The 53,564-nt window shown below is 41.4% G+C and overlaps 4 protein-coding genes across 4 annotated transcripts; 1 reads left to right on the top strand and 3 right to left on the bottom strand.

Annotated features, from left to right (window-relative positions):
• Nucleotides 1–12,576: 12,576 nt before the first annotated feature.
• krt94 (keratin 94) lies at nt 12,577–15,769 on the top strand. The gene is made up of 8 exons (XM_049570921.1): nt 12,577–13,085; nt 13,509–13,591; nt 13,709–13,865; nt 13,964–14,125; nt 14,292–14,417; nt 15,086–15,306; nt 15,419–15,432; nt 15,536–15,769. The coding sequence occupies exons 1-8, from the start codon at nt 12,666–12,668 to the stop codon at nt 15,583–15,585; spliced, it is 1,233 nt and encodes a 410-aa protein (XP_049426878.1). The 5' UTR covers nt 12,577–12,665; the 3' UTR covers nt 15,586–15,769.
• An 8,175-nt stretch (nt 15,770–23,944) lies between these two features.
• Nucleotides 23,945–35,194, bottom strand: LOC125885417 (stromal membrane-associated protein 1-like). Its single transcript, XM_049570922.1, has 10 exons — nt 34,912–35,194; nt 34,304–34,437; nt 32,298–32,383; nt 32,103–32,178; nt 31,903–31,965; nt 31,708–31,783; nt 29,222–29,352; nt 27,533–27,743; nt 26,209–26,546; nt 23,945–24,618 (listed from the first exon to the last, which is right to left on the bottom strand). The coding sequence occupies exons 1-10, from the start codon at nt 35,027–35,029 to the stop codon at nt 24,484–24,486; spliced, it is 1,368 nt and encodes a 455-aa protein (XP_049426879.1). The 5' UTR covers nt 35,030–35,194; the 3' UTR covers nt 23,945–24,483.
• Nucleotides 35,195–35,444: 250 nt separating this feature from the next.
• On the bottom strand, nt 35,445–41,635 carry cenpk (centromere protein K). Its single transcript, XM_049570933.1, has 10 exons — nt 41,527–41,635; nt 41,159–41,260; nt 41,017–41,073; nt 39,748–39,811; nt 39,372–39,418; nt 39,156–39,238; nt 38,936–39,034; nt 38,599–38,734; nt 38,438–38,491; nt 35,445–36,186 (listed from the first exon to the last, which is right to left on the bottom strand). The coding sequence occupies exons 1-10, from the start codon at nt 41,527–41,529 to the stop codon at nt 36,031–36,033; spliced, it is 801 nt and encodes a 266-aa protein (XP_049426890.1). The 5' UTR covers nt 41,530–41,635; the 3' UTR covers nt 35,445–36,030.
• A 6,075-nt stretch (nt 41,636–47,710) lies between these two features.
• Nucleotides 47,711–50,305, bottom strand: lbx1b (ladybird homeobox 1b). Its single transcript, XM_049570932.1, has 2 exons — nt 49,671–50,305; nt 47,711–49,141 (listed from the first exon to the last, which is right to left on the bottom strand). The coding sequence occupies exons 1-2, from the start codon at nt 49,996–49,998 to the stop codon at nt 48,654–48,656; spliced, it is 816 nt and encodes a 271-aa protein (XP_049426889.1). The 5' UTR covers nt 49,999–50,305; the 3' UTR covers nt 47,711–48,653.
• Nucleotides 50,306–53,564: the final 3,259 nt, after the last annotated feature.

Here is a 53,564-nt window from a genome sequence, read left to right as displayed (position 1 = left end):
CCACTGGCCAGGAAGAATAAAAGCATGAGGAAGAAGAAACCCCGGCTCATCGATTGGCCAGGACCGAAAACTTAAATCCATCCCCTTCAGCCAGCTTGGTCACCACAAAAACACAAAAATGCAGTGCGTTCTATGTCACTTCCTCTCTTTGGTTTGCTGGATAGTCCGATTGCTTTTCGCACTGTAAGCGAACCACACCAGGGTTCACTTGCAAGTGAACCCGAGACCCCCAGTTTTCAAGCGCAAAATGTGACTGGATGCAGTAGGACGTCCTGGTATTGTTGGCATTCTGCATTTGAAATACTATGTATTTGGACATACTAAATCTTTTTCTGGTGTACTAAATGGGTATTAGAACACACAGTATGTACATAGACACTGAATGTGTAAGGTAATGTAATGTGTGATTGTAGCTGTTTGCTCAATGAGATTGAGGTCAACAATCTCTTTTACAAGGGAGACCTGGCCAAAACAGCAGCACACAAAAAGTTACACCCAAACAACCGCACAATATGAACGTAAAAGATACACAGTAACATGTAGAAATATTAGAACACCTACACACAATGACAAGATGCAGGTGAGCTAAAGGACAAATGCCCCGAGATACATAATAATAAAAAAGAAGTTACCCTCGGACCAATCCTGTAGCAACAACTCACCACCTCCCATCAGCTCTCCACGCCTACTTTATTTAACTTCCACCGCACCACAGCAGCGGGAAAAGAGAGCAAAGTGGACCCAAAAATATGTTACCAAGAACGAGAACATGAACATTAACGAGAACTTGAACAACTACATGGTTTTTCTGCTCACTCCATCCGTCTAGATTCCTCCAGTCACCCACTCAGGCGTATCCTGCAGCAGTTTACCATCATGTGTGTGCATGCATTCATGTGCAGCTGTGTGCACTGTCTAGCCACATACTTTGTGTGTGTCCGTGTGTTCAGCAGAGAAAAAATGTGGGCCAGCTTTTCTGTGGGAACATTAAGTTAAACGACTTTTAACCTGTTGACAGTTAAAACTATTATTGTTGCATCAGTCAGTCCTTATTGCTATGAGACAAATAGCTCCTCATTGAACTGTTTCACATAAATACACATAAAGACAAAAATACAAATAATATTTTACCACACTACAAATGCTACAAATCACATCTAGTTCCTCAGTCTGTTCAATCGAGCCTGTGGGACTCTTAATCTTCTGTGCGGCGTCAAAGCTGATATTCTTCATTCTGTAACGTGTCAGAGGGGTCGGGGATAATATTACCTGCCAGACACAACACTTCTTTAATATATGTTGCCTGAAAATTTAACTTAAGCTTTTGACCTACAATCTTTGAGCAGATATGTGGCGGTCTAGCTTTAAGCGTTAAGAGAGAGACACCTCCACCATGCATTAAAATAGTGTCATGGTTTGAGTGGTGGCGCCCCCACACATTTTTCACAGGGGTGGCTGGATGGGGCCACTGAAAATCTTGGGGTGAAACACCAAAACCAAAAGCCATGACTGAATTTCAGACTGCTATTATGCTGTTGTAATATACAGAGACAATATGAGAGTTAAGGAATTGCCTACTGATATATTTTGGTGTCTTAATGTCACTTATATCTGATGTGCAGGTACAGTTACCATTTTGAGTTCCACAATAATCCTGTTTTAATGTTATCTATCTATATATCTATATAATGATGAAAACTCTGTCTGTGGGTGTGTCTGTGTGTGTGCGTCTGTGTGTGTCTGTGTGTCTGTTCCACGTTTTTCTCCTCACTGACTTGGTCAATCCATGTGAAATTTGGCACAGTGGTAGAGGGTCATGGGAGGATGTGAATGAAGCAATATTACATCAATTGGCCAAAGGGGGGCGCTATAGCAACCGATTGAAATTGTAAACTTTGAATGGGCATATCTCATGCCCCGTATGTCGTAGAGACATTTGCACAGAGATGCCTCTCCTCATGAGGAACAAATTTGCCTCAAGAACCCATAACTTCCGGTTATATAGATTTTCCGCCATTTTGAATTTTTTGAAAAACACTTCAAATCGATCTCTTCCTAGGAAGTTTGACCGATCTGCATGAAACTCGGTGAACATAATCTAGGGACCAATATCTAAAGTTCCCTCTTGGCAAAAGTTGGAAAACTTACTAAAACTGAGCTTCTATAAGGCAATGAATATTGTGGAGGGCGTGGCTCATCACATAAAGGTGTATAACATCTCAAGGGTTTCACCCATCACCACGCAACTTTGTAGGCATATGAGCACACATAATCTGAGGGGACTCCTCCATTATTGACCCCATCAAACAAAATGGGGGTGCTAGAGAGCTAATTTCTTATCTAGGCCTAACTGCCATATCGATTTTTACTAAACTTGGTAGATATGTAGAACAGGACGCCTCAAGGTGACTGGAGAAATTTAACTCTAATTGGCAACTGGGTGGCGCTATAACAACAGAAAAATGCTTAAAAATGGCTAAAATGCGACCGATCGCTGTGGCTCCCCCTGTGGCCGAATGTTGTTTTTTTCCCTAAGTTTTGGTATGATTAACTCATGGTATGGTATGCTGTACATAATCACGGAAACTGTCAGTGTGTCATTCTGTCAGTCAGTCATTCTGTCTATCCCACGTTTTTCTACTCACTGATGTGGTCAATTTATGTGAAACTGGACATAGGCATTGAGGATTGGCATAGGTAGAAGGTGACAAAGCTACCAATGGGTATGGACTAGTGTTAGGTGATTCATGTACTTCAAATAGGCTGGTTGTCATTTTCCTTAAAAAGACAAAAATACAGCTTTAATTTGAAGGGGCACATTGATTGTAAGGAACAAAACATTTATTGGGAACAAGCCTTCTTAAGTTAAGGGGAGACTCATTGGTACCCATAGAACTAATTCAGATATTTTGAGGTGAGAGTCTTTGAAAATAACCATGCCAGTTGTTCCCAGATAAAAATCTAACCTAACTTTGAAACCTTATTTAGCCCTCCTTCCTGACAAGCTATGCTGGTTAGGTTGGTATCAATGGATGCCTTAGGTTGGCTGGTTTCACAAGATACCACTATGTTTGTGTCAGCTCAAGCCCACCACATCCTCTTAAAGACATTAATGTTGGCCTTGAATTATTTTCACCAGTGGGGGCCAGTCATTGTATAAGGGTTGCCCCCCCTGATCCCCCCTTAGGGGCACCACTGGCTTTGATTCTCTTACACACATGACCCCCTACTTAATTTTCTTTAAAAACAGATGGTATCAAATTCTCTGTCAGGGAGAGAAAGTTTTCTTCAGTCTTAACACTCACTTTTCACAGCTTCCACAACTCCTCAGGGTGTGGCATGGTGGTTCACTGGTGACTCCTGCACAGTGTACGTGCTTGGTCTCCACAGTGAGCTTTTATTGCAGTGACCATCACTAGATGGCGCACTTCAGCTGTGATTCTCGACTCCACAACTCAGACCTCTGTTGCACAGGAAGGGTGTGGCTGTGTGGTGATCTGTTGCAGTCGACTGAGAGATGTATCAACCCCTGAAGACCTTATTACATCGTTTTTTTTATTTCTTACACCATCACACCTTTCTTTAGCACTTACGCCCTTTATAACTGAGTACTTGATTTATCGTTTTAATTTCCAGCAAAAGCAACAGTTTGCACATGAGATAGAAAGAACAAGCTTCTCTCTAATATATGTTTATTAACTGCACTATTGGAATGAGCTAAGGCAGCTCTATTGACACAACAGGCCTTTGTTTGCTCAAGTCACAGTGGATGAATGACAGTCTATATACACAGCTGATTAATTCAATGTGCAATGTGCAGGTGAATGTTTAACTTTAACATTTGTCTGGCCCCACATAGATAGTACAAACACAACTCTTGAAATGTCACAACATACGAATGTCTCTCTCACACACACAGATATATATTTCCACCTCTCAGCACATTTTATTGTGAATGTTCAGTCAATGATTCAATCCAGGACCTTTGTCAGAAATGTTGCATGCTGGGATGTGATTGCACAGTGCATGGTGAATCAGTGAGCAGGATCTGATAATGCCTTAGGAGGGGTGTGGTGCATCGTGAGGAGGCTCCAAGGATTCCATTACAGGCTCACATCTGTGATTCATTGTTACTAACTCTGCACAGAGCTGCTCTCCGTGCTGTTTATGCACTGTTACGTCTGTCTGTCTGTCTGTCTGTCTGTACACAGGACATTTCAAAAGACCCAGAACAGATTATTTTGAAACTTTATGAAGTTTCTTATTGGGCAAGACCAACCTGATAAACTTTTCACACAGGGTGGAAGTGGCTTCTCACTAAAAGTCATATAACTTTGGAACTGATTCACAGAAGACACAGAGGAACAAACCCTCTATTACTGGCCCAGGCAAATACACAAGGTTACAGAGGTCAGTCCTGGTTAACTGCTGTGACAAGTACCCCAGGATGTGGTGCAACAGGCTGCTCAGTGGTTACTGCACAGATACAGTGCTGTTTATCATTTGTTTTCCAGAAAACAGATTCAAGGAAAATGTGTATAATATTAGAAAATAACTTATTAATTAATTTCCCAACTTGAATTTATTTTTTGACTGAAAGAATTAAGCGGCTGAAATGAGTGTCTCTCAGTGGGGTGGCTGGGCTCAGCCTTAAGGTGCTGACACACCAAACCCACATCAAAGAACTAGCGGTAATGAAAGCAAACTGTTGCATTGTCTATGTTGCTTCACGTCGCCCTTTGTCAGTTACATTTGAACACACTACATAGACTACATCCGATGGCCAAGTAGCACGTACATACTGCGCCTGCGTGAGAGGAAATAACGCAAAAAAGGAAACTGGAATTCCCAGGAATGAATGAGATTAACAAAGTAGTGGAGAGAAAGTGGTACATCCTGTCAGCCAAGGGGTTTCCTATTTGTGTAGCCGAGCACCGCAGCCCCTCCATGGACTATTACATCCAGACGGTCCTGGTGTTTCCTCCGCAGGCTCCACTTCACTCAGCTTCACTCAGCTGCCTGACAAACCCGCTGCTTCTTCCCACTTTAACCTGAATAACAAACCAGGGCTCGGTGCTCCAGTTGGATCCAAATTGAGAGTCGGGGCTAACGTTGGCTGGGAAGCTAGCGGAGGCTAACTGGCTGCTTCCCTCTGGTCATGCTGCAGCTAACGCTCCGCTAGCCTCACAGCTAGCCCCAGTTTGTTATTCAGGTTAAAGTGGGAAGAAGCAGCGGGTCTGTCAGGCAGCTGAGTGTCCCGGTTTCACTAAAGGCAGATTCACTCGCTACAGGGGCGAAGAAATAAAACCTGAACAGCCAATCAGAGTGATCTCTCTCACTGGCAAGCTCTGCCGCCGATTCAACATGCTCAATCGTCTGGAAAGCCGCAGAGCCGAAGCGCCGACGGTGCGGGACACACCGCAAAAACTAGGGCGAAAGACGCTCACTGACGGCCCAACTATGACTGACGGCTTGGTGTGTCAGGGCCTTTAGAGACAGGGTGAGGAGCTCGGACATCCGGAGGAGCTCGGAGTAGAGCCGCTGCTCCTTTGCGCCAAAAGGGGTCAGCTGAGGTGGTTTGGGCATCTGATCAGAATGCCTCTTGGGCGCCTCCCATTAGAGGTGTCCTTGGCATGTCCAGCTGGTAGGAGGCCCCGGGGCAGACACAGAACACACTGGAGGGATTACATATCTCATCTGGCCTGGGAACGCCTTGGGGTCCCCCAGGTGGAGCTGGAAAGTGTTGCTGGGGAGAACGACATCTTGAATACTTTGCTTAGCCTGCTGCCCCCACGACCCGGCTTTGGATAAGAAAATGGAAATGGATAAATGGATGGGTGGATTAGTTCTGGAGATATTTGGTCAGAGACGAATATATTGGACAAATTCAAATTTTGACCCTATGATAATGCTAGATGAAAATGTTAAAGTATCTAAATTATAAAGACATGGAGTCGCTCCTTTAATCTTTTTTTACTGCTGTCTGAGTGCTGTGTTTCTGCAGTTTTTTTCGGAGGTGGAGCACCCAACTCAGTTTCACTGCAGGAGAAACAAACCTGTTTTCCACTGTGAACGATGCTGTTTGTCCACTCTGTGCTAGTATCACCTAAGATGAACAAAACATTGTGCAGGCATTTTCATATTGTATCTACACTGATAAGAATGTGTCTTTTGATAAAATATAAACTAGCAATGAAGTAGATATTTAACTGTTACCTTTAGGTGACAGTTCAACATATTGTTGGTGAGAGTAGGAGCTCCACATGTGAAAGCAGCAGTGCCAAACCTCAGTGCACTAAAACAAAGATGCACTGATGTGCCATCTTTACATCACACAATATGTCAACTTTTCATGGAGGAAGTGACTGGTTTGTGAAAACCAGCCTACTCTCATTCCCACTGCATGACGAGAACTGACGGCTAGGACACTGTATCCATCTGCGCTCAGGTGCAGGAATCCAGACCATCCAGACCTCAAGATAATAGACAAGCTTCAAGCATGAGCGGTGACACACACACACACACACACTCTGCCAGTTGCTATGCTGCCTACAAACAAATAGTGCTTGGATGCTTAGATTAAAAAAACAGAACAGTGAACTTCCCCTCATATTTCCTTAGGTCCAGACTCTCTTTGTTTTTGCACTCAATAGATAACATCCCTCTATTCTCTGAGGTGAAACAAGGAAACTCAAACAACATCATGGGTTAAGTATTTAAGAGTACTTACCTGAGCTAATCTCCCTGTTACTGTTCATATGAGTCTACTCATGGGTGGATTATGAGACAGTTGGCCCCTGGGCACAGACATGCTGAAGGCTCCACCACATCTACCACACAGGGGCAAGGCACACAGACTTTGTAGTGGTTCAACCTCTTTCTGCTGTTGTTATGCATCTCTCTGTGGTGTTGAGTCTCTTTATTTTTTGTGTCTGTGGTTGTTTGCCCCTTTTTGTTCCTGTTGTGAGTCTGCAGCTATTTTCCATCTCTTTGTCATCACTTTGTGTTTCTTTGCAGTTGTTTAATGTTTCCTTTCAAGTATCTTTGTTGTTGTTTTGCATCTCTTTATAGTTGTTTCGTCTGCCCCTTTTAGGGACTGAAGTACCATCCTTTTCGTCCCTATTTGTGAGTCTTTGTGTCTCTTTGTAGCTGTTTTGCATGTCTTTATTGCCATTTTGTGTCTCTTTTAGTCGTTTTATGTTTCTTTGTGGTCATTTGAGTCTCTTTGTAGTTTCTGTGTGCCTGTGTAGTCATTTTGTATCTATTTGTGGGTGTTTTGCTCCAAGTTGTAGTTGTTGTGAGTTTCTGTGCAGCTGTTTGGCATCTCTTTGTTGTTGTTTTGTGTCTCTGTGGACTTTTTGTGTCTCTTTGTAGTTGTTTCTGATGTTTGTAGTCCTTTTGAGTCTCTCTGCAGCTGTTTGGCATCTCTTTGTTGTCATTTTGTATCTCGGTGGACTGTGGAGCCCCGTTTCAACCAAAAACTTTTGGTATGGTACCTTTGGAATCAAAAGTAACCCTTCAGACATGGTACCTAGACCCTAGGTCAGTTAAGTGTTTCTACAGCAATTGGTACTCTTTCATCTGGGTGGGGATGTTGTCACTCACTGCTCCGTCCAGCACTCACTGTATTTCCTCCTTTCATCAGTCTGCACCACATTTATCGTCCACAGAACAGGGTTGCACGCCAACATTTCCTGAACATAATAAAACAGGCTGCAGTGAGAGTCTCTCTCCATGGGATATTCAGAAATAGCAGGTTTGTGTATTTAGTTCTTCTAAAGCCTAGTTCACATTACACGATTTTCACCCTGACGTGGAGACTATCGTAATCTTTTGAGTGTTCATACTTGGCGACGTGTGTTTCTGTCAGTGGGAGTCTCGCCAACTGTGTTACGACCTGTGTGTGCACACCACAAGATTTTTCCACCGAGCCTTTGCTGACAGAGCCCCAGATAACGTGGTGACGTCACCAAACTTGGAGACGACACATCGTAAAGGCATGGATATTCTTTATTATCCTGGGTCCAAAAACAGCACGCTCCCCGTGATCCTGTGGATGCCGCCATTGTTGTTGTAGCTTGCCGGTCAGCTTGTCAGTGTTGCCAGATCTTGGGAGAGAAACAAGCAACCAGGGCTATGGAAACAAGCCCAAAAGAACTGACTGCAGTCCAGCATACTATCATGCGTTTAAATAACTCATTAGACGGATATATAAAGATGGCTTGTCCTCCTCACATTTCTTCCGTCCTCCTGCGTGCTGACGCCCGCCTCTCATTGGCTGATGCTCTTTGTCAGTCGTGTCAGCCTTCTCCAGTTTTCTAGCATGCCAGATATCCAGTCCCAGTCACAGACGAGGGGGCAACTTGCTTGTAGGCTTGTTCACACATGAGGACTCATTGTGGCAGACTATCTGCCGACTCACCTCCGACCCAAAGGTGGCTCTCAAGATCCTCTGCAACATCAAAATCGCGGTGAAAATCGTGCAATGTGAACTAGGCTTAAGGCAAGCTCAGCGGTTTAGTGTTGCCGGAGCCCACAGGAACGATGCTCCATGACACTTTTTTTTCCTCAGAGTGAGGACTGGTATATAGGCAGTTCACGTAATCTGGTCAAAATTAATATATATTTTTAAGCGCTTAAAGATCCACTTATTTCTGAATGTCTGTTTCATCCAAGAGAGGCAATAAAAACTAAAGTAATGGTCACAGTTATCACATTGAAATTTAATGTTTTCTGATGGACTCACGTCGTCAACTCGTACATTGAGTAACACAACAAGTAAAAAAAAGTGGCAGTAAAATGTTGCCAGCAGTTGATACAGTGAATTATTTTTCTTAGACTCCAGCTGCTGCAAGAGGCATCAAAACATCCTCTTTATTTTTATAGTTACAGTTTACTAATATATGTAAAACTCTCCACGGTATGAACAGAGGTTACATAAGACCACAACTCAGCCCTGAGCAGAGTGACAGACCGCTATTGACCAATCAACGGACCGCAGTGTTCACAGCTCCACCTTTTAGTACCAGATCTGTGTGCTAGGTACCCCAACAGAGGGGGGACCAAAAACGGGGACAGAGCGGTTCCATTGGTACCATCCACAATTTTTGCAAAAAATGCGTACCAAACTAAACTGTACCGTACCATACTGCTCGGGTCTTTTGTGTCTATTTGTGGTTGTTTATTTAAAGATATGTGAGTCTCTGTGTCAGCTGTTTGGCATCTCTTTATGGTGTTGTGTCTCTTTGTAGTTGTTTTATCTTCCTTTGTGAACATGTTGAATTTCTTTGTAGTTGCTTTGCATCTCCTTATAATCATTTTGTGTCTATTTGCAGTTGTTCACACCTTTTCAAAGCTGTTGTGTGTCTCAGTCTGTACAGTGCACTGTGACTAACTTGTAGCACTCCTTATACACATTTCACGTGATTTACAAGCTGCAACATGAAAGGAAAAATCACTGAAAGGTGTCGAGCAACAGATTTCTTCATCTGCTTTGCTAAAGGTTAGAATCTGTTTATCGAATAATCTTATCTTCAGTTTTATTGAACATGTTTCATTGGGATTTGAAGGGGGAGTAGGTGGAGCAGTATATCTTCTGAGTCATACAGCTTACTACTCATAAGGCATAAAAAGCTCCCACAAAGAACAAGTGGAGACACTTTAAGATTTCGATAAAGTTAAAAGTAAAGCTCTCAAAGATTTACAGGATTTAACTGTCTAAATCAGTGATTAGATATTACATTATGTGTGTTTTTTTAAGCTTCAGTGTTACTGGAAGTCTTGCATGCCCCATTTGTTTTGTGTAAATATTCAGTATCACAGACTTTGCTCTCAGTCCTGTTGAGCCAGATACCAAAAAGTAGCTTAATCTGGGTTTGAAGCTCTCATGAGAAGCTGGAAACACGCAGTCATTACATGCCTTACTCATTCGCCATAGTAATTACAACATCTCTGAAAATGGCAGCACTGATAGGACAGCTAAAATACATGAAAACGACAAAGTGGTAGAGTTTCTTGTGAGACTGTAGAGGGGACATCAGTCAACCGTGTGCATGAATCATGAGGTTGGTTTTAGTGAAAACACCCATCTATGGTCTCCAGCCCATGAAGACATAACCTCCTCCGCTCTCCTCTGACACATTGTTAATGTCAAACAGTCATTTGTCTTCATCCTACTGTGCACAAAGCTACGTTTTAGAAGTCAACCCAACCAGCAAGGTATTTGCCTGTCCCTGCCTGTTTCTCAGCATCTGTGCCAAGATTGAACTGCAACAAAGTCTCAGCACAAAAGGCTCCTTAAAACTGTGAAACATTAATGCACATGGCATGTTGTGGACAACAAACACTAAACTCACCTAGATGTTACTTTTAGAGAGACATTGCACAAGTCTTCAGAGTCTTTGCCCGTTCTCTGCACCCATGAGACAGCTGGCAGCACCTCCCATGGTTTTGTGTATTTTTCCCCTCTGATCTCCTAGTGGGACATTTTTCTTGTTCTCAGGGAGGGTCTGAGTTTGGAAGAGTCATTTTTCAATCACTGTTTTCATAATGTGGGTGCTGACAGGCCCGCTGAGATTATACATAACAGCGATTAAGGGCTACAGAAATACACATAACTTGACTTGTGTATAACTCCAATCAAGGCAAGAGCAACAGAAGTCTAAAAGAGTCTAGAATAATACAGAAAGGAATGAGTCTGGCATAAGATGCTGCAGTGTTCTCATAGTGTGGGTCATGTAAAGGAATAATACAACATTTTGAGAAATACACCTATGCTTGTGTATGTAGTGTTAAATAAGCAGGTTGATACCACTCCCATTACGCTACATATGAAGCAAGAGCCAGCAACCTGTTATCTTACCTTAGTGTAAAGACTGGAAATAGCCTTGGCTGGGCACAGTAATTATGAAGTTCTCCACTGGCTACCTGGCAACCTCACAATAACGACCAAACTCCAGGATGTGTCTGACTATTTCTACACAAGTCTCTACATGAAACCACACCTTGTTGTTTTTACACTTTAATTTTTTTTTACATATTAATCAAACAAGATTTTACATGCTAAATTGTGAGTTAGATGTGTTGGTAGGTGGACGTATATTCACTGATCTAAACTGAATATTCTTATTTCCAAACTTTCCTTTAAAATATAAGCTTTAACATTACTTGTGACCTGAATAACTGCAGCAGTGATTAACTGGACTCAGAACTGAACTCAGGGAGGTTTCTGGTTACCACACAGAACTACAGTAAAGGTCGAGAACATGTGTTTCTGGTTTGCATACAAACGTTTAAAGGCTGAGATGGGTCCTTGGTTTACACTTTATGTCCTACTCCAAAAAGAATCCTCTAATTTGTCCACAAGTATCTGTGATCAAGATCTCCATTTGTTTAGGGAGATTATGTAATGCAGTTGAGTAAGCATGCAGTTCATAAGAAGTATGATTCACTTCTCCCTCTGAGAGGTGACCCCCATATGCCTTCCTCACCTCCCCCCAGCTGACACCAGATGTTACGCTACAAGAGCACAGAAATTGGCCACAGCCCATCTCTGCGCACACCCAGCCAGCCTCAAATATGCCCACACACACACACTAACACAGCAACCACACACAATCCCTTGAGGCGCTTTGTCTCATCCCTCACACAGCCCATGACGGAGGCCAAAACCAACAAAATGAACTGTGCACGCACACACAGGATACAGAACTGAGGGGGGATGTAGAGTGTGATATGGTGAACAATGGGGTCTGACGGACTCCCTTAAATGGGTTTGACTGAAATGTGGAAAACAACGCTGGTTTGTGGTTCAAGGCAACAGAGTCTTTGTGCAGCTGTCAGTCAGTAACAACTTTATCAATTATAGGCTCATTTTATCAGGTCGACCACAGATAAAATTAGCACTTGATGAAATATCAGAGTCTTCTATCTCTTGATATTATTTTTCCTCTAAAAGAGTAACTGTATAAAATCTCTTATTGCTCACACAGTATGTTACTATAAATTAATGATGCTACAAATAATCGTCTGCAAAGAAATGATTCATGAAACCAGTTTGGTAGCATTTACTGGTTATTGGGATATGTTTCATTTGGGTTAACTCGTCTGAAAGGCAACCTTATCATCATGGGTCCCACTGATGAAAGATTTTATTTGCAAAGAGCTTAATATCAATGTTGACTTATGGCGGGACACTAAAACAATAACACACCTTTTCTATTTGCATTATAAATGACTGCTGAGATCAAGACTAGACCTGCAGGTATTTATGAAAGCATACAGAGGTCATACTTGCAGATGGAGGCATACGTACATGTGCACACACTCACAGAGGTCCCCATGGACCAACAGAACCCTCACACGCAATCACACAGTAACACACACACACATTCCACAGCAGTTTCCTCACAGGAGTGGAAAGAAACGGAACCCTGGTCCTTAAAAGAAAACAAATGGAGGTTCTGCCAAGCCCATGGCTGAACTGTAAAGGAAAACTCCCTCCTACCCTCTCCACTTCCCTCCTCCCAGCCAGGCCCGCCCCAGGTCCAGCACTATATCAAGAGCCTGCCTCCTTCTATCAAGCTCCACAGTCCTGCTACAGTCTACAGCTGTATAACAGTCCTCTCTCCTCGTGTTCTCTCTCGACCAGCAGACAGTCAGTCATCATGTACGGCCACAGCATCAGGCAGAGCCACAGCTACAGAACAAGTGCTGCACCCCAGAAGGCTCACAGTGTGTCAGGACTCAGCTTTAGAGGAGGCCCACGCATCTCATCTACCAGCGTCCGCACTGTCTCCTCTGGGTATGGAGGTGGCTTGGGAAGCAGCATGGGAGGCAGCATGGGTATGGGCGGTGGGTTCGACCTGTCCAGCGCCCTGGACCAGAGCGCTGTGCACCTGAACGAGAAGGCCACCATGCAGAACCTGAACGACCGTCTGGCCTCCTACCTGGACAAGGTCCGCTCCCTGGAGGCGGCCAACGCCAAGCTGGAGATGCAGATCAGAGAGTACTACGAGCAGAAGGGGCCTGCAGCTGAGAGGGACTACAGCAACTACTGGGCCATTATCAATGACCTGAAGGACAAGGTATAGTTTGCATCAGCCTCCACTGATTATACACCACCCAAGTCAAATGTTTGCTGTGCTGTTAATGATTATCAACGGAAGTGTTACAGACATCACAGGCACAACTAAAGTCTGCATGATCTCTTGTGCTCCTGAATCATTGGTCTTTTGATGGATAAGTAATGATGTGTGATTTGTAAAAGTTCAAAATAAAGAAGAAAAATTTGTTCAGTGTGTAGAACAATACTGTGCATGGCAGTATGACTCAGTGTTGCAGCTGTGAGACTTCATCTATGATGCTTCTGATGCAGCTGAGAGGCACTGCATGGGAAGTTGACTGATATATCAGTGTGTAATTCTGGCAGCAGAGCAAGCAAGTTTACACAACAGCACAATCGAGACTTTTGCCTTCTGACCCACCCCACATGTTCCTCTTCTTTCAAGATTGCCGCCGCCACCATCGGCAACGCCAACATCCTGCTCCAGATTGATAACTCCAAGCTGGCTGCTGATGACTTCAAAACCAAGTAAGCATGAGTCTTCATTTTTCTGTGGACCTATCTCCATCGTGTTAATGTAAAACAAGAAGGCTTAGGGGTGACACCTGCCTCACATCTGTGTTCTCTACTCTCTGAACTAATTAGATTTGACCATGAGCTGATGATGCGCCAGTCAGTTGAGGCTGACATTGCCAACCTGCGCCGTCTGCTGGACCAGACCACCCTGACAAAGGCCGACCTGGAGATGCAGATCGAGGGCCTGCAGGATGAGCTGGCCTACCTCAAGAAGAATCACGCAGAGGTGAGTGATGCACATCCTCTCGCTACAATGCTCACCTCCTGTTTGAAACTCTGCAAACAGGTCTTAATTCTGCTTTCCTTCCTCCAATGGTTGTTCAGGAGCTGGAAGCACTGCGCTCTCAGCTCACCGGCACAGTCAACGTGGAGGTGGATGCCGCACCCCAGCAAGACCTCAACAAAGTCCTGGAGGAGATCCGCTCCCAGTACGAAGCCATCACTGACAAACATCGACGTGAGCAGGAGGGCTGGTTTAATGAGAAGGTGAAAAGACTTTTCCATAAACAATCATATCCCACACGTTGCAAATGACTGGGTTTACTCCCTAAAGAGCCTAACCTGTAATTAAACATAATCTTCTGTGAAACTAAGACAAGTGATCAACAAGGCTTCTCCTTCATCACAACTGTGCCTCTGTTTCTTGCTCTAGTCGGCAGCTCTATCCAAGGAGGTAGCAGTCAGCACAGAGACAATCCAGACGTCCAAGACAGAGATCGGTGACCTTCGGCGCACACTGCAGGGCCTGGAGATTGAGCTACAGTCTCAGCTCAGCATGGTGAGCATCTGTTCACATCTCACTGATCTTGCCTTATATGAGCAAAATCCCCAGATCAGTGTCTTGTCGGGGGAAATGGAGAAACAGACAGTGATAGAGGGGGAAAGAGCAGAAGGGAGGGGAACAGAGAGAGGCTTTATTGAAACAACGAAGGGAGGGAGAGAAAGATAAGAGTGATGGGGGCTGACGAGAAGGGAGGGAAGGGCTCCTGCTGGGGGAAACATTTCACAGGCATCTGCTCAAACTCTGGAAGACATAAAAGAGCTCGAAAAGAGCTGAAGGAATGTTGAACTAGATGACCCAAAAAGTCATGCTCTCTTGGATTATCTGTGCCCAGCTGGAGTAAATCATTCGACACTCCCTGCAAGAGCACAATTTTGCTCCTGTGTAACAGTGGAGAAGCTGCTAAAAGACACATTCAAACCCCAATGCATGCACCTCTGCTAATTAATACCCCATAAAGTAAGGAGAACATACTAAACAAATACAGACATGCTTTTGTGTCTGTCTGACATATATAATCCAGGGCGTGGTTGATGGTTACACACTATAGATGTGTCACGAAAGATTTACTGCAGTAAACTGGTTTGCAAGTATGAACAACAGACTATATGTGCCTCAATTCTTGTGCATGAATTCAGCTCCTTTTCCCTTCTAATCTCTCACAGAAAGGAGCTCTGGAAAACACATTGGCAGAAACAGAGGCACGTTACAGCGCCATGCTCGCCGGCTTCCAGAACACAATCAACATGCTTGAAGCCGAACTAGCCAACGTGCGCGCGAGCATCGAGCAACAGGGCCAGGATTACAAGATGCTGCTCGACATCAAGACCAGGCTGGAGCAGGAGATTGCAACCTACAGGAGCCTGCTGGAAACAGAGGAGTCCAGGTAGATGCAGGAGCATGGAGCGATAAGACCAAAGTATGCACTCATTTACTGAAGAAAATCATGCCTGTTTCACTCACTGTTTTCCTTTTCTCTTCCCTCTCCCTCATTCTAGACCTATTGGCACAGGTAAGTGTCTGTTTTAACAAGACATTACATAATAACAGTACAGTCAGTGTAATACAAGCTTGGAGCACTGCCATCATGATTTTTTCCTTCTCTTTTTTTACAGGGGGCTCAAAAACCACAGTCACAACCACCACTGTGCGCAGCTCCAGCTAGGAGGTCCAACTGGCAGGACAAGCTGTTCTCAGACACACACACCCACACACAAACACTCCAACTAATAAAAGCTGTTACACGAGATGAGTGAAACCGTACTGAAAAAAGATATGCTGAAAGTGAAGCCCGTGTGTGTGTGTGTGTGTGTGACCTGTCTGACAAATAAATCTGCTGGTGACTACGAGTTGTGTTGTTTTGTGACTTTACTGGCCTTTCAGAAAAAGTCTAAATCTTTTGCAATAACATGGCTCTGTTTATGCAGTCGTCAAGGCAACTGCATGACATTATGGGAGATGGGAGGTGGGAGGAGGAGTTGCGGAAATCTGTGTTACGTAACAGGGCTGTTGTCAGGAAAGGGTGAACAATGGTTAACAGCTCCACTGTGGAAAGCTTTAGGCTGGAGAGAAAAGCTGTGTTGAACTTGATGCTCTGAGAGCTCAAACAAGAAAACTTGAAGAAAAGTGCAAGTTTTGTGACCAAACAAAGTAAATGACCTGGGGCTTTGCCCAGAGAGGTTTTTTTTAAACAAGACACACCCAAATGGTTGACTAATCTTTGCCCTGGAGGCTTTCAACACACATGAAGTCTGTCTAACTCCTGTCACCTAGTAACAAGAACACACACGGCTCAGGACAGAAATACTGAGTGGGAACGCAAACACTGACTAAGTGAACAAAGACAGTCATTGTGGAAACAGGTGTTATCAGTAACTGCACTTTGGCCTCATTTATCAACCATGATTGATGGCAAACGACCAGTAGGCTGTTATGATAAAGTATCGTGAAGGGCGCGGCTCCTCGGACGACGGTGACTAAACGTTTTTTAACTTAATGTTTTGTGTGAAGGAGAGGCAGGAAATTATATTTGTGTGCTGTGTGTTTGCGTGTGTGTGTGTGTGTGTGTGTGTGTGTGTGTGTGTGAGAGAGAGGCAGAGAGGGATTGAAAGTAGCATTTGAGCCTTTGCACTTGGTTCAGGTCAGCAGTTACAGTCTCTAAAATTACAGTGAAATCCTGCGAAGAGTTCATAATTCTCAAATGATGGTGTAATGTTGGTTTTGGAGAGGAGAGAGATTATAGAGAGGATCAAATTGCAAAATCCAACCCCCTCTGAGGAGCTTCACTCACCCATATTTGGACCCATTTTGTTGCACATCAGCGTCTCCTCCACACTGTTATAATGATAGCTGATGACAAAGCCCTTCCAGTTATGCTTGTAATTTGACATGAAAATCTAAAGTAGAGGTCATAAAAAAGATGTCTGCACCGACATCAGACCATTTTTCAGTGTTAAACGCAGCAGGCCCATCAAGAGCAAACTGTGCAAAGCAATAACTGAACATCTGTTTACGAGCAAACTAATGCCAAACCTTATGAGTTCTTTGATGGTGTCACTCTCTGACATTTAAGATGTATTTGGATATTATGCTTTATTTTCAAAAGTCATTTCCTATGTTTAAAATGTGCCATACTTGTTTCAGTTCTTTCTGGAGGAGATACAGTGCAAATGCTAAAGTTCTCCTAAAATGCACAACAATCTTCATAGTGATAGTCCAAATCCATAGTAAATTGAAAGACAGTTTTTGAATACAGATTATATAACATGCATCAGAAAATGTCAACATCTGATGTTGCCTATGATTGCCATCATAATGAACAGATTATGATGGCAATCTTGTCTTGTTTGTTTCAATGGAAGCATAATGCATTCACTTAGGAAAAAAATTCTGCTGTTTTTTCTGAATTATTATCTCAGAATTCTGAGAAAAGTAAAAAACAAGAGCAATTTTTCTTCCACGAAAACTTTTATCATAGTTCTGAGATAATAGGCTAATCTTATTTTTTAAGTGAATGCACTGCACTGCTGTATGATTCAGATGATTCAGGGTTCAATAATGAACTGCATGGCGGATAGCAGCGGCACCAGGTTGAGTGAGGTACACCAGACATCCCTTGTCTTCACAATGCTTTCCAGTTCCTTCTGGGGGATCCTGATACATTCCCAATCCAGATAAGATATATAATCCCTCCAGCGTGTTCTGTGTCTATCTACCAGTTGGATGTACCCAGAAAACCTCTAATGGGAAGCACCCAGGAGTCATCCTGATCAGATGCCGAAACCACCTCAAGTGGCCCCTTTCGATGAGAAGGAACAGCGGCTCTACTCCAATGTCTGAGCTCCTCATTTTATCTCTACAGCTGAGCCCAGCTGTCCTGTGGAAAAATGAGAATTTTAAAAAAAAAAGTTTGACATTTTGGGAAATTTACACTTAGACTGTTAGATGAAAAGATTAAAACCACTCTCAAGTCTGTACACTAAATATGAAGCTAGCACAAGGACATGTTGTTGGAAACACAAATAAGTGCTAGCTGGCTTGGTAAAAAGGTGAAAAAAATCCTTGTGTTAAAATGACAATCTATGGGCAAGAAATAGTGCTGCACATAACCCCGTGTAAACTGACAGTGACAGACGTACAATGGAGGAGTTACTACCTTCTAATCATCTCAGTCGAGTGGTGCAGGGATGACTTTATTTGTAGGCTGATGTGGAAGTCAGTGTTGTCCTGGTTCCATTGACAAATAGCCTATGGGATTTTTTAAATTAGATTTTCGATTATTGCAGAAAATAAGCTCTGTGGCAAACAAGTGTTGATGATACTTACATGTTTTGCAATATAATCTCCACAAACAAACACCAGTTTTATGATTTTTGAAGCATAGATGCAAACACCAGAAAAAAGCATAAAACTGAGTCCAGGGAATTGATTCTGTTCTGTAGTCTCATTTACCCACTTGTCAGCAACTTTTTTTAAGGCACATACAAGCTTCAAAGCTTACAGTGGGCTATTTACTGGCATATTTTATGTTGTAAAACAAAATGTGAAAGTCTCTTAAGCTTGTGTTAACCACAGACCTTAAATCAGACATCTAGCCAAAAACACATTAGAAAAAACCATTGACTTCAAGACGAGGAAACCGGGAGCGCTAAAATGCTAACTCATGTCTGGGCTGTAGGAGTCATTCCTGAACCAATCTATTGTCTCCAAGGCTAATTTTGGAGGAATTCTCAAGTTTGTGGTGGATTTCAAAAGCATCAGGACTTCATTGCCACCTCCGTCCTTAGTGGAAATGATTCTTTTTACTATCTGTTTCATGAATGAATGCTGCACCACCACCTTGCCCAAATACCTGGCAGCAGGAGCGCTTGAGGGATTCGCATCAATTTGTAGTAGAGCCTCTGGGTGTAATCGGGAGCTGTCATCAATAAGGAATAAGCTGTGAGGAAATTTGGGTAAATGATGGGTTTAATAGATACTGAGGTCAGCGGAAGACACAACAAGAAAGCAAGAAGCCGACACTGAGTGGTAATTAAATTATTATTTACAACATTAACTGCCACACTGCGTGCATGTGGCTGCACAAAAGAATATGATAGAGGCGGTGGCAAGTTGCCAACAGTCATTTCTGTATTTTATTCCTGTCATGGCTGCCCGCCATCCAAGGCTAGCCTGAGGGTAGCAGAGAGTAAGATCTGAGAGGAAGATGTTTCTCATTTGATGTCATGAAATACTTGGCATATAGAGAGTCTAATTCAGTTCAATTAATGAGAAGTTCAGGATACTTTGAATTCTTTGTTTTCTGCTTTCTATTGAAGCTTTTGAAGCAAGAGGGACTTTCCCACAATGTGCGTAACCTTTCCTTGTCCTACAGCTAACCCTAGTCTGCAAGTTGCAGTACTTTTTTTTTTTTTTTTTTACTTTTCAACTCTAAATATGTAGCTACCAGCGGCCGGTTTTAGCTTCGCACAAGGACTGGAGACAGAGGCAGGGGTTCTTTTTGCACTTTCCAGCTAAGCTAACCAGCTGCTGGCGGTAGCTTCATATTTAGCCTACAGTAGAAACACTGAAGTCTCTGCAAGAAAGTGAATCATATTTCCCAAAATGTTGAACTATTTCTGTACAGAGTTAAATACTGAACTGAAGAATGTTAACACTCTGGTCAGAAAAGTTCACTCGAATGCAGGCCTGCTGTATTTCACCGTGTACTTTAACTAAATCATATTAAGCATTCATATCAGTGAAATGTTTGGTTAAGTATTAGTCATGCTGGCAACAGTTAAACCGGAGGCTGACGTCTGTATCAGCAGGAATGTTGATGTCTCAGGGTCAAAAAGTCCATTAAGGGGCTGCGGAGAGAGGGAACATTCTTCACTTGACTGGCGGACTCTATTCTGGAGCAGTGTTAGGTTTGACACACAAGCTGAGAGGAATGCCTAACGTCTTTGCTAAAGGTCTCAGACGCCGTATGGCATCAGACCTTACTGTGAAAGTTTTCAAACTTTGCCCGAGCTGCAGCGAGGCGTAGGAACAGTTGAGAGGTGGAGAGTGGAACAAGACCAAATACATTTCAGGGGCTTTCAGGCCCTGCCAAGCATGAGATTGATGTGATTTTTTTTTTTATCCATTTGCATGGCTCTGAGTTTAGTCCTCCTGTCAGTCCATTCCAAGCATTAAAACACAGATACAATAAATAATGTCTCCTAGTTTAATAAGAAAGCACATGGCTCTGATTGTAGGATGGCTGAAAGGTGGGAGTCCAACAGGTAGGGCTGGTCTGAGTAACCACAGCCTACATACAAGATCCTGAAGAAGAGGTCGGACCTACCTGGGCAGGGCTCACAGTGATTACAACAGCTTAGTAGCCTTCTATATACAATGTATGCTACCATGACAGTGAGTTTATACAAAGAATAGGTTTGATCCTGTTGCATTTTTCTGCAGTGACTGTATAAGTGACCACATTCACTTCGAAAACTTCCCATGTGCTGGGTGGATGTGTGTTGGAGCAAATCCCAGCATGCACTGGGTGGAGAACCCCAAACCTAGATATGTTTAAAGAAGCACATTGTGTGGAGATTCCTGTTAAGATACACAAAAACTCAGAGAGCAACGACCCAGTGAAAGAGCTACTGATCAAAACCACTCAGAGGCAGAGTGAGGCATATTTTCCCCACAAAACTGCTACTGACTGTAAACACCTACTGGAGGATGACTCTGATTTTCCAGATCCTGTAAGTTTGTGTGAATGTTCCTGAAAGGCTCACAATAAACTTCAACAAAGGTGCATTCATTGCAGCAGCCATAAAAACGCAGTAGTAATATAAACTTGATGCTCTGTGTGGACAACTTAATAACCAGCACTTAGAATGGAAAAAACTCGGCAACAAGTGAGATGTTTCAGTCAATAAATGTAACCAGAGCAACTACAAATTACATATGAATAAATAATAATAAAGGACAGAAATTAAAAGTGTGGATGCATATTGGCACTGAACGATAAGCAAACAGCATTTTGAGATTTAGGTCATTTAAGCCACAGACTGAACTGGGCAACTCCCTTTTCTCGTAGTTAATGCACTACTGCCACCAAGTGCTGGTTTCCTATGCCTCCTCATCTTACTGACCCCAGACCTCATACCCCTGTCATCACATCTCACAGGTCTTTATTCTATCAATCCATTTGTTCCTAATGACTTTATGTCATTATTTATTTGTTTCTGTTTTAATTATTCATTCATTCATTTTCCATAACCACTTATCCTGTTAGGGGTTGCGGGGGGGGCTGGAGCCTATCCCAGCTGACATTGGGCAAGAGGCAGGGTACATCCTGGACATGTCGCCAGACTATCACAGGGTCTGTTTTAATTAGTGTTTTTTAAAAGTACCAATATACTGGGACCCAGTATTACTGAGGTCATGTTTGCCATGTGCCCCCAGGGAGGATGACTCAGCCAGCCATTCTGAAGGAGACAGGCACAAATTACCTAATGTGCAATGTCAATGATCCTAAATGACAGTACTTCATTCCCAGCATGAGGATTACGAATGAATGTGTCACATAGTCAACAAGACAGAATAATTTGCTGCACCTTGTCAGAGCCAAAACCACACAGCTGTTTATCATGTCTCAGAATATGCTGGCACATTCCAAAATGAACATCATAAATCAACAGATTCACTGTCTCAATACGCTGGAGTTTATTGAGACTTTGCTGACATCTCTCATGTTTGATGGAAAAATCCAGGAAGGATGTTTTTAGACACTTTACGGACAGCTGCATTTAAAAATATAGCTATTTATTTCCATTTGAAAAGATTGTGTTTGTAGCAAAAAAGGTTGAATCAGCTGTGGAGTTTTGTGTTAAATTTAAGAACCAGGCCTTACAAAAATATTAAACTCAAGTGAGACAGGGCTGACTGCTAGCAGGGGCACCAATGATGGTAGACTACTCAACTCAACAAGAGTAAACAAGTGAGTAACTCTGACATTAGCTGAGGCAGAAAACCTCCTCAGGTCAAGAAGTATTCACTGACTACAGCGACTATCTGTGCTGAGTATGTAATGGTGTCAAATTGCAGCCTGGGGGCACTTCTAAGAGCAAGCTCTGCAAATCAATTCTGTCATCATGTTCATGCTGTGAAGTGTTTCTGTCTTTTTTCCCATGACAGTACTGCCACCTAGAGGGCAGGAGCAGCAATGGACTGTTTTCAGTGAAGAAACTCTGTTAACGTCACAGCATGACATGGCTGTGTTGACCAATAAACCTTCAGAAGCTGCACATTAGACATTAGACTGACCAGATGTTGTAGACAGTTTGCTTCATGTTGTGTTTCCAATTTTTGGTTAGATGTCACAAATATATTTTGTTATGTATAGACTTTGTTCATTAACCAATATGTTCTGTATTCTTTAATTTTATACAGTATGAGGGAAAGCAGTTTTTCACCACTTTCCAAAAGTGGATGTTTTATCTGCTTGTGACTAAGAAAGGGAAGAAGTCCTATCCATTGTTCCTGTTTAACAGTGAATCCGTTATTCAGATTCACAACATACAAAATGCAGTGTAACACACTGTGTTAGTTTCAGTACCTTGGTAAAAAGCTGGATAAGGTTTTACTCTGCAGGTTACATTTCCTCCCATTGCAGGATTATCACTAAATGAAGCCATTACACTGATCGTAAGACCATTCTTAAACAGTAGTTTGAGCTACATTCCCCACCAACACACTGACTACACAAACATTTTGTTGTCTAAATTACAGCCATGATTAAAGGAACTCTTCATGATATTCGGAGCATCAATATAGCAGCAAACCACTGTTAGCTATGTAAAGATATAGTGGAGTAATGGTGCCCTGAGCTGAGAGTGATATCATGGCGGCAGCGGCAAAGAAGCGTAGCGCCCACCCTCCTGTGCCCCCCAATGTTAACACCATTACTTCTGTCAGCACTGTTGCTGATATTAGCACTTACCACACTGTTGGCATCATAAGCTGCTAGCCACCTCCATGTTGAGAGCTGTGTGCAGACAACCTTTGATACACAGATATGCTCCGACTCTCTCACATAGAGCTCCTTTAAAGGGACTGTGAGAAAGTCAGAGCGAATCAGTTGTCTGGACACAGATCTCAGCATGGAAGTGGCTAGGCTGGCTCGCAGCTAACAGTGCTAACTCCATAAACAAGGCTAAACAAAGGTAACAGTGCTAACTGTGACAGAACTAACTGTGTTAACCAGAGGAGAACCAGTTGTTGGGGTGCTAGGCTTCTACGATGACGCCAGCCCAAAACATAGTGCAAAGGGCAGGGATGAGCTAATCAGTGGGATACTCATTCACTAACGTGCACGCACAGTTGGATCAGCTTACCAAAACAAACCACAGTAGAACTGTTAATTCTTTGCCAACTACATTGATAATCGATTAATCGGCTTGAGTAGTAACACAAAAAAAGGTCAAAATTCTGAGATTCCAGATTCTTAAATGTGAAAAGTTTCTGGTTTCTTTCCTCCTCTGACAGTAAACTGTATATAACTGGGTTGTGGACAAAACCAGACATTTGAGGACGTCATGTTAGGCTTTGGGAAACGAGTATCAAGTAATCAAGAAAATAATCACCAGATTAATTGACAATACAAATAATTGTTAGTTGCAGCCTTAAACTACAGATAAGCTCAGATTACAACGTACACAGAGGAAGTGTAATTTCATTCTCTGCTCAGGACACCCTCACTCCAACATATCAGTACATAGTTGTTAGCACCATTACTAGTGCTCTGAATGTTGCATATGCATTATACTTGTAATTAAATAAAAAACACACTATTTATTCCCTTTGTTCAGTTTGTTACACATGCAAATAACAATAATTAATATAAAAACAGCTGACTTCTGACAAGTTTAAGATATAGGTCAATGTCCTCTAATGACCTTTGAACAGTTTAAAACCAAACCTTAAACAGAAAATTTCCCCTATTTTGTGTCTTTAAAAACTGCAACTGCAATCATAAAAGACGCATCGAGTCATTTATTATCACTTTAATTTTTATAGGGGAACCACAAGTACTTTAAAAGAAGGTTATACAGCGCTGTACATTTGGGAGCAGTACTGACAGACTTGATAGTCTTATCGTCTCCCATTAAATACTATTCATTTAAATGTTCTATATTATTATAATGATACAGTGATACAATAAAAGCTTGTGTAACTGGTCCTGCAGCTTTTCTGATATGTCGATATCATTTTTGTTGGGACTGTTGTTTCCTTGTCATTTTTTTTTCCAAAAAAGGAAAATAAAAGTTATGATCAAAAACCATACGACAGGCAGAAACTGCCAGGCTGTAATCCTGTATGACTCCCAATTCACTCACACAATAGAGAGAAAGAGAGACAGAGAAAGGGAGAAGGAAAAAAAGGAGATACAATTTTCATGTTCTGAAGGCTGGTCCGTGATGGAAATGGGCATCAGTTCATAGCGAGGCGCAGAGAAGCACAAGATATATCTTTGCACTTTCTGCAGCCTCGACTCTGACTCTGCCTGTCCATCAACCCGCTCGAAGGCTCATTTCCATAGCTGTGTGCTCAGAGTCTGGCCCGATCCAGTGGCGGCCCATCCACCCATAGCTGACGGAGGTTGGCCGAAGGCCATCTGGCCACCTGCGCCGTTCAGAGTCAACCCTGACATCTGTTGATTCACCTGAGGAAGTTGAAGAGATCCGTATGAACGCTAAAGCACAACAATGTGGACTGAAATCTATAATATCTGACAGTAGTCTGTGTTCTCTGTAGTCTCACTAGGAAATATGGAAGTGAAAGTATGCTTCTGAAAAAAAAAAACTGCAATCAAAAGTTGAGCTCAAACAAAGTTCCCCCTCCATCACCTCCTCATTTCACTTCACCCTTTACTGGCTTGCATTGGTGTCTCGTTTCTGCCCTCTAGAGGTCATGAATAGACTACTGCAGTTCTACAGACTATCCTCTATGGTGGCCCTGAGAGCTCAACATACTGCAAATTGAGAAAACACATGGAAACAAAACAAAAGCAAATGAAGAAACTTCTTCACCAACTTCACAACACATGCAGTATTTAGAAATCATCTTCATTAACTTGACGACACAAGAAAAATCAACTTGACATTATTAATGTGCAGCATTTAGAACAAGTGCTGCGAGAGGTATCCAGTTTCCATGGGGCACCAAAAAGTGATGTGTGTCTGGACTCTGGAGCGCACAGCAATTGTTGCTGTTTGTGGATTATGAAGTTATAATGTCAGTGGTCTTGGAAAAAATCCAAACATTTTAACATTGTGAATGCAGGATTCAGATGTTACTGCAAATATCTGCTGTTAACCTAGCATCAAACTTTTACTTATTATTATGATATGTGTGCTATAATATGTGAGTCACGTGATCACAATGACACATAACCAACTTCAATAACTTCATAAGCATCCAACCATGTCAACAAGCATGTCCCAGCTGTGTGCATCACTTTTTAGGATCCCCTAGTGACACTTTCTGTTGTGTATTGCAATGCTGTGCATGTGTCGTCTTATTGTTTTTTTTGTGTCATCAAGTTGATGAGGATGTTTTGTAAATGCTGCACGAGTTGTTAAATTGGGGAATTTTCTTCATTTGCTTGTGTTGTGTCTTATTTGCATGCGTATTTGTTAATTTGCAGTGTGCTGAGCTTTCAGTGCCACTATAAACTACACCCCCATTATTTATCATGCAATAATCCTTAGAGGGTGCCGTTTTTGCAATTAATGTAAACAAATCATCATGCTTAACTCTGTTGTACTTGTAGAAAAAGAATACAACACTTGCTAACTAAATTTACAGAGACAAAAATGTTTTTCAAAGAAGTAATATTTATCTTTAATTTCCTGGTGCGGTTTCATCATCAAACACTCTGAGTATCTCATCCATTTCTTTTGTGCATTGTAGAGTAAGAGCATCTTTTAACAGCACACTCAAAATTATGTTTTTCATTTTATGCGATCTGGCTGTTTAGAGAGTACTTCATTTTGCCACATTTGGGGCACAGCTCCTGTTTTAAAGTCTTGGCTTGTGCTGCCATCTGGAGGCTGCTGGATGCTCTGTCAACACCCTGTACAGTAACACATTTCACAACGTACTGCTGTGCAATGCATCATCACAGCTGGGTGAAACTAATCACACCTGACAAACACTTGAACACAACCTTACAAAACAAAATTTAGTGTGAAGTTGCATTTTAAATAACATCTTAAAATGCAAGCAATAGAGCTTTGATGTCTCTCCATACCTGACCCATGTTCCACTGAGCCTGCTGCCCAGGCTGGATGGCGTACATGCCCTGAGCAGGCATCATGCCCGCAGGCAACGCACCGCCCTGTGGTCCCATCATCCTCGGTGCCATGCCCATCACACCAGTGGCTGGCGCATTCCCCATGAAGCCATTAGGCATAGTCATCCCAACCATCATGCCCGGACTGGGCCCCATCATGGCTGCCCCGCTCTGAGCCATCATGGCACCCATGACGGTTGTAGGTGGCATGGCTGTGCCCATGCCAGGGAAGGCCTGATAACCACCAGTGGCCTGGACAGGAAACTGCATCTGTGAGGGGCCCATGAACATGCCAGCTGAGGGGGGAGGAAGACAGAAACAGAGGGAAGACTGTTATGTACACAAATACAGTGTTTCCCACAGGTGTGAAATATACCTGCTGGCACGAAAATGGTCTACTACATGTGACAAACAAGTGTGTGTGACCGTTGACACAATACTTTGATGTGCTTTGATGTGGGGGTAAAAATCAGAAGAACTGTAACTCCAGGTGAACAGCGGGGAGAGAGGCAGGAAAATCAAAAGGTGTGGCAAGCATGGGACATAACATTTCTATCATAGCCTAAATAACACATCCTTTTTATCATTTATTATAGATAATGAGTGTGTTTTCTTGCCAGAGAAAATAGACCAGACTATTAGACCAACTATCACGCAGCTCACATGCCAGAGACATACTAAGAGTGTTTCTACCTAGGTTACCTAAATCTGAACCAACCATGAAGGTGGGGCACTACAGGAAGCATGTTTAACAGGAGGGAAACACCACTCGACAGGGGAACAGACAGAAGAGAGATGTTAAAAAAAAACCCTGTGTGGTGTGAAAATGCGTGGTGGCCAAACATACTTTGGCGGCTGTTAATATACTGGCTTAACCAGGTAAAGTCCATGTGTGGGAAACTCTGAAATATGACTTTCAAACAAGTATTCAAATGTGTGAAGCGTGAGACGTTTGGTTGTGTTTGTTTAAAGAGCCTGTTGATCAGGATGAGATGTTTGGAAAGCTCTGTGGGACTGTGTTGGGACATACACGCAGGTTTCTACTTGCTCCTTGTGGATTCAGGTTAACGCATCTGCAAATTTTAGCATTAGCTTTGTGAGGAAAATGTTACTCATGTCTGGGGGTTTCCGAAGACTGAGGCCTTCACAAAATTAAGATAACTGCTACTATAGCATTACAACAAGACAATTATTACATGTTATACATAACAAAAATAATATGTTAAAAATAATAAAGTGACTCTGGACATTTCACATTATTTCACAATGCCTGCGTCCTCACCAGCGGGGGCCTGTTGGGACATGCTGTTGGTTCCATACAGGGACAGGATGGAGTCCTTGGACAGGGGCTTCTTGGCATTGTCTTCAGTTTTAGTGGTGCTACTGCTGTCGCTGAACAAGTCCAGGTCTCCCTGCCCTGACCCTGAGCTGGCTCCGCCTACTGCTGCTGTTGGAGCTTGTGTTGGAGTGCTGGCCGCATTACTGGAGCTCACCTGACGGGAGAAAAAGGTTTTGAACACTAGGTTATAAGTATAGAATAACAGTGATTCACTTGTTTAAAATACACCTGAAACATCAGCAGCTCAAATTCTTTACAGTTATTAAAAACAACACAATCCTAGTACAATGGCTGGTCCACGGTTCACTCCCTGGGTGCTGTCCTGACAGAACAGGTTTCAAATTAACAAATAATCATCATCAACAAACATTCTGTAATTAAATTAAATTACACTTAATTAAAGTTTATGACCTGGGTGCCTTAGTGGCAAACAGCCATCAGCTGCTGTTTGCCAAATTTGACAGGATGGTTTCCATATTTTATGCATTTATAAATGAAGTGATAATGGCCTGTCCTGCATAATAATACCACATATTTCAGTTGTGGCATGTTGGTAGAAGGCTTGGGCGGTAACTATTTTTTTCATACCTACATAGCTTCCTGACATTTCACTGGAGTACACGGTATATGGTGGTATGTGCTAAAAAACAACAAGAATGGAATGATGAATAGACAGGAAATAAAAGCTCTTCTTGCTGGAGGACCTGATGACACTTGTTGCCGCGGTGGATGCCGACACATCAGTGTGCTGAACAGAAACGATGTGTTGAATTAAATCATGTGGCTAATAAATTGCTTTTGTAGTTGGTAGAAGTTATTTGGGGCAATACTCCCAAACACGGATGTAGGCATTTTTTTTACTAGTCCTGTAATGTTATTCCCACCACTCGTAGCTGCCATCTGATCTGTCTAAGCTCAGCTGCTTGTTCCACCTGTAGAGACTGACCTCTGGTGGCGCATGCTGTGCATAACATCGCCTCAGTACAACATCTCCATCAGTTTAATAGAAAAAGGAGCATCTGTGTTTTTGATGGTACTGAAGATCAAACCTTCGGGATTTCTAAATACCCTGTAATACCTCGATACTGCCCAAGCCTAGCTGGTGGGCTGGTAAATGCCCTAGACAGAACATCAAGTTATTTCCTCAGTACTACCTGTGCCGTGACAAAGCAATAACAATATCTAGAGTAAATATTGTACACACCACAAACTTGTTTTACGGCTTCCATCTCTGGGTTTATGTCAGTCGGACAAAGCAAACATCACCATGAGTTTTTAAGATCTTGATGATGGGCATTCATCACCATTTTCACAGTGAATGATTCATCAAAATAATACTGAATGAACCGTAATGAATATATTCATCGATGGCAGCCCTATTTAAATGTTTAGCCAAATGATTGCCTCATTAGCTGCGTTCATTTTTCTGTCTGCTTCTCTTTCACCGTCTCTCAGTAATGGTGTTGCTGTCTTGTGGGCTATTGATGTTCCTAGTTATCATTTGACTTTTTATTTTCTGCTGCACACTTAATTTCAGTTCTACAACTAGACAACCATTACTGTCAAGCCCTCCTGAGCAGCATTCAGAAATTAGTACTAAACCCGGACAGGGGAATTCTTACTGGGTTTTACCTGAGAAAACTGAGCTGCGGATGAGGACGCGGGGAGGGGGTTGGACACCATGGGGCCGAATATATCCAGGTCATTGTTGTTCTGGCTTGTGCTCGTGCTACCATTGTTAGTTGATGCAGCTGCCGGTACGTCTGTGACAGAAAGGTGAAAAAACTGGTTTTACAGGTGGAAATGAAGCTTTCACAACTGAGAGAAAAAAACACTGTAAGGCTATCCAAACAGAACACAGCACAACTCTCTGATGACTTCCCAATAATATTCCACCTGAATTCACAGAGAACTTATGAAAGACCATAAATAAAATCCTAATAAAATCTGTAATTGCTGTGAAAAGTGGTGCAACACAAACTCATGCTCGTGTTTGCTGATGTGAGAATATGTGTTGTCTGTATTTATGTAATTGCAATGCCCTCCTGCAGCTGCAGAACTGCCCGCACAGTAAGCATAACGGTTAGCACAATAAAAAATTAATCAGCTTATCCTCATTAGCTCACTGGCCACAAAACTAAAATAACAGTAAACATGCCATCCAAATAAAGCAATGCCCCTCCAGGCCAATCAGTAGCATAAATATGTCATCTTACAATAAACTGTAAATGAAATTATTGTAATGAATTATTCCTCAGTATCCAGATTCAGTCACTAATGTCGGAGCTGTCTCATTGAAAAGATAGATGAACAAGTACACACGTGAACAGACAAAATATAACTTCTACTTCTACTCCACTATTGGATCATGAGAAACGAGACATTTTAGGCCCTGTTTACAGATATTTTTCTAAACTGACACTATCCCCTACATTTTGGCCTCTGGTCCACACACAGACAGAGGGTCTTAGTTTTGGGAAACAATGATGTCATCTCCTTAACATGTGTACATCACTTGTTGCTTTGTGTAATCAGCATGTGCCAGAAACAACAACAACAACAACAACAACAACAGTGGTCTACCAGTTTGATTATGTTTTGTCAACACTGCTTGGTCTAATGACTACTTTACACTTAAACTTAGTAATGCTGCACTACTTCACGGATGAATGGAGCTGTCTGCTGTGCCCGGTGTTATCTGGTCCACCAGAAATGACAGTTTTGGACCAGGCCCAGTTGAACCAGCAGATGGTGGGACAATTTCAAGAGTGGGATTGTTGTCAACAAGGAGTGGAAGTAAAACTTTTGCATGTCCAGAACATCGCTCATGTCGTTGAGTGAGTTCCTCAGTCCTTATATTAACAGGGAATCAGTGGTGGTTTGGAAAAAGGTAGTGTTAGCTTGCGCACTTTGCTGTCTTTGCAATAAGAGGAGACTGCTGACGACAGCTAAGGCCGGCAAGCTTTAAGGGCATTTCTGTGTTTCGTAAAAAAGGTCGTGTGTTTTTTTCAAACAAAGGGGGAAAATAATGTTTTAAAAAATATCTGTATATGTGTAGACAGGACCTTAATCAGAAGCACTATACATCCACACAAAAATATCCACTTAACTGCCATTAAGTGCTGCTGCAAGTGATCAAGCAATGGACGCATGAGGAAAACCTTTTCCATATGGTTGGCAGACGTGTGACATGAGCAGCTGTGACCAGTTGCATCCTTTTTTGTGTCAAATTGTCAGCCAGTTCACTGCATATTATTATACGGTTTGTCTCTTGTAATATTTAAGACTGATCCTCCAAAGACAAAGGTTCAAATGTGGATGTAAAAAACAAGAAGTTAGTAGTCAGCTGCAAACCTCAGTGACTGAGTCAGCAGCTTTAGCACTTCCTCTGACTAACTTACAAAAAAAGCCTTGCAGATGTTAACTGGTCATTTATTGTAGAGCAGCAGGAAAATTTTGTAGTTTGCACTGACAGCAACTTAAAAGAACAACAGACTTTCATTACAGTTCTGATACAGACAGCATCGCAGATGAGAGACTGGTTAGTCTGCAGAAACGTACAGTCACAGTGACTCGTGTTACACAACTGCTAGAAACTCACTGAAAGAGGAACACAGTGAGCCTTTAAAAGAAAGCACTTTCTCCGAAGCCCACAGCTTGATTGTTGTACATCAAGCCAACAAGTTTACAGTGACACAGGATTAAGACAGAGACAGTCATGGTTTGACTCTGCACGGTAAGGCACCAAAACGTCTCAGTTCAGTGCAGACACACTGAAAAACATCACACAGCATACACAAAACACCAAGCGAGAGTTAAAAGCAACCTGTGCTCATCATATCTATAGTAAAAATAAATAAATACTAAATATCAGTGTGAATATCAGTATTCTGAAATTACACAGCACCAAGCCCATTAAACATTCAAACTCCAGGCTCAATGAGTTTATCGCCATCCGATCACTTATTAGATCTGCAGAACTGGCAATAAAAAGAAAACAATTACAAGCTGAAGCCTTATTTAGCCCGACTCCATAAATATCTCAGACAGCACATTCATGAGGCACATTTCAGATGATTTTCAGTTTCCAGTAACACAAGACCTGCAGAGATACTCACCAAGGCCTAGAAGGTTCACAGAGGGCTCTGAAGTCTTAGCGGGGCTAATTTTGGGAACCGGCCTGGGCTCTTCACTCTTTAAAACAACACGAGTACAATAAGTAGGATAAAATCCATAAGGCACAAAAACAATGCTGAGGAGCAGGCCGTGTTTTAACAGCTCTACTCATGAAGGAATGTGTGTGAGATACTTACCTTGGTGTAGGATGACACCTTGCTCCCTCTGTCTGGCTCCCTCTCTTTCTTAGCATCCTTTGGCTGATAAACAAAACAAGGACTCAAAATGAACAACAGAAAAACTAATGCCAGCTTCATCTACTTCTGTAAAAAATGTGCACACTGCCTTTGAAAGCATTTAAATAAGAGCTACACGTTGTTTTAAAATGGATACATACACTGCTCCCATTGGTCACATTCTTGCTGTAGTATTTCTTCTTCTCATATTTATCCCTGATGAAGAATTCCACAGCTCTTAGGTCAAAGTTAAGAGAAAAACAGGCAGAAAACAAGCCATGAAATGACACACTTTAGTATAAACAGTATGGTTTGTTGAAGTTCTTTCAAGCGTTTCTGCTGATAGTGAAGGATACTGGTCTGTTTGAGGTCTTCTGAAGCTTTCTGGAAGGTTGGCCTCATAAAGCTGCCTGGCCTTGGTGTTACCCATATCCTGTATACTCTGAAACAAGAAAGGATGGAGGGGTAAATAGAAAACTGAGGCATGCTGAAATATGTCAAGGGACACTCTACTGAATTTAAATGACAATTAGTTAGTACAATTAGTACGACTCAGCCTGTGAAAACAGTGGTATAATGTCGCCTGTGGTGCAAGTGGAGCTTTTCTCACATATGAGGAAAAAAAACCCTTAAGAGATTAAAATTTTAATACCAAGCCTGTGCAACACAATAATGCACCATATGTATTTAACTTTTTTTAGGCACATCTGAATTAAACAATGCCAGGTCCTATATATTGGAGCTTTCCAAAAAGTGTTTTCCAGTTGAGATGATGACATGAATGTTCACGTTAACAGTAATTTGCAAGTTAAAAACTGTTTATTATGGTAATTTCAAAATGACATGAAGGAGGTATGCTCACAGACCCTATCAATTTGCATTATGGGAAGTGCAGCAGCCAGGATGTTTGAGACCTGACCCACACTAGGAAACAGGACTGAGTATTAAAAAATTACTATTCCAGCACCAATACCAATACCTGTGAGTGATGACAATACCAACTGAATGCTTCTTATGATACCTTTATATCTACTTTATTCAATACCCATCATGTGAATAGAAGTATTCACTTGCTTAATATGCCACCAGACGGGATGTCGGTGGCTTAGCGGTTAGAGCAGGTGCCCCATATACAAAGGCTCAGTCCTAGCTGCCGTGGCTCATGTTCGATTCCAACCTGCAGCCCTTTGCTGCATGCCGTTCCCTCTATCTCCCCCCTTCACGCTAAAGCTGTCCTATCCATTAAAGTGCCCAAAATAAATCTTAAAATGCCGCCAGGCGTCTCAGTTGTGTAGTATAGCCATATTCCCGAATGTTTTGGTGGCATCCTGAACTGCCAACACTGACAAATACACTGTGCTCAGCTTCACCACATCACTAGTCTCGCTCACCAGACCTTTCTCAAGAAAAGAAAGGTCTGGCTGGGCCGACTCTCACTTTAAGATTGGAGGAAAAAACGCCTCGGCTGCTTGTATTTCTTTCAACCAATCACAATCGTTCTTGGCGGTGCCACAGCAACGTTGTGCTTGCAAAAATATTGCCGGGGGAAACAGGTTTTGGTGTAACATGCCCACAAAAATATCGCCTACAGGACGCGAACCATGGCAGAAAAATGGCTACATCCCCACAAGATCAAACACCGCAAAAGTTAGTAAAGGACGTGTTGAAAACAGCTACACAACCAGAGGTGGTAGGGCGGGACTTCAGCGGGTGACTCGTTCCGCCCAATGAGAGGCTGATCTATGCAGCGAACTTCCGCCCACTCAGACTACCACATCACAGACTGTATGGGTGGTAGCTGCTACAGTAGGGGGGCAATCACTTCTTGAATTAAGTAGAATAACACTTACAATGATTGGCTGTGAGCTAAAATATAGGACAATAGCCATTTTTTCTAGATCTGGGTACAAATGGATCAAATGCAGGTATCGTTTGACTGGAGAAGTTCTGCTGTTACTTGGTACTGGAGTATTTCTGGTCAACACCTTTAAGGGCATAAAGTATCAACATCCTGCTCTATTAGAGACTAAAAGTTAGGATCTCTCACCCTCTGCTGAACAGAAGTTGCCAATTTTGTTTGTGTCTCTTGCAAGTTGCCAATTTTATTGAGGCGAGGTGCTAAATCTTTAAGAGTAATGGAACTATGCTGTATTGTGACAGGTCTAAGACATTGAAATGGAAAGGCTGGGTGTCAGTGAAGGACAGATATGCCCATGTAAAAGGATGCTGAAATCAATCGTCTTATGTCCCATACAACAAAAGAATTGCAATAATGTCTCACCAAAATTACTTAACCTGATTTAGTGTTAGGGTGATAAAGGACATCCTCTCACATCAGAGTACATAAGGAACAAAACAGTACCTGGATTTGTTCTGAGGTCCATTGGTCCAGGTTGACTGATTTGACTCTGGATATGTGTACTCCCAGATTCCTGTGGATGCCAGCACACCGGATACAGATAAATACTCCTAGATTCCAGGATGCCCATCTTGGACCTGATGAAGCAAAAAAAACCAAAAACAAAACAAGGCTGTTATTGGAATACAGAAGGATGTCTGACATTACATGTTAACATGTACGATCTTGTAGTGTCTTTAAGTGCCAAAAGCAAGCTCTACATTCTTCACCAATGACCTAACATGAAAATATGAGTCGAGCTCCTGCCACAGTTTGTTGAACACTTGCAAAACCCGACAGGAGAGCTGGAGGCGGCGGTGAGGGAGAGGCAGTGTGGGGAGCTTATGCAGATTTACAGAAGTTAGCTTGCTAGTTAGCCACTTAGTTTAGCTTAAGAGGAAGAGGTGTCAGCTGACTAGCCTGAACCAGTTACACACACTAGCGAGTTAGCTTAGCAATGCTAACCAGCGCATATGCTACATTGTTAGTTAGCGTTAGCGGCTGAGTCTGAATGAAAGTGTTGACTTTGAGTAGTGGAATTAGAAACATTTCCGACAGAGTGAGTGTCGCACCTTTCGCCTCGCAGTCGGCGCAGTACTTGTTGTCTTCCTCTCTCAGCATTTTGGACAGGATGGCCTGGTGCTGCTCGTTGAGTTTCTGGGCCTTCTCTCTCTCCGAGCGGGTCGCCATTGTCGCGGCTTCACTTGTACTTCCTTAATAAAAACAGAGCTCCAATTCAATCAGTCGACAATCGAGAAAAGTTTCTGATAAAAGACCATAATAAGAGTGATAGACGCCTCCGACTGAGATATGAAAACACCCGGAACCGGAATCCCCTCTCCGCCCACAGGAATTCTAACGCTGACGCGGCGGATGCAGCCGATTGGACGACAGCTCTGACGTCACCTGACGCAAACGTTTCTTATGAATTAAGTTTTACATTTTCTTAAGAAATTCGTTATCTGCACTAAAACTTCACGCACCAGCTCCTATTAATAATTGTAGCTGTAAAAATACCTGCTGGTTACCTAAATGAATAATGATTAGATTATCAATGAGCAATGATTGTTTCCTTTCTTCTAAAAACAACACCACATCTGCTGTTACCAAGTTTATTGAACAAGAAAATATATACAAACAAATAAACAAACTGACATATATACATTACATTGCTGGGGTATGTGAAATATTCAGAAAGTAAGTAATCTTTTAAGGGATCTGAACAAAAATGAAAACATATTTAAAGACAAATATAAACATAGATAGCCCATTGCTGATTAAACTCCGCCATTGAAAACAGCTATGAAATGAAATATGTAGCTCAGGGGTGTCAAACATGCGTTTAACCCTACTGAGTATTAATGTGAGTTAACATTCAAAGTCAAAATGTATGTCTTAACATTTAAATACTTTCATTACTTAAATTTAAGTGTTGACATTTTAAAAAGGACCCATGGTTATGTTGTACATACAAAACAGTTCTTAAAAAATACTTAAGTGCAGCCTGATTTGGCAAAATACTATCTTACAATGCACACTACAGTAAATCACTGCCCTCACAGCTCTCGCAGCAAAGCTACTCCTCATATCAGCTTACATAAATATACACAATGATAGCACTATACAGGCAGACTCAAATTAGAAGCATTAGCAGATAAGTGGTGCTTGAGATGCCTAATGCACCCGTTGCCTTAACAAAAGGTTTCCAAGCGGATCTTGAAGTTATTCTCTTGGTGCCTCACTGCAATGCCGTAGCGTAGCAGCATCTCTATGTATGGTGGCCAGAATGTGTTGTTCAATGTCACGTAGGGGTCATGTGGGGTCGTCAGGACCTGGTTCATGAGCAGCTGTGGGGTGCAGAACATAGAGGGAGACTGGGGTCAAGTAATGGTGCAAGGTGATGCAACTTAGAGTATGGAGGCAGGCGTTTACACGGACGCAGATCAATAGATTTGTTTTTTTGGTCTCTATTTTGACAATACACACTTGAGAGAGATGCTAGAAGAGATGAAGTGACAACAGTGCTGCCCCACAGTTAAAGACCAGATGTTTCTGTGCACATGGTATGTGTCACAGCTACCAGAACACTATAAGTGTTTTCAAAAAGAATTGAGTTTGAAAATGAAACAATGACAAAGATGTATGTAACAACATGACTATAATACATGTGCAGCACTGAGAGTTTGGAGAGCTGACTGCTGTTGACTTTGACAACATCTCTGTTCTCTAATTCAAGGAAAGGAGGGAGGAATGGACTGTGATACGCCTATTCACTTCCATCGAAATACAGTTACTTATAGTGCAGTCTTGATTTTTATGATTATCATTATAGCAGTAACAAACAACAAATGTTTAGGAGCTCCATCTCCATCATAAACCAGTGGAATGAACACAGTTTCTGCATCCCAGTAGAACATTTTCCATAGCAGACATGACTAGTTAGCACAACAAGAACAGGTGTGAATAACATTGATGATGGCTCTGTTGGCTGACATTAAATATAAGCATCTGTTAATAATATTATCAATTATGTCAAAATGTCTGCTATGATAAAGAACCCGCATCCTTCAATGACATGAAGATGCATCCCACAACACAGTCACTACCATCAAGAACTGTTGTGTGAACACCACTTGAAGATATTCATCATATCCAAGTGATAATTATTGATACACACTTTTATCCAAAGAGAGTATAAGTTCTATGATGTAGCTGCAAATCCTGCTCATGAAGGCTCTGCTCACAGAAAAGCTCAGTTTTTGATGTTGTTTTCTTAACGTGGAACACCCCTAACAAAACCCATGCCATTCATCTCAACTGTACTGTTGTAAGAGGTCTCAGCAGCTCGCAGTCCTGAGCAATTACACTAAAACTATCTGCACAACTGGGGGTCCACCAGGTGTAAGTGGTGGAATTTTCTGTTTTTGTGATTTGGGTGAATTTGCTTTTCAGCATTCACTCTTATCCTGACAAAAAAACAAACAGTCTTAAGGTATCAGGGTGAAAAATAATTATTTTGTGTCATTGTTGACAGAAAATTCATTATCTTATTATTCAGTTTCTTGAAATGTCATGTCAGAATGCGTCATTACAAGTACTTATTGACAGACAGCTAGCGCCTGCTGTTGATTAACAAAGCTAAATATTATTGTCAGCCAGCCCCACGAACATTACATGTTACATTAGCGTTAAGTCTCCACATAACTTGACACATAACATTACTGCAAATCTGGATTACTATTTATGACTTCGCACTTATCTGATATACAGTTAAAGGAACAGTTCAGAATTTTTGAATTAGGGTTGTATGAGGTACGTATCCATAGTTATTGTATTAGATACAGTAGATGGCTGGATACAGGCTGGAGTGGGACACAAAAGCTAGGCAGTGTTGCTATGGATGGGGGTCAGCAACAAAACATATTGTAGCCACCTAAAACAATCTATAGCAGTTTAGTGTACATTATACTAGGAATATTTTCACCACTTTACCTTTCTGTCAGACAGCCTATTCCGTCAGGGAAGCCGTTAACGCCGTTAATCCCCATTTATGCTCTTGTCAAAGTCACCAGACTTCATAGACAAAAACAGTCATTTTGGCTAGCTGAACACGGGAGTTGCTATTCTATTGCTGCCTCCATAAGTTGGTTAGTTTGTGTTATTGTGTGACTTCACTCAATCTGAACTAACCCTTTTAAAAGCCAAAGTCACGTAATAACACCAACAAAAATATCCGATTGAGGCAGCAGTAGACCAGCAGCTCCTGTGTTCAGCAATCTTAAATCACTTTTTTTCTCAATGGAGTCTGGCTTTGAAGAAAGCCATATAACGCATTCAGTCTCATCGGATATCGCTGTCTAACCTTAAACTGGTAGAGCAGTGGAAATATTCTCAATATAGCGTACACTTTAACTGCTATTAATTTTTTTTAGGTGTATATTTGACCATTGTGCACCACAACACCAAGGCAAACTCCTTGTATATGAAAAACTACTTGGCAATAAATCTGTATTATGATTTTTAACACTGACTGCTTTCACTTAAAGCTAGGGAAATCAATTGAACATCAAAGCTTGTTATGTAGTACTTAAAACCCACCTCAAGAATTTCATTAAGTGAAATCAGGTCTTCATCTAACTCCTGGGTAACGTTCTGAAAATGAAAACAAATCATGGTAAGATGGACTGGAGCAGTAACAGCAGATGTAAACAAGCTGCAAAATCACAGACGATCATCAAAGACAAAACAACACACTGCACCTTCTTTTTCTTGCTTGTGCTGGATTCATTCTGAATGAGAGGGACGTGCTCCTCCAGAACATCCCCCAGACACTCCATCAGCCTTTCCTGGTAGACCTTCATTTTCTGGATTTTCTCTTTGGTGTCCAGCAATACACTGTGGAATGTATGTCAACACACAAACACATTTTAGTCGATTAGTACATTTTTCAAAATAAAAATAGATTCACATTCATTCATTTTTGTAGAACTGCATTATTTTCCACGGTACTGTTCACATGCTTTGCTACCCTCCAGTGGAAATGCACCTCAGAACTTAAGCTCCTCTGGTTTAGTCGGACTTTGCCCTTACACTTACCTGTGCTCTGATGATTTCCCCTTTTCCATTTGAAGTCGTCTCACATGGTCATCGGCAGCTATCAGCACCTGTTCCTTCTCCTCCAACCACTTCTGTTCACTAAAGAAACAGAAACATTCAGAGCAAAACAACTGCAAAGGATCTTCCTTAAACTTCTGAAAAGCATGTACATACTCTGAGGAAAAACAGTGAGACTGCACTATGACTAAAGGATACGCACAGTTCTTTAGTTTCTCTCAGTTTGTCTCTCTTTGCTTCGTGACAAGAAACAACCATCTCCAGTTCAGAGCACAGCTTGAGCATCTGTGGAGAACAAAGTGGCAAAATGGATTGCAATAACTGGAGCAATGCATTTAAATAAGGAATTTCAATAAGACACATTCTTCAATGTTGCATTTCACACACACACACACACACACACACACACACACAGTACCTCCTCTTTTCCAGCTTGAAGTAAAACTTCTGAATTTGTTGCCAGCACTGGATGGAGTAAAAATACAATACAAATAAATGCATTTCTAAAATGCAAATTTTGTAATATCAAACATTAGATACATAAACCAATATAACAGTTTCAATTTGATTTGAAAGCCTGGAATCACTGTTTGATAAAGTCTCAAAGTCTGAAATGAAATCATCGCACCAGTTTCACACCAGGCTAAATTGCTCCTTTTGAAATGTGGAATGACATAAAACTGTAACTGTGGCATAAAACTGTGGTTCTGATTTGTGATATTCATACCTCTCTTGTAAATACTTTTATTACATTATGGTTACGGCTTCAATCACGGTGTGAATGGAGGACTTACAGTTCGGCTCCTCTGCCAGCCACTGCTTCAGCTCAGCCTCTGTTGCCATCAGTCGATTAACCGACTATTGGAGATGATATTCACAATGCACAAAAAAGGCTTCATTATTAAGGTGTTGTACATGATATAAACTTTATAATGCTCAAAATTCTGACCACTTGCTTTTTAATTGACAGAATTTGGATGTACTCTTTCTTTCAATAATTAATTGCCTTTTATATCTTAAACTCATTTTTGATACTCAAGTACAGCAAACATCAGCTGCTTTAAGACTTTTACTGAAGTAATATTCTAATATGTGACATTAATGTCTACAAAATCATTTTCTGGTAAGATATTTGTATTTTTACTCAAGTGCTGCTTTCAGGTACTTCATCCACCACTGTTTAAGAGTCACAGTGAGGCGGTGTGATATTTGTTTTTTGTGATATCATACACACAGGGACACGTTTGAGTGATGAGCAGTGTGTGTGTGTGAGATGCAAAACAACTAACACCGAAATACTACATTAGTTGTTCACATTTATAACACACATATGGGTTGTTATTGCTGTCTGCAGCTCTATCCCATTTTTTCTCATGAAGATTTCCCATAATGCATTAAATGTTTACAGTCTGTGGTGCAAAAACAGGTTTGATGAGCTTTTTATATTTATTGCAGTCCAAACTGTTCTTATGTAATCTGTCCCTCCCTGTACTCCGTCATGTTGTTGTGTAATTGATTGTGGATAAGTCAGACGGATCGGTAATTAAGCTTGCTTCTGTAAAGCTATTTAAGGTACATTTTCCTTATAATAAAGTGTGATATGAATATGAAGTTTTGAAGATAATGTTAGGGATTTAGAGATTTTACAGCAATTCATTCAAATTATTTTGTTCAAATGTGTTTTTCAAAAATCAGTGTAACCGGTATACCTCAGAAACTGTAAACAGAAAAAAAGAAACTTTTTTGAGACGACCGCTTGTTGAGGCCCTCCATGTTGTATCATGAAGAGATACTGCATATCATAAAACTACAACAATTAAACAGCCAGTCTCTTTTACTAGCCCGCCGTGGCTACACTTTGACAAATAAAGGATTGATTTAAATAAATAATTTGATTGTATTTTCCATCTTTGCTTAGCAACAGTTTTGTGTCAAAAGAATTAAAAGCCTGTCCTGTCCCAGAGTTCAGTGATTTAAGCAAATAATAGGACGCGCTACTAATTGAAGTTTTACGGTATAAACTGAAAAGCACATCAATGAATGAACATGTGAAGTCATCTCACCTGCTCTTGAGGATCCTCACAGAAGTCTGGTTCACACAGTATAATCTCATTCTGAAGCTGCAACACAGAGAGACACAGTCTGCAGTTTGGAGCTTCTCTGCACACACAGTGACTGGCTATAAAGGAGTGAACATGAGTTTACCTTTTCCAGCTGAGCAAACTGATCCTCACACAGGTCCAGCAGCTCAGTCTGAGCAGCCTCTGACAGCTCGGCTGCTGCCTGGGCGCCTGACTTCACTTCACCCTGAATACGGAGACAGAAAAGGACAAAGGGGTGTCGACTTGGATTTTGGTATGTTTTTAAATACCGCGTAAAGCACGGACAAAGTTGGTACAGTGAATGGGTGAGGTGTTAGCTAGTTGTAGCTCGTGGTGGAGAAGTAAAAGTTGACATTAGCTAGTTTAGCTTAGCGGCGACGATATTACCTGTAATGGCTGTGAAAACACCGCCCTTCACATCACTGGGTACATCTGCACTACAAGGCTGAGTCAGAGGACATGTTGACTTACCATAATTTGAAGATACCACTCTTTTTTTATCCAGGACGCGAACAACAACAGACGTTTCTTTTTCAAAATACCGCCAACACTGATGACGTCACGTCTGCGACAGAGCTGACGCTGCGCAGGACTACGCATGTGCGAGGCGGCCAGACCTGCTGCGGTCATGTAGAGTAGTTTATTCTCGGAGGGGAGAAGGTAAGTGAATAGAAAACTTTTGCTTGTGGAGATTAATGTGACAATGCAGACAACATGAAGCATCTATAAGAAGATGTAAAAACCTGCAGCAAGTAAGACACAAGTCTTCAGCACTGGGTGGCTGATTGCTTCCAAACTATTTCCAACAAAACCAAAGCCTAGCATAATTGCAGGTGGTTTAAGTAGGCTAATACAAGTAAAATAAATAGGCTACACAAATAAATAGAAGGTTCACTTAAGTATGACTTTGCAGTACTGGTGATTTCTCAGCTTGTCATTGTATAAAGTATGATATTTTGCTGTAAAGTGAACATCCCAACATATACTGTAAAACTTTTTTTAAAAACCTAGTCCCACTTAAACACCCAGTCCCTTTTACTAGCATGGTGAGGCTACACATTTTGACAAATATGCCTGTCTCAATTAGATGCCTGGCCTGGTAAAACCAGGTTGTTGGCTACCTCAAATTATGTATCCATTCCTTGATTACCCTGTAAGTTATTCATATTCCTTTAGTCTATTAGGGTCCTAAGATCCTAAGAAGGGTGCTGTAATCCTAGCATGCCATGACTCAATCTCTCTCTGATGTGCTGTCTGTTGGAGCTAGATCAAATAAATAATTCATAATTGATATTTTATCTGAAGCCTAATTTTTATACAAGTAATATTCATACTGGTTTTAAATCAACAGTTTGATTGTATTTTCCATCTTTGCTGAGCAATAGTTTTGTGTGAGAGAAATTAAAGGCCTGTCCCATATAGACGCCTGTCCCTAATGTAGGCCTGTTGATGTCAGTGATTTAGGCAAATATAGCCCAGGCTACTAATTGAAGTTTTACAGTAAAGTATCAATGTGATGAGATACAGTATTCTGTTAAAGTGTTGATGTAACAGTAATAATCCTATTGTAGCATTTTACTTTGGATGGCCTATATTTTAGTTATAACACTTTTGCACTCTCACTTAAATGAGTTTTTGAATCCCTGACTCTCAACTTGTGGAGTAACTTGATGCACTTATACTTATAGGGCTGAACAAAAGATCAAATCTCAGGTGATGCAGTTTCCACCACTGCTATAGTTGCTACACATAGGCTATTTTTTGTCCGAGTCTCTCATTCATTACACTCAGACTGTAAAACAGTGCATATGTCTTCAGTAAATGTTAGAAGAAGTTTGTGAGGGTCGAGTGAAGTTGCAGGAGGTGTCATTACAGGTCCAAATGTGTTGATCAGTAATGCAGACACCAGAGAACTATATCATTCTGAACATGGTGTCATTGGATCTCCCATAAGTCTCATGAGAGACTTTTACAGGTAGGGAGATAGAAAACAGATCTATACTGCACTGTAGCCTTCATTAAGAGTTTTCATCGTAATCAAACTTAACTAAGATTTTCAGACAAACAAACAAAATTCCTGATTTTCTTGATGAAAAACTGACATTCCCATGGACGCAGTAAACTCTGTTAGTGCATCTCAAAGTTTGAAGGAAAACCAGTGAACCTGCCTCCTCTGTATGATTTTGATTTTGTCTGTTTCTTCTATAATCTCCACCATTACCATTACAGTCAATAGCTAAATATCTCATCTTTGTTTTTCTTTCATTATCATATGTGCAAACTCCTTTTTATTTTTTATATTTACATTCCATTCCCTTTTATTATTATATTGTAGGCTGAATCTTGCACAGCCTGCCTAATGTATTTGTGGTTGTGCAAATGAAGCAATTTTCAGAGAGGCAGAGAGGTGAAAACCCAAAATGTGCTGAGACAACAACTCAGTATTACCTTGCAGTGTTTGTTAGATTTAAATATTCATTTTTGTTAAATACATTTCATTTATTTACACACACACACACACACACACACACACACACACACACACACACACACACACACACACACACCATGGCTTGTTAACTGCTCACTGTAGTGGAGTACACTGTCCTGAGCTCACCAGCAGGTGTCTCTGCTTCTCTGCTTCAGTTTGAAGCTGGTCAGCATCTACATTTCCTTTTCCTTTTCCTCTTCCTTCCTGTTTGTTTGTTTGTTTGTTTTTATGTACTTCAGAATATAATGTCACAGTTTGAACATTAGCAGTTTTCATCACCAGCATGTTTTATTCTGACACATGATTTCAATGAATCCATCAGGTGTGGATGTTCTTCCAGACGACTCCAGAACCATCAGGGACACCGCAGGTTAATATCACTTTATTTATTCATTCATCTCTTTATTTTGGTGTTTTTGCTCTGTGCTGCTATGAAATCACTTATATATCACTTATATCACTTATATACCCTCTGAGCTCTTAATAATAGCTTTTTTACTTTCTTTATTTCTTTATTTATCCATAATTCTTTCCAATCCAAATCATATTAATGTGCTGCTCATGACTTGTAGGATTATTTTTAATGTATGGGAATATTCTTTATTGATTTCCATTCTTGCTGAAAAATAGCCAACTGAGATCATAATGCCGGTGCAGTTTGGACCATATTTATTTTAACCAGCAAAAGATGATGTGTTCATCATCAGCAATGCAAAAAAAACTTCCGGATCATTTGATATCTTCAAAATAATTTGATTTTTTAGACCCGATGGTCTGCGCAGTTATTAGTGTAGTTGTATAACTGCAGACGGTATACTGCAGCCTTATGTTAACCTGCCTGACATCTCACAATGTCTAATTGGAAACTGTTTTAACATCTATAAACTCGCCTTTTTTATCACTCAGCTGCCTATCTGTAGTGTTTATCATCCCACAGACTTCACCTGCCTGTGATCTGAACCTGACTGTAGCAGTGAGGCAGATTAACTTTCTCATCAACTGAAACTCCTTGCCTATTTTTTCTTAATTAAGAGCACAAAAATGTTCAAAACACAACAAAAATGTTCAAAACACAGTCACATACAGTAGCATATATGCATCTCTTTATCCCCCATTCCCCCCCTCTTTCTCTCACACACACCCAGACACACACTGGTTTTGTATAAGATAAAGAAGTATAAAGGTTGTCTGTCTTTTGGTTAAAATGATGTTAATATATCAGAGCATTGGTTGCAGCAGTTCAAATGGTGAGGTTGGCTCCTTCCGAGTGTTTGATTTTAATACAGTGGACGTACAGCAGCAAGCAGCAGCAGCAGCAGCAGCAGCAGAGAATATACATGTGCATATATATATATTTAGTGATTTCCCCCAAAATCACACAGCCTGGATTATTTGAATGATCAACTAGAATTTGATTAATATGCAAATTTCCGAACAAACTGTTCCATTTGAGCCTTCAGCGCAGCCTAATTAATCAACAGTTAAAGGAAATTAATACATACATCAATTCTGTCAGGAACATGCTTAGTTCAATCGCCCGTAAAATTGAAGTTTGAAGTATTAACTGGCTCCACAGGAAGGCTATGATTAAAACTCCACAATTCAGGCAATCCAGGCAAATATAAAGTCATTTACAGATCTCCTCTTCATACTCATTCAATACTAATAATAATAATAATATTACTACTAATAATAATAATATACGTTGATTGTTTTTCTACTTTTTCTGAGAAAACAAGCTGGAAACAGAGTAATTAATTCATTTTAAAGCTTGTCTTTAATGCTGTCACTCGACCAGTGTCTCAAGTATTAATTCACGCTTTGCACCTGAGACTGTTTTCCACAAGGTGCAAATAATAATAAAATAGAGAGGGAGGGAGAGAGACAGGGAGAGTATAAAAAAAGGGGAGGGGGAGAGATGAAAAGAGAGAGGGCTGTACTATTGTTTCAGTAGGGACTCATGCATCAAACTTCAATTTTCCGGACGATTGAAGTAGTGATTTTTTCCATCTTGAAGTGAAATACTGAAATACACTTAAGACCTCCAGATTAATTACCACGAAGTGGTCCCACAGACTGTAGTATTACTTATCGCCGGGCCTGCCTGACAAGTCCTCATAAAATAAGCAAGTGAAATCCATAAACTTAGCCTGCCTTAACACTCTCTCCCTTCATAAATATGCTTGATTCAGAATAGGCTGTGGAAGACACACACACACGCACACGCACACACACGCACACTGAGTGTATACGCCTAAAAAGAATTAATTTTTGGGAATAAGTTTTAAATCAGCATGTCCATATCTGTAAATCAATTTACAAAACTGGATTGAAAATTGAATTGAATTTTTCTTTAGAGGTACCTTTACAATCAAAGCTTATGTTCAATTAATAAACCTTAGTAATTATAAATTAAAGGAAACACTTAAGCATTTTTAAGCTGCACATAAACATTTAACAGTAGTTTGAAGCACAATATTATGCAGTTATAAGCAGAATTAAGGACATTTTTAAGTGCTTATCTGTAAAAAAAAAAAAAAAAAAAAAGAACTTCTCTTTAAAAACATTATATTATTTTAACTGTGTTACTATATTGTCACTCATTGTTTGTTTGTCCACCAGCCTCCATTATGGGACCAGGAGTTGTTTACAAACAATCAAGCTATTAAACACTCATACCTGCTTACAACTGCATTATAATGTATTATAAAGTGCTTATAAATGCTAAATGTGTTACTGAATTATACATTTTTACTGTAGGGCTAATTTGCCTACAGAGAATTTACAATAGCTTCAGTCATATTAAGTGCTTACAGGTCTATAAACTTATTCAGGTTGTCTTGAATAAAGAAAAAAAAGTTTAAACAAATAAAAAAAAGGCAAACACTATAAAAGAAGTGACAAGAAGACAGGCCTACTTATCATTTCTTTGAACAAAGAGAGTTAAACGGGAGGTTGCCTTTTGCCTTTTCAGTTCCTCTTCTGGACAGTCTCTCTTTCTCACATCACCATGTTTTCAGCTTCATTAAACTCCTTAAAGACAAAAGAAATAAAAGAGGCAGAAGAAGAAGAAGAAGGAGGAGGAGAAAAAAAGAGATGAGAAGAAAACAAACAAAAGGGCTCCCTAACCAGACTTTGGCATAAATGTCACAGTCTAAACTCTTTATGGCTCCCTACTTAACATTAAAAACACTTGCAACAAAATCCATTTCTTGTTTAGAAAACGCTCTTGGACTGAAGTCAAACATATTATTTCAGAGCTAAAAAGCGGAGAGAGACAAGCGGCTCACAAAAAAGGGGCAGTTTCATTGTAATTCATTGACTTGTTCAAAACGCCAGGCAAAGAAAAGGGCCAGACATTAATAGCCGCAGATGCCCTCATGAAGGGAGAGTCTATGTAGGCATTATGGCCTTTGTTCGCACCCAGTTAAACTGTTTAAAAGGAGGGTTAACTCAATCCATCAAATTGTCTGAAATTGTGAGGAAATTTCAAAAACCATATGGCCTCCAAACGTTTGCGTCCTTTTTGTGCGGTGGGACACACTTGTCTCAGTATTGCTGCCTGCGGGGGACCGGCCCTGCTCCTTTGTGGCGCGTCCCATCAGGGAACGCTGCTCATTTGTCCCCACTTTTCATGCTTTACGCTCAAAATTACGGCCCCAGTCCCGCAGAACAAAAAAGGTCTATAAAGGCCCGGAGAAACTGGCCCAAAACTTTGTGTTTTTGTGGCATCCTCGCCTTTTTTCCCCCCCGGCACCAGATTTGTGTTTCTCACATAAATTTTTGCCACGAATGGAGAAACACGTCTAAGGGTCAAGAAGCCACGATACGCATTTAGGGTGTGAAAGGAGATGTGAGAATCCGGGCCACAAAATGTTTAGAGCATCCTAGTAGAAAGGGACACAAAGGGGACAAAATAGTTGAGTATAATAACTCTAAATGGGCCGCTTTTGATAGGCTTACACGCCCAGATTTGGCAAGGAGAGCGTGTTTCTAAAATGATTTTTGTCCTCGCTATAGAGGAAAATAAAGGCTATTATATCCATAATAAAAAAAAAAAATCCCCTCTCAAAATTAATTCAAGAATTACAACATAAAAGAATAATTGAGAAAAGCCATTTTATTCCCATAGTAGCCTATATACATTACAGTCTGTGCATTGGTTTTTCAGTTAATGTCCTGATTTTAGAAAGGCACTTACAGGTGTACAAAACATAACAAATTTATAACTGTAAATCTATTGTATCCAAACAATAAATCTAAAAAGTAGCCTACAGCTCGTCAAAATCACCGCAATATTCATTTTTGTTCCTCGCCGGTCGCGTGAGCATTCCCATAAAACGCATAACTGTGAATGTCCGAGTTTGCTGTTTCCGATCATCATCATCATCATCATCATCATGCACTGCAGCATCGGGACGCCAAATATGAACTGAAGTCAAGGGGGGGTCCGGTCAGATGATGAAGAAGAAGAAGAAGAGGAGGAGGAGGAGGAGGAGGAGGAGGAGGAGGAAGAGCCGGCAGTGACAAAGTGACTCGATGGCGATTTGGCTCACAGAAAAACACAAAAACAATTAAATAAAAAAATAAAGTAAAAATAAATAGATAATGATCACAAATCAAATCATGCATTTACATGCAAAACATATGAGAAACTGGAGCACTTTCATTGTGGTGTGTGTGTGTGTGTGTGTGTGTGTGTATGTGTGTATGTGTGTGTGTGTGTGAGGGTAGGCCGTAGGAGAAGCGATGGAACAGGTGTGTGTGTTGGTGTGTTTAAGTGTAAGTGTGTGTGTCTGTGTGTATGTTGGCCTATAGTGTAAAAAAATAATAAGTTACTCATGTCATTTTAGACCATATTGCTTTGATTGCAAGAAGTAACAGTTTGCTAATGAATACATTGTAAAATACCACTGCATATTTCTTGTTCTGTGTTCATGCTTCACTATGAATAGTCTATCTGTGCCGATATAAAAGTCATTACATTTTGGTACATGTTCTGAGATATGGTATACAATATAAGCAGTAAGTTACAAGTCCTCGGTAGGATTTTTTTTTAAATCGTCTTTTTAGTGTTTCTCGAGCTTCCAGCCCCCACGCTGCGCCATCAGTCATCCACATCAATCTCCACGTCCTCGTCCTCTGAGCACTCTTTACTAGTTGTGTGGTCTGAGAACGGAGACAGCGGCGAGTTCCGCAGTTTCTGAGCGAGCTCGAGCTCCTGCTGGCCGCCCCGCGCGGGGGAATCGGCGCGCGGGTGGCCCAGCGTGCCATTGGCGCATTTCTCCAGGTCCGCCAGCTTGGCGAGCTTGTCCAAGGGGACCTGGCCGATGGCCTTCGCCGACTCCACGTCGGCCTTCATCTCCTCCAGGTCCCGTTTTAGCTTGGCCCTCCGGTTCTGAAACCACGTGATGACCTGCGCGTTCGTCAGGCCCAGCTGCTGCGCGATCTGGTCCCGGTCGGCCGGGGACAGGTACTTCTGGTACAGGAAGCGCTTCTCCAGCTCGTAGATTTGGTGATTGGTGAACGCCGTCCGAGACTTCCGACGCTTCTTCGGGGTGCTTCTCTGGCCGAACAGAGTCATCCCGTCCCGGCCTGTGAGGGAGAGACAGAGGCCGAATGAGAACCATTGAATCCTGCAGGTGCAGGTCCTCATCTGCACCGCTGCAGCGTGCGCGTAAAAGTGACCCCAACGCAAAAATAACAATGAAAGTGATCCTATATGTGAAACAGTAAAGCCTCTAGCTCTTCTGGGAAGAGGTAATTACAAGAATATTACACAGACACCACTGGGAAATATTGAGCACCACACACACGAGACTCTAATATTAAAGAAAAGCGGTGGCGATTTATTTCGTCCTGCAGCCCAGGAAATTAACACGCCTTTGTTCGATAAGACAATTTTAGAGGAAAAATATGCACTGGTGAAGAGGAAATACAATGGCTGCTTTTGCTATTAAACAAGCACATTTAATGAATGTTTTGCATGACAGGCTGCAAAATGTGTAGCCAAATATTTTCTGTCCTCTGCAGGCCATTTAATGAGAACAAAACTGAAAACGTCTTATGTTTAATTCTAAAAAAAGGTGTGTTTGAACTGTGTTTTTTCGGGAGCAAGATTTACCTTCCGCAGCCTGTAAAACGCTGACTTCCAGCCCCTTGAAGGTCTTGCTGGCCAGCTCCTCTAGCGCGCAGAGCGGGGAGGTTTGGTTGAGGAGAGCCCGGCTGGACAGAGGGATGCTGGACGGACGGTGCTTCTCAGAGGACGAAATTAGATGAGCTGTGCCGCAAATTGTGTAACTTCGTTTCACAGACGGTTTGTTCAGGATGTCCTCGATGCTGAAGGGGGTCAGCGGCTTGTTGGAGTTGGCAGGAGGCGGCAAGTGGTCCAGCGGACTTCGCCTCCTGTTTTCCACTGCATCACATTTGGCCACTTCTTTGGATGTCATCATTGGTTGTGCGCAGAGTTTATAAAGGACTTGGTTGAAATATTCTAGCGGTTAAAACGAGCGATGCTACAGAGGAAAAAAACTCACATAACAGTTAGGAGGTGGGGAAAAGCAACAAAGATACGGAGGGGAGACTGAAGAAAAGAAAATCTTATTCCAAAACGGGATGTCTTCAAAGTGTCGATCCTCGGGAGCAGCAAGTCCGCAGGAGTGAGATGCCTCCCTGAAAATGGCGAGGTCCAAAGAGTTGACGATTACTAACAAGTTATCATTGATTGGTAGGTAATCAATTATCTCCAGTGGCACTTTCGCCCTCTTCCCTTTCACTCTTTGACTATGTTGCAGTCCAGTGCGGGGCTTTTTGCGACTGGGGGTGTCCCATTAATTAGGACGCATGGCTGGAAGGAGGAGGAGCCCGGCGGAATTATTATAATGCTTTGTGCTCTTATCATCTTTGGTCTAATTTAGTCGTGTGGTGAGATACCAGAATAGGTATATGGGGTAAATGAGGGGAAGCAGAGAGAGAGGGAGAGGGGAGAAAGAAAGATGGGGGTAGAGATCACAATCCGTAGCCTATTTAAGCTTTTTATGCGTAAAACTCAAGTTTCAGTTCAGCAGGAGTTTCTAGGTTTTTATTCTAAAAAGTATTTGGATTATCCCGATGCTGCTAAAAAGACAAGTCGACTCAGGTGTTATGTTAGTTGTCGCAGATAGTCAGAAGGATATTTTTCCTCGACCCAAAGCGTGGATGATCCTTTGTTTTGTAAAGGTAATGTAGAGCTGGGCCATATATCAGCTCTGATGATACCTCCTCTGGGGCGGGAGAGAAGGAGCAGCATGCATCCCTCTCAGCAACGCCAAATTCGGGCCATAACTCAGGCGAAAGGGCTCCTTTTATATCATCCGAGAAATATTTCATCTCCTCTCAAATTTCCCCGCGTCCTCCAGGTTTGACATGATGAGTTTATTTTGGTGCTGCCGGTCTGAAGAATGGGCGACAGGCTATTTGCATAGGAAAACGATTTTACGCAGCAGGACGAAATATATGATTTTGCTCCCCATCAAATCTGAAAACAATTAAATGCGGATCAAATGACAGAAAGGGGTAGTTTTTTTTTGTTTTTTTTTTAATTTGTGACATTTCAATTTTGATTTCATCTCTAACAAAGTTGCTGATAATTTTATTGCATAAAAGGGAAATTGTGAGACAAGATTATCATTATTGTTTGTCTATTGTTATTATTAATATTACTATCATTATTTGTGTTTGTTGTCTTTGATGCTAAAATATTAATGCTGTTATTTAGGATATTATTTTTATTTAGATTAATAATTCCTGCTCAGGATGCTTTGAGTAAATATTGCACTGAATAGCTTCTTGTCACGACACTGATGGACGCGCGAGTACAAATTAAACATCAACAGGGATGATGATGATGATGATGATGATGAGGGGGCGGGGGGATAAGGGTACAAGGTAAATGCATGGTTTGCAATTTAATATTTGTATTGAGCCTAGTTAGTTGTTTTTATTTAACTGTATTAATGTTTTAATTCTATTTTATTTTATTTATTTATTTATTTATTTTTGCAGTATTTTCCTATATTATTTTTTGAAACATTAGATGGCCGCATTTAATCAGCCAAGGCTTGCCCATTGGTGTCACATAGCTTGTTACTTAGGCCATTTAATTGTAACATTATATACAGGGTTCAGTTTCAGTGGAGAGACAGGACTGGAAATAACAGGAAAAAACTTTTTTTTTAATCAAATGTTCATTTATTTTTTCATTTTTAAATATGAAAAAATAGTATTAATATAGATCTTTGTCCGTCAGTTTGCCAAAGGCTTCTCAAGTTGTCCAGTTAAACTTAATCAGGTTATAAAAGGGGGGGGGGGGAGAAAAGCAGGCGGGCAGTTTATATGTGCTGCTGGTGGGGGGTGAGATCTGATTTCAGAGGTAACTGTTCTTTGGATGTTGTGTTGAAATATAGCCTAAAACGTCTGAACACGTCTCCCTCACATTTGCAGGGTTTCTTTTAACCTCCCTTTTTTTTCCCCACAAAACCATTTTCAAAAAAAGGCATCAAGGTTTACAAATAAAAAGAAAAATATACCTAAAATAATTTTAAAAAAGCAGGCAAGTTTAAGAAACCAGACTAAAACTGCTATTTAAAAAGAGTTTAATTTGCTTTTATGAGGGCAAGCGAAATTAAGCTGGATGGAAAAAAATGTGAAATGATAAATAACAACAGCAAAAACCAAAAACAAATAAACAGTAAATTAACAAAGCACTAGTATTGTATATAGGCTACCTAACTGATTCTAACAAACAGGCACTTTCATTATACACACATATTTATAACATAATAAAGCATTATTAGAAATAAATTAATTAATGATAATATGATATTATTATTTTGCAAATATTTTAAATAACCAAACTATAAAATACATTTAATGTAACGCAGCTTGTTCCACTGTGGGAACATACATTTTAAAATGTTAAAATAAGATAAAAAATCAAATGTGTGTATGTGTCTCCAGCCAGCTGATGTGATCCTGGTGTTCAGTGCCTGTTTATTAAAGACTGATATTTGTAGTGGTGTGTCATCATCTCTGCGTCCGGCTTGCCAAGGTCAACGACACGGGCCTGCCTCTCAGCTCTCCTTTAGCCACGGAACTTAATCTCTTAAGCTACTAGACTGTGCAGGGGACGTTCCCTGGCAGGGGACAGTACACACCACATCACTGACTGTCTGCAAGATGACTCTCTGATACACTATTCGCTCGTACACTAACATTTCCTGGTGTAGTTTTTGCTCTGGGAGGTGGGGTGGGGTGTTTTTTCCTTATTTTGATGGACGTGTATTAATTTTATATTTGTAATAAACCCACAAAAGCTGTTGTTATTCATAATCCAGTAGTGTTAATGTAGAATATTTTCACAACACTCCTGTAATCTGCCACTTAAAAGCATTTACAGAACACAAGAGCCCCTTTTCTTCCCAACCAGGTGTTGATTTAGGCCTTCCACACTGCGGTCTGTTAGCTTAAAGTGGCCACCCTGCAATATGTGTTAGTGACCTCATGCAGGAGGAGACACAGCATTCACTGCAGGCTTAGACTGCGATTAGACAGCTGCAGGGGAAACTATCCACATTGTAGCCATTTTGTGAGACCCCAAAGATGGGTGTCATGTCTCCCTTCTCCCAAAGGCCTGCCTGTTATCTCACATGACACCAGATATAGATACAGAGAGAGGGGAGAGATAGCCTGGCTCGGATGTGTCTCTCAGTTTAAAACATGTACTGTATAAATCACACGTCATTACCAGAGGTCACTGGCTGAGGTACACCATTGGATGGTTTCGTCGCGAGGGCCAGTCTGGTTGGAGGAGAGTGGATTTATCTAGCAGTGGGATCTCTGGAGAGGCAGCCATATTTTATGTGACTAGAGATGTAATAACAGGCCCCTGACAAATCCCTGACGGCCCGGCTTCTCCTGCCTCGCAGTGCAGTGCAGTGCCAGTGCTGCTGCTGGAGCAGTGGATCATAAGCAGCACCAT

This window comes from Epinephelus fuscoguttatus, linkage group LG3 (genome assembly GCF_011397635.1).
Source record: "Epinephelus fuscoguttatus linkage group LG3, E.fuscoguttatus.final_Chr_v1".
In the NCBI taxonomy this organism is placed as follows: Eukaryota; Metazoa; Chordata; class Actinopteri; order Perciformes; family Serranidae; genus Epinephelus; species Epinephelus fuscoguttatus.
This window is presented reverse-complemented; position numbering and strand designations above follow the sequence as displayed.

Bases quoted from the DNA above. Each gene is read 5' to 3' on its own strand.
- krt94 (XM_049570921.1), top strand. From the start codon at position 12,666: ATGTACGGCCACAGCATCAGGCAGAGCCACAGCTACAGAACAAGTGCT. The intron at 13,086-13,508 runs GTATAGTTTGCA...TCTTCTTTCAAG, and splicing joins TCAATGACCTGAAGGACAAG to ATTGCCGCCGCCACCATCGG. The intron at 13,592-13,708 runs GTAAGCATGAGT...TGAACTAATTAG, and splicing joins GCTGATGACTTCAAAACCAA to ATTTGACCATGAGCTGATGA.
- lbx1b (XM_049570932.1), bottom strand. From the start codon at position 49,998: ATGATGACATCCAAAGAAGTGGCCAAATGTGATGCAGTGGAAAACAGG. The intron at 49,142-49,670 runs GTAAATCTTGCT...TCTCCCTCACAG, and splicing joins CGTTTTACAGGCTGCGGAAG to GCCGGGACGGGATGACTCTG.
- cenpk (XM_049570933.1), bottom strand. The intron at 39,419-39,747 runs GTAAGTCCTCCA...TACTCCATCCAG, and splicing joins GCTGGCAGAGGAGCCGAACT to TGCTGGCAACAAATTCAGAA. The intron at 39,035-39,155 runs GTGCGTATCCTT...CTGTTTCTTTAG, and splicing joins CTGAGAGAAACTAAAGAACT to TGAACAGAAGTGGTTGGAGG.
- LOC125885417 (XM_049570922.1), bottom strand. From the start codon at position 35,029: ATGGCGACCCGCTCGGAGAGAGAGAAGGCCCAGAAACTCAACGAGCAG. The intron at 34,438-34,911 runs GTGCGACACTCA...TTGCTTCATCAG, and splicing joins CGCCGACTGCGAGGCGAAAG to GTCCAAGATGGGCATCCTGG. The intron at 32,384-34,303 runs GTACTGTTTTGT...TTCTTGTTTCAG, and splicing joins GGACCTCAGAACAAATCCAG to AGTATACAGGATATGGGTAA.